The 72089-nt window shown below is 37.8% G+C and overlaps 1 protein-coding gene and 1 pseudogene across 8 annotated transcripts; one reads left to right on the forward strand and one right to left on the reverse strand.

The window, feature by feature from the left end:
* Nucleotides 1-8017: 8017 nt before the first annotated feature.
* Nucleotides 8018-8117, reverse strand: LOC114826216 (small nucleolar RNA R71; annotated as a pseudogene).
* An 11432-nt stretch (nt 8118-19549) lies between these two features.
* LOC103445068 (uncharacterized) lies at nt 19550-23232 on the forward strand. 8 transcript variants are annotated; one of them, XM_070824620.1, is made up of 10 exons: nt 19550-19839; nt 20271-20344; nt 20473-20558; nt 21050-21166; nt 21290-21617; nt 21703-21793; nt 21884-22000; nt 22434-22532; nt 22733-22887; nt 23033-23232. In XM_070824620.1, exons 1-5 carry the CDS (start codon nt 19719-19721, stop codon nt 21294-21296), a joined length of 405 nt encoding a protein of 134 aa, XP_070680721.1. In that variant the 5' UTR covers nt 19550-19718; the 3' UTR covers nt 21297-21617; nt 21703-21793; nt 21884-22000; nt 22434-22532; nt 22733-22887; nt 23033-23232. The 8 variants fall into 8 exon arrangements, with proteins under 8 accessions (XP_070680721.1, XP_070680722.1, XP_070680715.1 ...); XM_070824621.1 differs by having other exon boundaries at nt 22736-22887; XM_070824614.1 differs by lacking the exon at nt 21290-21617 and having other exon boundaries at nt 21683-21793.
* Nucleotides 23233-72089: the final 48857 nt, after the last annotated feature.

Genomic DNA, 72089 nt, shown 5'->3' on the forward strand with positions numbered 1-72089 from the left:
AGAAACATATGGATTGAAGATTATGAGTTGAATACTCAAATGTTGTAGACACTAAGAATGATCATTTATCTTCGTGAGGGTAAAGATAAATTGATATTTGGTCAAGAAGTACCATATCTTAGTGAAGTATATGCTTTATTGCATTTGGCACAATACATTGAATGAAATAAAGCTTATCTATTAATATCTCCGAGAAATTACAAATATGTGCATACACATAAGTTAAAACAAACAAACAGGATGAATCATTCACAAATGTTGCTCATGTGAAGCCTCAGTGCTCGGCAGTACCCTAGAAGAGGGAGGCATTAGAGATTGATCATGTGGCACCCCAGTACTTGGCAAAACACCAGAAGGGGAAGACATCAGTTGCTTTCGGAATCTAGCAACGAACTTTTGGTGATCACTTTGAATCTGACTTTTAGATTCCTGCAGCTGGTCAAGCTTTCTTTTCATGCTCGTCTAGTAATTATTTGCAAGCACGTGTAACACTCTATTCTCGTGCTTGAGCCCTTTGATCTCTTGTTTAAGACTTGCCACCTCAGCCATCAATGATTCAACTTAGCGAGTTTGAGCAAGTAGGCGTTGGCCAATATTGGATACAGAGCTCGCACACTGAATACTGAGAGCTAAGGAGTCTTGAATGACCAACTCGTCAGACCGTTTTGAAAGGATTCTGTTATCCTTTGGAGTGAGAAGATTCCTAGCTACCACAGTAGCGGTTATGTTATTCTTCATCACATAGTCCCCAACTGTAAGAGGGCCATTAGAAGATAAGAAGGACGGACGTCATATATTATCTTGACGCTGCTCTTCTGTATCACTCTTAAGACTCAAATCTAAACAAATGTTAGATGGGCAAGCCATTTTCAGAAATGATGAAGGAAAAAATGAGGTCAAATAAAATCTCAGAAGTACAATAAGGGGAAAATTTGTACAGGCAACAACTTTCTGAGCATACTTTTGAACACAATGGATGTCTCTATAAAAGAAGAGACAACATAGCCACTTGTTCAGAGATCGAAGAGGCACAACTCTCCGAAATTCAAAAGCTAGATTTTCATGAATAAAGTTTGTTGGCTTCAGATGCAATCTCAGCTTTTTCTGCTATCGCGTGAAACTTTGTCAAAGATTTCTGACAAAGTTGAAAATGCGTAAATCTTACTATTCTAACTACAACACTGTTGCCGACAAGCGTGGATGACAAAGCCACATCCACACCATTACCTGCTATTGGGGAAATCTCTATATATGTCGACCTCCGTTCTCCATAAGAAGGCAGACCTGCAAGAATACCTAACTCTTCCTCATCACCCAGAATGCATCTTTAACAGAGCATCTCGAAATACTCAGTTTTCTTCCTCTCCGAGAATACCTTTTCAAAACAAGTCATGCTAGAGCAAGAGTACCTTAAATCATCAAGGACGAGAGCAAGAGTATCTCATATCATGCAATCTCCCTGTCTTTTCCTTTGTCCTTGTTCTTACCTGCAAAGATAAGGATAAAGAAAGCGATATGTCGGAACCTCCACTCAAACTCCCGGTGAGGGACCGACTGCTTGGAACCTTTCCTGATTGCTTACCTAATATTGCTCTCGAGTAGCCATCTTCAACTGTTGTTGGAGCTGGGTCTCCAGTCACCAAGAAGTGATGAACCATCCAAATGCAAGGGTTGCATTCCACTCCTGCATCAGAAGGAAAATACTGCAAAAGAATATGCCACACATGCATGAGGGAAAACCAGGGAAAATACTACTTAGGCAAAGGGAACAAGTAAGGCAAGTGAAAATGATACATTAAAGTATATGGAGACAAGCGCAACAAACATGTGCTGATTCATCCCCGACAAAGCCGAAGATCACTTGCCACGTGAAGCTCTTCACGGTACAACTTCATTCAAGATCAAGCTTTAAAAGTCCTTGAAAAAATCACAAGTTTGATTCAAGATCAAGTGTCCACCACCCTTGAATTAAATTTAGCTCCAGATAAAAGAAGTAAATTCAGATCTTTAGAGGAAGTCTAGCAGAAGGCCCTCCAGCTCAGTTCAAGAACAAGCCAGTGAAAAGTTAACAATAAGTAAAGCACCTCTTTCGGCGACTCTTCTTACTAAGAGACTAAAGCAGAATGATCAACGATCAACCTAAATGATTTGAAATTAGGGGGAAATTCTCATCAGGGGGAGCATCCAAAATAGATCAAGATTTTAACGAGTCAATCAAAGACTTATGACCATCCAAGGGGGAGTGTTGTGAATAATAGGTACCCTACATGAATAGTTTGTTACTATTTATGTACAGTATTTTCACTATTCATTTGTGGAAAATTTGTAAAGTGAATAGTGTTCTCTTTTGTTTATAAAATGAATGAGAGGTGAAGAAGGTTGAGAGACTCACGGAAGAGGAAGAGAGAAAAGAGATAAAGAGGAAGAGAGAAAAGAGATGAAGAGGAAGGCGAGAGGAGATAATAGAGAGAGTTATCTTTGTACTCTTAGAATTTCAGATTATAATGAAAGCATCACTGCTGCCCTGAGGATGTACTCTAGTCATACTGACTATAGAGGAACCTCATAAATTTTGTGTCTTGTTTGTTTATTTCACTGCACACACCGTCGATTTTACAACATTCTTAGCATTTTTCCCATTATCTTTTTCTTTATTATCCCACTACCCAATTCTAACAACTACAATCTTTATTCCTCCATATATATATATATATATATATATATATATATTTTTTTTTTTTTTTTTTTGTGGAGAAATGTTACACAATTTAGTTGGAATGTTGCATTCTAGAGGGGACAAGTCAAAAGGTATACTGCTCCACCTGTTTGTGACTTTTGTAAAATCGTAATGGGCTTGAATCCCTTTAAAGGGAGCGAAATACCAGCACCTCAGCCTATTTCTTAATGTGCTTCTTAGAATTTTCTTGTAATTTTCCCAACATTTCCTCTTGATAATCAAGTGAAAGTGTTGTTCATAGAGTTGATCCATTTAGAATAGTCGTTGGAAAACAATTTGAAATATTGTAAGAACTAAGTTAGAGTGTACAACTTGCTATATTTTCATTAAGGATTGTTGATGAGTAGATTTTATATTATATATTTTACCCTATTCTTAGTATATTTTGGTTAATATTTTGGAAGAATTTTGATACTTTGAATTGTCTTTTCAATATAGGACTTTTGACTTCCTCTTAAGAAAAACAAGACCAAATGGACGAATTTTGGAGTAATTCTAATTGGAGGATGTTTGTGAATCACTCAAATTGATCGTGTCAAAATTTAGGATTTTTCCACCAAGCGGTTATTTTCTGGCGATAAAATAAAGGAGCGATGTGCGGTGCTGGAAAATGATGTTTTTGGGATTAAATTGCGTTTTTGGAGCTCAAGATGACCTCGGATAGTTTCGTGGCCTTTTGGAGAAGTGTTCAGAATATTCCAAACATTAAATCCAGCTATATTGGGTCAGTTTTGGAGCAACTTATGAGTCCAAAACGTGGCTGTTCAGATTTTAGGCGAATTTTATCATTTAATTTAGGGTTATGTTTCCTATTTTATTGGAATATTATTTTTAGTTTCCTAGTGGGAATAAAGGACCTGTTTTTAGGGTTTGTGAGGGGGCTTAGTAGATATATTGTTTGGCCGTCTACAGTTTTTTTGTACGCTTTCTTTTATGCAACTTTGGAGACTTGCTAGGGTTCTTGGAGATTTTCTACTTTAAGGTGTTTTCAATCATTTTCTTAATAATATTTTCTATGATTTCAATTATAAATATGCGTAACTAATTCCTTTTGTTAGGGCGAAGCCTTGAGCCTTAGCGTGAATATGTGATTTTTATTTAATTACTTATGATTGATTGCATGCATACTTTGAATTGTTAATCACCGGAATAAAAAATATCTAATTGTCTTAATGCCTGATCACCATTAGGATCTTTAGAAAAGTAATTTGATGCAATTTTGGTCGGAAGGTTCCTTGAAATTGACGTTGGTTTCTTGTGATTAATAATTGTAATTTCACTTAGGATGAACACCATGTCTTAAGGATTGCATGGTTTTTTCAAAGGGTTTTCATAAATCATAATGAGTCTTTCATGTTCAGATTTGATCCGAACGTCTGAACGGGTTGCAAGTTAGATATACGTTCTATGTTGGAGGTTCCAAGTAGAATATAAATTAGGAAAACCTAACCTTCAAAGTGGCATGTGTAGATCATAAATAATTGGTAAAAGTTCATAGGATTGCTAGGTGATGGTGGAACCCTAGTGTTTTCTTAATTTGATTTCTCCCAAAACTGTTTTCTTTTCCTTCTAGTTTTAATATTGCAAATTGTCTTATTTTTATTAGTTAAATTCGTTTTATTAAATTAGGCCATAAAAATCAATCATCTCAAGTTCTACTTTACAATCATTAATTGGAATTTGATTTGTTTCGAATTATTCAATAATCTCTGTGGAGAATGACCTTGCGAGATCTGTTTATACTACAACAACCTTGTGATTCTTGGAAGTATAATAGGAGTTTTTAGCCGGTTCACATGTGTAGTAAAATCCCTATCAATTGTCAAAATCACTTTCGACATTTGATGGAAGAGCTCCTCTTTTCTTGTTTACCGTGTGTTTAATTCATGATCTTAGTGTAAAATACGATTTTTTGGGAATATTTATACGACTTTTTTGAAATATGAGAATATATATCGTGTACAATATAAATGAAAGTATGATTAATTTCAACACGCTTATTTATTATGACCCATTATTATAAAACCATCATCTCCAATTCCTCATCACAAGCTCTCTTTTTTCCTTCTACTTTAAGTGCAACTATCTTATGGTTATACAAAAACCCCAAGGTTTTAATTTTGCTTCCGAAACTTCAGAGACTACAAAATCTGTATTAGTGTTTGTAGGTATTAAATCTTAAAACAGGAAATTTATTTTTTAAGAAATGAAATATGAGGGAACTGAGAATTAGAGGAGTTCGTTGCTCATTGGATTCTATTGCATAATCATTCACACGAAGTGTGTTATTTTACAAAGAACAAAAGTGGCCGTTGTGACTCCACACGAGCCAACGGGAAAAAAAATACCCCACGTGAGCTACACATGACTCACTTAAACAGTTTAACTGAAATGACAGGTGGCAAAACACAAGGCATTGGGATGTTCTAATCTGAGCTGTACATTGAACTAAGAATAATACATTCCTTGAGAACAAATTCATATAAAACCAGAAGAAACCTTCAACTCCAAGCAATGTGATATGCGGACAAGTTTATTCTTCAACACTCCCTTCTAAGGTTGTTGCAGATTTGACTCCAAGCAAGCTCTTGAGCATATAAGAACTGTTATTTGGAAAAGCTTTTGTAAAGATATCAGCCAGTTATTCCTCAGACTTGTAAAAAACAAGATTGAATATGTTGTTTTGCAAAGTATCCCAGATGTAATGGTATTTTGTGATATTGATTATTGATGGAAGACATGATTCTTTTGTCATTGCAATGGCATATGTGTTGTCATAGTACAAGGGAGTTGCATCAGTTTTCGCTTTTCTAACATCCTCAAGAACAAACCTTAGCCAAACAGCCTAAGTTGCAGCTTCTGAAGCACTAACATACTCAGCTTCAGCAATTGACAATGCAACACTGTGGTGCTTCACAAATGCATAAGAGAAATGCCACTGCCAAACATTATATCAGGCCTTGTTGCAATAAGATCTAACAAACTCCCAACAATTTGCCTATATATTGCTTTATATGCAAGTTCACTCCCATCATCATTGTTCAACTTCTCATTCGCTGCTAAAGGAATACTCACATGTTTGCAATTGATGAGTAGATTTTATATTATATATTTTACCCTATTCTTAGTATATTTTGGTTAATATTTTGGAAGAATTTTGATACTTTGAATTGTCTTTTCAATATATGACTTCCGATTTCCTCTGGAGCAAAACAGAACCAAATGGATGAATTTTGGAGTAATTCCAGTTGGAGGACGTTCGTGAGTCACTCAGATTGATCGTACCAAAATTTGGGATGTTTCCACCAAGCGGTTATTTTATGGTGTTAAAATAAATAAGCGATGTGCGGTACTGAAAAATGATGTTTCTGGGCTTAAATTGCGTTTTTGGAGCCTTAGATGACCTCGAATAGTTTTGTGGCCTTCTGGAGAAGTGTTCAAAATATTCCAAACATTAAATCCAGCTATATTGGGCCAGTTTTGGAGCAGGTTATGGGTCCAAAACGTGGCTGTTCAGATTTCAGGCGAATTTTACCATTTAATTTAGGGTTATGTTTCCTATTTTATTGGATTATTATTTTTAGTTTCCTAGTGGGAATAAAGAACCTGTTTTTAGGGTTTGTGAGGGGGCTTAGTAGATATATTGTTTGGCCGTTTACAGTTTTTCTGTACGCTTTCTTTTATGCAACTTTGGAGACAAAGAGAATTGCTAGGGTTCTTGGAGATTTTCTACTTTAAGGTGTTTTCAATCCATTTCTTAATAATATTTTCTATGATTTCAATTATGAATATGCGTAACTAATTCCTTTTGCTAGGGCGAATCCTTGAGTCTTAGCATGAATATGTAATTAATGTTTAATTGCTTATGATTGATTGCATGCATACTTTGAATTGTTAATCACCGGGATACAAACTATCTAATTGTCTTAATGCCTGATCACCATTATGATCTTTAGAAAAGTAATTTGATGCAATTTTGGCCGGAAGTTCCCTGAAATTGACGCTGGCTTCTTGTGATTAATAATTGTAATTTCACTTAGGATGAACACCACGTTTTAAGGATTGCATGGTTTTTCAAAGGGTTTTCATAAAACATAATGAGTCTTTCATGTTCAGATTTGATCTGAACGTTCGGACGGGTTGCAAATTAGATATACGTTCTATGTTGGAGGTTCCAAGTAGAATATAAATTAGGAAAACCTAATCTTCAAAGTGGCATGTGTAGATCATAAATAATTGGTAAAAGTTCATAGGATTGCTAGGTGATGGTGGAACCCTAGTGTTTTCTTAATTTGATTTCTCCCAAAACTGTTTTCTTTTCCTTCTAGTTTTAATATTGCATGTTGTCTTATTTTTATTAGTTAAATTCGTTTTATTAAATTAGGCCATAAAAATCAATCATCTCAAGTTCTACTTTACAATCATTAATTGGAATTTGATTTGTTTCGAATTATTTAATAATCCTTGTGGAGAACGACCTTGCGAGATTCATTTATACTACAACAACCTTGTGATTCTTGGAAGTATAATAGGAGTTTTTAGGCCGTTCACATGTGTAGTAAAATCCCTATGAAGAAAATGGCGTCATTGCCAGGGATTATTTAAAATAATTCGTTCTAATCAGATTTTCAGTTAGTTATTGTTGTTTATACATACAAAAAAAAAAATTTCGTTTTTATTTTATTTTTACAAATCACAATAGGGCAGTGCAAATTGCAATCTGTGCATGGGCAACACCTGTTCAACAATGTAGAAATTGTTTCCTTTTGATCTAGAACTCGAGCAGACTTTAAAGAGACGCAGGGAGAAAAATTTGCAGTGGGTTCCTTCTTTGTAGGGGACTTTTCTGCAGTCTTTAATTTCTGGGGATCTGCACAGTAAAGAAAAAATGGCATTCGTTATTCCAGAGGTGGGTCGGCCTTTGGGTGATTCTTTAACAGCTCATACCACTAACATACCAAGTTGCATTACTTATCCGACAGTGGAGGAAGGGTCTACATTCGAAATAAAGCAGCACATGTTGAATATTCTACCTACATTTCATGGGTTATCAACCGACGTTCCAAAAATGCATATTGCAGAATTTTTAATGGGATGCAAGAATTTTTTGGAGAGAGGATTTTCAGCTGAATCTATTAAACTCTGTTTGTTTCCATACACTCTAAAAGATCAAGCAAGGAGATGGCTCCTCACACTCCCATCTGGAAGCATTAGTACTTGGGCCTAACTCAATGAATTTTTTTTAAACAAGTATTATCCAGCTTCAAAGACTCTTGACATGAACTCAGATTTCATATTTTGCCCAAAAACCAAATGAAGAGTTTCATGAGGCGTGGGAATGGTTCAAAGAGTTGATTAGAAAATGTCCACATTCCGGTATTAACATTACTGATCAAATGCATATATTTTTCAAAGGGTTAAATATGACTACAAAAACTCTTGTCAATGCTTCATGCAGTGGTTTGTACAAAGATAAAAATGCACAAGAGGCTTGATTGTTATTTGAAAAAATGGCAGCAGATACACAACAGTGGGCAGTTGAGCAGCCACAATCTAGGTCCGTGTTTTAGATGTCCAATGGTTCACCATATGTGTCAGCACAAATTGAAAAAATGGAGAAAAAACTTGAAAGATTTGATGCAAAATTTGACATGTTATTACAAAGAATTTCGGGTTCACAGGTTACTGTACAGCAGCCTTTACAAGCTGCCTGCAACATTTGCAGCATGACAAATCATGATTTTTTGAGTTGTCCACATAAAGATGCTTATTCAGAGTTTACAGCGGAACAGGTTAATTCATTTAATAATTTTCAGCGTCCCCGAAATGACCGTTATTCAAATATTTACAACTCGGGTTGGAGAGATCATCCTAATTTAAAGCGGGATAGAGATCAGCATGCTAAACCACAATTTCAACAATAGATATAGCAACTTGCTGCACCTAAAGCTACTTGGGAGAGAGCAATTAGAAAATTAGCTAATATTACCAGTCAAGAAATCCAAAATCTGAATGCATTAATAAAAAATATGGAAAAACAAATTGAGCAGATTGTGTTGTAGGTTTCAGAAAAAGCACCGGGTACATTTCCTAGTTAAACAGTATCTAATCTAAGAGGATGAGAAGAATGCAATGTTGTACGGACTTTATGGTCAGCAAAATAGCCCCAAACTAAATCTGCAATTTTTGCAGATTCTGCAATTTATGCAGATTATGGGCTTCCACTAGATAAATCCGAAAATACTACAGAAGCTACCACAAAAACTACAGAACGCATTTATGTGCCTCCAATTCCTTATCCCGAAAGGTTGAAGCCTAAAGCTAAAGATCAACAGTTAACAGATTTTATGAAGACCTTGTCTAAAGTTCAGATTAATCTACCGTTAATTGATGCAATCAAGAACATTCCATCTTATGCCAAATTTTTTAAGGATGTTTGCACAAAGAAAAAGAAGCTCGTTGATTTTGAAAAAGTGATTCTAACAGAATAGTGCATTGTGGTCCTATTGCATAAATTGCATCCAAAGAAAAAAAGATCCAATGAGTTTTACTATCTCTTGCACCATTGGAAATTGTGATTTTAGTAGTGCTTTAATTGATTTAGGTGCTAGTGTAAACTTAATGCCTTATTCTGTTTTTAAACGTTTAGGTGAAGGAGAGCTAAAACCAACTTCCAACATTATTCAATTGGCTGACCGTTCAATTACCTATCCTAGAGGGATCATTGAAGATGTTATTGTGAAGGTTAACAATTTGTATTTACCAGCTGATTTTATGGTGTTGGACATGGATGAGGATTTGACAACACCCATCATTTTGGGCAGCCCATTCCTAGCAACAGCCCAGACTCTTATTGATGTTAAAGCCGGAACACTAACAATTCGGGTCGAGATCAAACAGTTGTTTTTAGGTTGTTTGAAGCAAGCATACATTCCGGTGATAAGCACGAATGCATGCGTGTTGATGCATTAGATGATTTACCTCAAGCCAAATTTATGAGCAAATCATCAACTGACCATCTGTCCATAAAACATCCGAATTTGACTCATGATTGCATAAGTCCTAAACCACAGCAGAAAAGGGTGCTACATGATGACCAGCCAATTAACATTAAGAAAAAACATGAAAATTTGCTAGGCATACCAAATTTTAAGAAAATACAGCCTAGTAGGAAAGTATGGTTGTTAAGTTCCTATTTCAAATCATCTTAAAGGAAACAAGAGTCTCGATGGAAAGGTCATTTTCTAGTTACTAAAGTTTTTCAAAATGGTAATGTGGACATCACGGCTGAGGGCAAAGATTTCCCATTTAAGGTTACCAAACATCAACTTAAATCATGCATAGGGAAATTTGGTGCAAACGAGTCTTTGACTCTGAAGGAACTAGTAATCTAGCCACCGGACTTCTGCGACGTCGAACTACAGACTTAAAATAAAGCGCTTATTGGGAGGCAACCCAATTTTTCTGAACTCTTTCCTTATTTTATTTCTTGTTTGATTTTTTTTATTATTAGTTAAATTTCTAGATGCATTTACATACCTAAGTTTTAATAAATAAAAAATACAAATTATAAAAATAAATAAATAAATAAAAAATAAAAAAAACTTGAAAAATCCAAAAATATTTTGCTTTCTTTATTTACACAGTTGATTTTAGCTTCGTTTTTAATATTCACATATATTGGTTAATTGCAAGTTGCACTCATGGAAACGAAGGGAAAATAGAGACAGATTATCCTATACTGGAATCATGCACTCAGCAGCAAGTCTATATTAACATCAACCACATCTATCCTATGCTGAAATTAAAGTAATTAACATGTAGGCATTCACAGACGCAAGTTTGGGGGTGATTGTTGCAAATCCAGTTTCATGGCATAAATTTTGAGGAGTTATTTTCTTCAGCTTAATTTTGTGATGCATGGATGCAGAGCACGGTAAATCACATGTCCAAACACCACAAAACTGAGTACAGCTTTTATTACCATATCTACAACAATTACACTTGCAGGGATTTTAATTTTACCTCTCATATGCACCAATCAGGCCTCTTGGATGCTCTTACTGTTCTTGTTCACTGAAGCGGGTGTATTCCTTTTCTTCCCCTCGGATCTATTATGGATATGCCTATCCTGCACAAAGAACACCACAATGAAACCATGCAGGGATATAAAACATCATCTTTACAGATCAAGACTCAAACACAACCCAGGATTAGTTTAACCTTAGGATGGGAGGCGGATTCGGGATGTCCAGGCTGTCATGTCTTTTTCCTTTGTCCTGAAGCCAGCTTGTCGCCTTACACAGCTCACAACAGCAAACTTGCTGACATTATGACTTTTATGATCCAGGTTATGTATCATTTAAAACACACAATATTGTGAAAGTCATATTTTTTGTAGGTCTTATCCATTTTGTTTTATGTTCATCAGATCTGGGATCCTTTACATTTTAGGGTCCATATTTTTTGCGGTCATTTAGTCTTCGTTAAGTCTCACGCATTTCAAGTCCACTTTCATCATATACATGTTAGTCCGTATGTTGTTAGTTCGATTCATGTTCAACCCGCATATACATATGGTTTTTGTTAACATTTTTCAAAGATCCATGGACGAAATTACTCATGACATTTAAACAAGAGCAGGGATGAGTTTATACCTTCATAATCGATAGATCAAGACTTTCAAGATGTGTCATGCTTTATGTCCAGTGGATTTTCAGTTTCAGAGTTCTTTCTCTTGGATCTGTCACGGATTCGAGTGTTCTGCACAAATACCACACCATTATAATTACATGCAGAGGTAATGAAGTTATTTTCTCACGACATAGGGTTCATTGACCTACGAAGTACAAGATTTTTACTTTTTGCAGGAATCGGATCTACATTGTAGCTGGTTTTCATTTTTCTTGTCATTGTTAAGGTTCCAGACCGAGGACCTGTGCCCACAAATGAAATAAACATAAGTATACACATGCAATATGGAGTATCTGAGACATAAAAACAACTGTATTGAGCTGCACGAGTAAAGTTAAATAGATGCACATATCTTACCTTCACATTTCCATTGCAGAAGCTGAAGGGTTTCAGGTTTCAGCAGAGACAAGCGAGTGGTGTAGATCGGCTCAGATTTGCAATCATTAAAGGTCCTCACACCGATAAAACCATATGCATGTGTTAGTTGTTGTTCCAGTTCTCTAAAACAAATAAATTAGACAATGAAACCAAAAGATTGGAGGATGATTTTACCTTTGGGTTTCAGTTTTTTCGATTTTCCACCACGGCTAGGTACTCATGGAGATGTGTTTGTTGCTGGGTTATGGAAGGCTATGGATGCAGCGCTTAGAGAGGATGAAGGAGCTGCTGCGAGATGGAAGGGTTGTAATAATGGACGCTGGTGCGAACGTGCTATGAGAGAGGAGGGGGCTGATTTTCTAAAGAGACCGAAGGCTCTTGCGTTTTTTTGAGAGCAAGGAAAAAGAGAGAGAGAGCAGAGATGGGTGGGTTTGAAATGAGAGTAATAATTTCTAATTTTCTAGACACAGAGAGTGGCTTCGGTTTCTACAAACAACATCATTGTTATTCAGAAAGGGATGGGAATGGACAGAAAAAAGCCGTTCGGCTCTTGGCTCTAGGCAAATGTATCAAGAGCATCCAATGCTTATTTCAGAGAGAGAGCGTTTCTGGTGCTCGTGTGTGTAATGCGTGTGAACAGCACACTGGGCTGCTTTGTCCCTATTTTCATGGGCTTTTCTTCATGTTTTCCTTGGTTTTTCACGGCCCAATGTGCGACTCCTCATGAATTTGGATCCCTTCATGTCATTAGTCACACCAGGTGCATGTTTTCCTTTCTTTACTTATTTATTTATTTTGTTACTTTTCCTTGGTTTTTCTTTAGTTTTTTTTATTTGTTATGTTTAGTCAGGTTTCGTTTTTGTCTTTAATTTTATTTTCTTTTATTTTGTTGTCTTTTATATTTTATTTTATTTTCCACACCTTGAGGACAATGTGTGATTTAAGTTTGGGGGTGGGAAAGTAAATTTTAGGCTTCCAATTATTGTGTCAGTATAAAAATTTTCATTCTTTTTAAGTTAATATCCAAGATTATTTTAAACATTAGAACAAATGGACAAGGTGAAGGTTAATCCCACATTAGAGTCTTTTCTATTTATCATTGCTTAGACACTAATTCATGAATTATACTTTGACATTTGCACTTCACACCAACATGGTTTGTGGGGAGTGAGATTGAAACACTTACTTTTAGTCTAAGTTTATTTTTAATTTTTGTTTTAAGTAAAGTCAGTTATTATTGTGAATAAAGTAATAATTGTCTCACCCGAGACTTTGCCTAGTAACCAAGCCAATCCTGCCTAATCAGCAGTGATTCTCGCGTCAAACGGTAGAGTTTTGGCATGGGGCATGGTGGTTAGTTGGTTTCGTAGCCTTTTCAACTCGGGTTAATATTTCCTTAGGGGTGTTCTACACCTAGTTCCCTAAAGCCCTAGTGGTTTGGGAGTCATTGACCTAAAACTTGCTACATGGGTTGGATCGAAAGTTTAAGTGAACCGACATTGCACGACCACTACTGTTATTGAAAAAAAAAAGGGAAAAAAAATTGAAAAAGAAAAAAGAAAGAGAGTTATATTTAAAGTTAGTATGTGTGAAATAAAAAAGGACGAGAGGTAAGGGTTTTAGTCGGGTCTCTTTAACTATGTTGGTTCACTTTATACCAAAGGAAGTTTGTGAATTCTTTTCTAATTGATTCTAAATGGCTTAGACTCTATGGTGGGATTGGTTGGAACATTTGAAAAGATGTTTTGATTTTTAACGTGTTCTATGGATTGCAACTTTGAAGGTGAAAATTTTTGTTAGTTAGTTTCGGTTAAGTCTTTAGTGTGTTAGTTTTTATTTTTGTTTTCTAGTTTTATTTTGCTTGAGGACAAGCAAAAAGCTAAGTTTGGGGATATTTTGATGAGTAGATTTTATATTATATATTTTACCCTATTCTTAGTATATTTTGGTTAATATTTTGGAAGAATTTTGATACTTTAAATTGTCTTTTCAATATAGGACTTTCGACTTCCTCTGGAGCAAAACGGGACCAAATGGACGAATTTTGGAGTAATTCTAGTAGGAAGACGTTCGTGAGTCACTCAAATTGATCCTATCAAAATTTCGAATTTTGCCACCAAGCGGTTATTTTCTGGTGATAAAATAAAGGAGCAATGCGTGGTGCTGGAAAATGACGTTTCTGGGCTTAAATTGCATTTTTGGAGCTCAAGATGACCTTGAATAGTTTCGTGGCCTTCTGGAGAAGTGTTCAGAATATTCCAAAGATTAAATTCTGCTATATTGGGCCACTTTTGGAGCAGCTTATGGGTCCAAAACGTGGCTGTTCATATTTTAGGCGAATTTTACCATTTAATTTAGGGTTATGTTTCCGATTTTATTGAATTATTATTTTTAGTTTCCTAGTGGGAATAAAGGACCTGTTTTTAGGGTTTGTGTGGGGGCTTAGCAGATATTTTGTTTGGCCTTCTACATTTTTTCTGTACGCTTTCTTTTATGCAACTTTGGAGACAAAGAGAATTGCTAGGGTTCTTGGAGATTTTCTACTTTAAGGTGTTTTCAATCCTTTTCTTAATAATATTTTCTATGATTTCAATTATGAATATGCGTAACTGATTCCTTTTGCTAGGCCGAAGCCTTGAGCCTTAGCATGAATATGATATTTTTATTTAATTGCTTATGATTGATTGCATGCATACTTTGAATTGTTAATCACCGGGATAAAAACTATCTAATTGTCTTAATGCTTGATCACCATTAGGATCTTTAGAAAAGTAATTTGATGCAATTTTGGTCAGAAGGTTCCCTGAAATTGACACTGGCTTCTTGTGATTAATAATTGTAATTTCACTTAAGATGAACACCACGTTTTAAGGATTGCATGGTTTTTCAAAGGGTTTTCATAAAGCATAATGAGTCTTTCATGTTCAGATTTGATCCGAACGTTCGGACGGGTTGCAAGTTAGATATACGTTCTATGTTGGAGGTTCCAAGTAGAATATAAATTAGGAAAACCTAACCTTCAAAGTGGCATGTGTAGATCATAAGTAATTGGTAAAAGTTCATAGGATTGCTAGGTGATGGTGGAACCCTAGTGTTTTCTTAATTTGATTTCTCCCAAAATTGTTTTCTTTTCCTTCTAGTTTTAATATTGCAGATTGTCTTATTTTTATTAGTTAAATTCATTTTATTAAATTAGGCCATAAAAATCAATCATCTCAAGTTCTACTTTACAATCATTAATTGGAATTTGGTTTGATTCGAATTATTCAATAATCCTTGTGGAGAACGACCTTGTGAGATCCGTTTATACTACTACAACCTTGTGATTCTTGGAAGTATAATAGGAGTTTTTAGCCTGTTCACATGTGTAGTAAAATCCCTATCATCAATCTTTCAAACCAAACTTTTCAAGAAGAACCAATGCATATTTCTTTTGATTTATGAAGATTTCCATGCTCAAATTGAATGATTATCATTCCTAGGAAGTGATCTAGCAATCCAAGGTCTGTCATCTCATACTTTTTCATCATGTCAACATTGAATTCATCGATCAGTTCATAGTACTTCCAGGATACACAATGTCATCAACCTAGCTGGAGACAATGAGTTATTACCTCCTTGTTTGAATTTGATGTACAAAGTGGTATCACTGGGACTTATTTGAAAGCCACATTTAAGCAAGTAAGGGTTGATCCCTTCATACCAAACTCTAGGAGCTTGTTTCAAACAATATAAGGCTTTTATGAGCTTATACACTTTATGTTCAGAACCTGGAACAATGAATCCTTTAAGATGATCCACATATATTTCTTCATTTAGCACTCCATTTAAGAAGGCTGACTTAACATTAAGTTGATATAATTTCCAACTTTTCTAATTTGCAAGTGCAATGAGGGTCCTTATAGTGTGCAATCTAGTAAGAGGAGTACAAGTCTCATTGTAATCCACTCTAGGTTTTAAGACTAACTGCATACCACGTAGTCGCACACGATATTTACATTGAGGGTGAATATTTTGATGGAGATTCACCACCATCGTCGTCCGTGTGTGGAGGAGATGGAGAAGCCTGGAGACGAAGAATTCATAAGGAAACCTCATTATCTCGAAAGGACTGGACATCAGTACATGTTTTGCACAAGGTGTCAGGCGATAAGAGAATGGGTGATGGGGTATCCCAGTGAGATTTCAAACACTCGAACCACATGATGAACATATGGGCAAGTGTTACTTTCGTCACAATCAGCAAACATCAGATGAGGAATAAAGTGGTGACAGAGGAGCCCTTCATTGGGTCCCCACACTTTATGCTGATCAAACCCCTTCGTATAGACCACATGAAAGCCTTATGAGGGGATGGATGTTATAAGACAAGTTACAGCAAGCGTGCGAAGTTATAGAACGGGTTGCAAGAAGAAAGGTAGCATTTTTTAAGGTTTATAAAGGGTGATGCGGTTTTCTAGGATTGCATTTTTTTCTGAACATGAACTTAGAAAAGGATTAAAAGTTAGGCGAATAAGGCACACGAATCATGGTAGAAAAATGGGAAATGTTTGAAGGAAACAGTTGCTTGATGAGGCTATATAAAGGAAAACACCAAGAGATATCATCGTTGAAAGTGAAGAGACGCGTATCTTGGGGTTGATATACACGAAAATTGATGATAATTAATAAAATGCATGGAAAAAAGTTACCACGCAAAACAAAGGTGTTCGCCATCATGACAGTGGATCTTTTTTCATAATTCCAAAGATTATGCGATGGTAATCGAAGTGACTCAACTACCCATCTTTAAATGATGATCCAAACTTGATGATAGGAATTTAAAGACCAAACGGTATATTTTACAGCTTACTTCGAAAGGCATGGTCTTAAGTAACAATCCATTCTTAAATGGAATAGGTTGCCTCTCAGATGAATAGTTAGGGGTAATTGTGGGACCATAATTTCCTGGGGTGGAGTAAGGCTGATTTGAATACTACTAGCTCAGAAGTCCAGTCATGGACTCACCAGCTCTGAGCGAAATTGTAACAGATGAAGCAGAATGCCATCATCATTATGCTCCGGGGCACTAGGAGGAGCCCAAATGACTCCGTTTGATGACTATGCTTGTTCCGAAAGACACGTAATTTGATCCTTATATGGACTTAATCAAATCCTATAATTCTTAGAAATCTTACAATCTAGGGATAGGCATGCGCCGCAAGTAATCACACTCCTAAGATGATGCAATATCTATTTACTAGATATCCTCTCGGATTCTCCTGGTTGAGAACAAGGATTCTATCCTAAAAACGTCTTTCTCCCATAGTATAAATACACTCATCTAGAGTTCATATACGGTAACATAATCTATACACTTGAGTTTTCTTACCCACTGCTTGAGTCTCAAATCATCCACTATCTTGACCGTTCGAGAGCCTTTCGCTGATACACATACCCCTGAGACAATTTTTGGCTTAGGGTTGTTTATTGTTTTGCAGATTGTTCCAAACTACACGGATTTGTGCTCAACCACCACTTACAGAGGTATGCAGATTCAATGCCAACACAGCAGAGTCCTAGTGACTCTATCTGATACAGCTCCACTCAGAGCTGGTAAGTCCATAATCGGACTTATGAGGTAACTGTAAAAATCACGGTGCCATAATTTCCCCTAACGATCCATTTGAGAGGCAACCCATTCCTCTTGAGAATGGATTGTTATCCAAAGATCATGTCTTTCAGAGTAAGCTGGAATACGTACCGTTTGGTCTTCAAATTCTCGAAATTTGGTATGACCTATTAAAGGGAGGTAGTTAAGTCGTTCACAATTCCCATCCTTTATTAACCTTCATGATGATGCACACATCCGTTTTGACAACACATCTCTCAAAAAGGAAATTGTATATCTCATTGATTAACCTTGATCCCCATTGATGTTGATCTGATGATGACCTTTTGTCTCATGCGATGAGATCTTCTCCTGGTCTGCCTTTAAATAGCCTCCCCAAATCACAATTCTCTTCACCTTATGCCATTTGTGCCATAATGTTTGTTTTTCTTTTCTTCAACCCTAGTTTTCCCTTTAGTTCTTTGCCAAAGAAAATTTAATCCCAAAAAATCATATTGCCTACTACAAGTCCCTACACATTCTCAAAGATACCTCTTTATTTCCTACAACTCGCTTTATAATTTTCCAAGCTTATTGCAACTCATTCTATAACATCCATCCCGATGTGGTATTCACGATGCAAAACTTGCATCGGAGTTAATCCTCTGGATTGGCTTATCACTCTTATGGGGATGATTCGTCACCGCTTTCTTCCCCGTTAGACGCTTGCTGACGGTGTGATGCTTCTTTGTTTAAACACTCACCCGTGTGGCACTCATGTGGTTTGAGCGTTGAAGTTACACGGGGTGTCCCTTCTCCAACCTTATTCTTTTCTTGACCCCTGGTGCAAAATCTACATTGGAGTCAAATTCCTTTTAAGGTGGTGGGATGTTCTTATGAATTCTTCGTCTCCATCTTTTTCCATTTCCTCTATTTGTGGACGGCGATGGTGGTGGATCTCCATTTGAGTACTAGCCCTCAATGTAGTGTCGTGCTTGGAATGCAGCAAGGCGGGCATAGCATGCCGTTGGCTTAACGGTGGTATTCTATATTGGATTGGTGATATTGCTTTGACTCTCAAGCATTTCTTTCGCTAGGGGTGAGGTCTTGTCTTCCTCAAACTGTTTGTACAAGTTTGATCTTCTTTGTAATTTTAACAACAATGAACCATTTGTATGAGAATCCTCTTGTCTTATGTATATATCTTATGGCATAAAAAACTTTCAATCCGATAAATGTTCCAAAGTAAACGAACTTCGAGAAATAAAATAAGCAATGGAGCAAAACACTTTTGTAAGTGATGTACAAAAATATTTGCATGCACATAAATTAAATCACAAAAATTATAAAAAATTAAATTACTTAAATTACTTAAATTAATAAAAATTAAATTAGTGAAGAAAACACCTTCAAATTCGTTCTTCATCGATAATCATATACAACAACCCTATAGAAAACAAATTTAATTTTGTTAGTTTGAATTCACTATTGAAAATTTTTAATACAAAATCAAATCGCTTACTAGATAGAGCAGGATAGATCGAGCAAAAGAGATGAGATCGAGATGGAGGTGGATTTGGACGTGGACGTGGACGTGCACTACTAGAATTATGCTCATTACACACCATTTTTTGCCCACCCTTTGCAATTGGTGGCCATAAATATAAAGTTGCTACTCTAACTTTTTTTTGGTGGCTTTACAGTGGGATGCCACTGATATAGTGGCCTTAAGAAATCAGCCACCAATGATTGGTGTCTGTTAACTAACTTTATTTCTTAAAGTTACACCAAAGACTTTTTACATGTTTTTTCAACTTTGGGACTTGTTTTTTTTATAGGAAAACTAATGAAAAAGACTTAAAAACTTTGAGTTTTAATGATAAGAAAAAAATAAAGGGTAAAATGAATAGTACCAGGATTGACTTTTTAGTGTAAAAATGTGATTTTTCGTTAAAATGAACAATACCGGATGCTTTTCGTTAAAGTTTTATTTTTTTATTTCTTTTTCAGTCTTCTCCTTTTTATCTGTCAAAAATAATTGTTTTTTCATTTAATAATCCTATTCTACAGTAGTTTCACCCCCAAATAAATACGAAGTTAGACAACCCTAATTTTCAACCCAGCCGTTCTCTCTCTCTCTCTCTCTCTCGTCCCTGAGCTCAACTCCTCGCCTCCTCCCTAACCCTTTCGATGGGATCCACGGCTCGGTGTGGGATTTGGTGAGGGGAAGGTATGCGGATTATAGAGAGAGAGAGAGAGAGAGAGAGAGAGAGAGAGAGAGAAAGAGAGAGAGAGCGGGGGATTCGGTGAAGGGAAGGCATGCGGCTTGCAGAGAGGAGGGAGGGAGGGAGGGAGGAGAAGACGAAAAGCAACTGCAGCAAGTTCATGGACAGGGTCACAGCAATGAAGACCCCTCGGCAGCAGATTCAAGTCAATCTGGGTAAAGTCATGGCCTTCAACCCTCATTAAAGCTTCCCTTTCAGCCCCTTCTCCAGGTTTTTTTTTACTTATATTATTCAATTTATCTCTATGTTTTGTGGTTGAATTCGGCTTCTGGGATTGCGAAATTCTTCGATTCCAAGTTTGAATTCTTCAATTTTGATTTATGGCGGCAGTTTTTATTTTCTATTGGGGCACTCAATATCTTTGTGATATTAGATTAACATAATTAAACTATATTTTCTTTTGGTGGGCATGTCTAAATTTCTGTATATGCGCTGTAGGGATGTCTTATATGGTGAAGTGTTCAAAATCCTTCTGCTAATTGATTTAATAGGTTGAATCTGTATCCAAGGATTCCTTCCAATATGGTCTAAACTATTTTGTTTAATTAACGAAAACAGTTCACTTCTCTCTATGGTGTTCCCTTAGAGTTTATGTTTATCGTGGAAAGCACAGAAGACCCTGCTTATCGGGCTGTATCTATGCTACTATCAGAGCTTAAGGTATACGCAACAATCCTCTCCTTATGGCTGTACCCTAGTGGAAGTGATTTCTCAAAATAAAAACTTTCAGTTTTTGGATCGATTCTGGATTTCAAATATTAATTCCATTTTCTGTATGCATGTCGAAGATTGGGGACGAGGAAGATGAATCAAGGTTGTTTCCAACCTGGGCCGAGAAGAATGGAAGCCTTGCAAGGTTGTGGGTGAAACTAAGGTGACGAGGGTTCTTCTAAAAAATATATATGCCCTGAAACTAAGTAAAAAACATATATGCCCTGAATATAGCTGCTTGTTCAGTAGTTGTAGTTATAGGCATATTTGTTTCTTTGTTCTCAATGGATATGGAATGCGTTTTCTGCTGTGTACCGTGTGCATATACGCAGTGGTTCAGATGTATTACTCTTTTATCTGTTTTTTCCTTTTCCTTTCCTTAGTTTCTTCCTGTCTTATTACCGTCTAATCTTTATTAGATTGAGATCTACAACTCTTATTTTGACCAAATATTTATGCATTTTTATTTAGTTCTTAAACTTTGAATTTACTTTTTGTTGTCATTTTATTTTCCTTTACAGGTGTGTACGAAAAAGTTTATATGTTTTGTATTTTGAGCCTTGCATGTTGGCCTTCGTCGAGATGATTATAGTTTCTAACAGCACAAAAATGTAATTCCTTTTTAGTTTCTATTTTGACTTGAGTATTTTGCAGTGGGAAAACTATCAAGCTCGACGATGTTACTTTCCATCAATGTGTAAACTTGACGAGGTTTAACTCAGAGAAGACAGTTAGTTTTGTGCCACCTGATGGTGAATTTGAATTGATGAAGTAAGCTCATACTTCCATTAATGTCTTAATTTATTGGTTTGAATTTAATTTAATTTTTGTTAATCTCAGGTCTGCTCACTTCATGGTAATGTTTTGTCCTTGCTCATTTTTGTGTTTCATTAGGATTTAGTGGGATGCCACAACGTGGGAAAACTTGTTTTTATAATGAGGCTCGCCATTTAACCGTGTCCGTGATTGCAAAGAGCTTCAATATGCAAATCTCATATCATATGATGTTCGGATTATACTTCTATGTTGTTGGTGGACCAGTTGGTTTTATGACGCATGACTCCGCTCCATCATTTTTTCATCTTTTGACACAAGAACTTTGTTGGTTGATGAAGTTATCAACCAACAATAAGTCCTAAACAGCTGTTATAGTGTTCTACTCAACCTTATGAACTCTTCACCACTACCATCTCTGCAGTAACCAATCTTGTACATGTGTAATGTATGCAAAATTTCTAGTATTAAACTACGACATACAGATAACACTCTTATAATTCTTTATCATAGGTTGAATTCTTTTGATACAGAGATCTGTTTTTGGGTCATTGCTGATGGTTGTAGATGATTTCAGGCTCCCAACAACACGGAGCTTCTGGGAGCGCGAAGTTTGTTATTAAGGTAAAAACCAACTGTTTGGTTTGGCCATTGTATCACTGTTTTCTGGCATGTATACAAGCTAATTTATTGACTCGTGACAATGGTGAGCAGGCCACAGGTGGTGGGGGATTCAAGTACGCATATCTTTTTAAATAAAAGCTTGGGATTTCTCTTGACAAGGCAGATGAAATGGACTGTCTTGTGGCCGGAGCAAATTTTCTGCTTAAGGTGGGATCCTAATACCACTTACATTCAGTCTAATCCTGTTATATTCAGTACTTACTATAAGCATTTGGGTCTACTTACTAGTTGTACAGCTACTTGTTTATGAAGTGACTTTCTTGTGTATGAAGTGTCTTTATATGTATGTTTTACATTCAGTTTAATCCTGCAAGTGTTAAAGATATAACATTCAGTACTTAATGTAAGCATTTGTCCGATGCCTTAGCAATTGTTGTTAGTGCACTTTAATTCTTGTGGACTAATGATCTAGCATATGCTTTGCATACTTCACTTATAGTTTTCTTTTACTGTTATATTCTGCAATATCAATTCATGGTCTAGGGCGAAACAGAGAGGAAAGATTTTCAAAAACGAAATTTTGTATTTTTATTTAATTGCAAGTTTGCACCCTTATGTGATTCCTCATTTAATGGTTCAGTTCAGTGGTGGTTATCTTTTTGGGCTACCTGTTGGCTTTGTTGCTGATTCAATTGGAGCCACTTTAGGTGCAGGGGCTGCTTTTCTTCTCGGAAGAACTGTATGTTTCTATCCTAAACTCTTGTATTGGAATTTCCTGGTTTTTTGAGTTTCTGAAAAAAGAGAAAATATTAATGAATTTATGTGTGGGAGCTATAGCTTTCCTTTTTAAGTTATCTGATTTTGATATTTTGGTTTTTCAAGTTGATGTTTAGACCTTCTAATTCTATGTTCGCATTTTACCTGTTTTTCTTCTGAAAGAAGGAAATTTATTAATAACACACTACAAAGCAGTCCCCAAAGTACAACAAACAGAGCTAGAGTCCTAACTAGCCAGGCCAAATAGCAGCAGCAACATGAGAGTCTTCATGGCTGATATTATGACTGCAAACCTCTTGAAATACTACATTTCCCAGGTATTTATTTGATCATATCTCAGTGATACATGTCTTCAACTCTAATTGCTTTAATCCTTCAAAAAAAAAAACTCTAATTGCTTTAATAGTTGAAGTTGAGTTAACATTATTCTTATGAATTTTGTGGATTTGACTTTGGGCGCAGCAAATGATCACATTCAAGTTATTGACATGATTAAGCTCTTTGGAAACAAAGTGTTCAAACACTTTTCAAAGTTTGAGTCCCAACATTTGTTCAAAATTGTATAAAAGATCAGTTATGCAAATTTGTAGTATATTCTTATATCAAAGATATTACAATTTGTTTCCTCACCCAAAAAAAAAAAAGGAAATATTATATTCAAATCTGGGTGCCATCTGAGGCATCTTTTTTTTTTTTAATATTATTTTGCAACTTTGCCACCAATGTGAATTAAGGTGGCATTGCACATACCACCAATGCAATATTGGTAGCCATTGTTACAATAGAGTCCTTTACATAGCCCACACTACTAGTTTAGTGGGTGCTTGGTGGCCAAAGAGGTTAGCCACGAATGTGAGTGGCAACACTTGACAATAGCCACCAAATGAAAGGGTGGTTTATAGCCAAATTTCTAGTAGTGGTGGATGTGGACGTGGAGGTGGAGGTGGAGGTGGAGGTGGAGATGGTGATGTAGAGAGATGGTGAGAGATGGAGGGAGTGGAAGGTGAATTTGAAAGAGATTTGAGGGTGTGGAGGACAAATTTGAGAGATGATGGGAATTGGAGATGAGGCAGCTGCTGCAAATAAAAGTATGCAGTTTCTGTCTCTCACGGCTGGGTACTCTAATTATAACCACTTTGTGCAACAAAGGCTTTGTCACGCATACATAAATTGTCGATAAAAAATCTTAACCTAATTCAATTTATGCAATGAAGGATTTGTCGCGCAAATCATCTTCACGTGACTAATGTCCAATTCGTCCTGCGAAAACCTTTGCATGATCAAACAGACTTCTATCGCTCAGTCTGCCTTTACGCGACAACAGACCTTCGTTATGTGTTATTTATTTATTTTTTAATTTAATTAACATGGACTGAATTTTTACTAAATTAAAGGCAAAAAATGAGATAGTTAAATCCCCCATATAAGGTAAATCAAATTAAACAAATAAAAACTTAAAGTAAATACTTAATCCAAATACAAATTAAGAAAATATTTAAAGCTACCATCCACGAATGTTAATACAATCCGACTACATACTAGAAAATTAATTAATTCATCCATAACTTCTAAATAAAACACCTACTGTGATGGTGGTTTTTGTCCATTTCGGTTGGCGTCACGGTTCCACTCTCGGTAACGCCTCTGGAATATGTCATCAATGAAATTTAATGAAATCAACTTGTTATGGACAAATAATTATTAAATTACTAATTGGCACTTACTGATAACTCATCCAACAAAGACTTCTTCAGGTTCTCCGACACTTTTTTCCAAGACGCCCACCCCATAGGACAATAATGCCTTCATGTCGTGCACAAGCATGGCATGCGTTTCCCACTCATATTCCTTAAGCTACATATCATAGTGGGATTCTCGCGCGGTCTAATGTTTTCAATAATTTTTATGGCCCTCGTTTTCACGCGACGATACCCTTATTTTGTCTCGCAAAGGACATTTGAGTGATGAAAACTGCTTCATCGCTTAAAGTTTTGTCACGTGAGTAGTTTTTTCTACTAGTGTAATGGATTTTCTCAAGTGCCTTGACGTTTTATCGATTGATTGAGTAAATTGTTGTACCATTCTCTCTTCCATGCATGTTCGGTTTTCTCACATTTCTTGTCTGTTGTGTGCAGTTGCGGCCTTTGCTCATAATCTTTTGAGACTTCCATTTCTCTTAGGAGTTGTATTAGTTGTTTTTTGTTTCTAATAATTTTCTAGTTCTTGTTAGGGTTTAGCTTCATGTCTCCTCTAACTTATTCTACATTTATTTATTTTCTTTTTCAATATATTCACAGTAATGTCTTTCTATGATAGCAATGCTGGAGAAAGTGACATTATTGTTTTAATTTAAAAATAAAGAACATCATGACAACATGGAGTTTTTGGATCATCAACCGTGTTTGTAGCAGTTGAGTGGCCCTTCTCTTGGATGATACTATCCATTGCAGTGAGATCTCCTAACACAAACGAAGAAGGAGGACCTAGAATTCCTTGCTTTAAAAGATTTGAACGTATCCCTTTAGGCCTCAACATCAGACTTTCAAAGAGATATATCAACACCAGATTTTCAAAGAGAAATATCAACAAGACCAAAAGCCCGCCCAGCATTACTGATGGTACCACTTTTGCTGCTAATGCACCAAAAGGCAATCTTTTTTACGTAAGCTTACACGCCAACCCTTATTTCTTAAACAAAGTACTCCAAATGTGGGCAAAAAAATAAGGAGTCAGACTCTCTCTCTTCTTATTCACTTTCTTTTCCCTTCTCTTTTCTCACACTTTGTGTTTTGTCTTATTATCTTTATAAAAAAAAATTAATTTAAGATGTTGACGTGATTTATTCATAATCGTTCAAGTAAGAATGAGAAAAGAGGAGAAAGATTAGGAGGAGAGGAAAGTCTCCTCCAAAAAATAATCCACACGCCACATTTTCTACTGCAGAAGGAGGCATCCTATGACAACATTTTTTTTTTTTGTTAAACAGTACATCGCCTGCCGTGGTAAGCAATCATAACGACTATAGTCATAAGGTCCTTGCATTATCTAATGTTAAATTTTAATTCCAAATCTCACAAGACCATATAAAATACCAATACTTTGGGAGGGTCAACGCTTGTTTACAAGGAAAGATTTTTCAGCGTGACTGATACACGGGATGGTACACCACGTGTCACTATACAAATTGTGAAATATGTGTGTTAAAAAGTTAATAACTTAAAAAATAAAATTTCATAGCATTTACATAAAAACATATGGTGTACAACTCGTGTTCATGTCACAATAAAAATTTTCTTGCTTACAAGAGCCTAAAACAAAAACAAATCCAATTGTCAGATGCTTGTTTCTAGTTTATTTTTTGGGTCTATATATTTTTTTCTAGTTAATTTAATTATTCAGACGCAGATCTACATGAGGGGAAATATTTAAAGGGAAAATTGGTCAGCGGATGTTAAACCATCTCTTGGGCCTTTTTTTTTTTTTTTTATAAATTATCTATATATTTAAAGGGAAAAATGGTCAGCGGATGTTAAACCATTTCTACGGCTTTTTTTTATAAATTATCTATATATTTAAAGGGAAAAATGGTCAGTGGATGTTAAACCATCTCTACGCCTTTTTTTTATTTTATAAATTATCTATATATTTAAAGGGAAAAATGGTCAGCGGGTGTTAAACCATCTCTACGGCTGTTAAACCATCTCTACGGCTTTTTTTATTATAAATTATCTATATATTTAAAGGGAAAAATGGTCAACGGATGTTAAACCATCTCTACGGCTTTTTTTATAAATTATCTATATCTATTTTTATATCTATATATATAAAGTCAACACACCAAAATGGTGAAGTTTTCAATATACCAAAAATGTCCCTCTCTAAGAGTGCTACTAAAATCACTTTATTGTCTTATTTTTTCACACACATTTTAACGAAAATGTTAATCACATATTTATCCTTTTAGCAAAAGACTTTTAAATCCATATTTATAAATTCGTTATAAGTCTTTTAATTTTAATTAAATAAATTAAAAGAGAATAAAGAAAAACTAAAATAAAACTAACTAAAACTAAAACAATACATTAGAGGTTGGTAGAGAAATAATTTTTTAATTTTTTAATTTTTCATGGCGGGTGAAATTATAACGTGGGTGTAGAAATATAACATTGGGTTGAGTTTATCAGCACTCCTCTCTGATTAGAATGTTAAAATGAACTTAAAATGGTGAAGCTTTCAATTTACCAAGAATGCCCCTCTCTAATTAGAATGTTAAAATGACAATTAATTAAAAATTTTCAAAAATAAAAGATTCTTACTTAGTGGGCATTTTTATGGTTTCTTTCTCTGAATTTTTAAAATAATTATAAAATTAGTATTTTAAATAAATTAATTAAAAATTCTGAAAAATAAAAGATTCTTACTTAGTGGGCATTATTTATTGTTTCATTCTCTGAATTTTTAAAATAACTATAAAATCAGTATTTTAAATAAAATTAAAAAAATAAATTTTAAAAAAAAAGCTAAATTTGGCAAGGGGTAGGTTTGACAATTTTTGACACGATCTGTTAACTTGAAACAAAACGGCACAAAACTAACAGATTATCGGGTCGACATGATAGCGAATCAAGTCGTTATCGGGTAACCCGATAAGCACCTGTTAAGATAATGGGTTGGTCCGGGTATACACATGGGTAACCCGATACACGATAAGCAAAATATTAATTTAATATTTTTATACTCCTAAAAATACTATAATAATTATATATATAAATTAAATTAAATTTAGAAAATTTGAAAAATGAGGTAATATATTTTTATAGGTATAGTACGTTATTTTATTTATTTTCATAATTATTTTGGTAAATTTCTCATAATTTGAATGGTTTATAATGTTTGGTTTTTCTATACTTAGTTTATGCGGATGAGAGTTCTGATGTGGAAACCTTACTGAAAACATCATCAACATAACTTTTGAAGACAATAAATCAAGCCAAAGTACCAATACAATTCTCCCATGGTGATCGATGAAAATTGAAGGATTTTGTAAACAAAATAACATGCAAGCTTTGAGTTTCATTAGCAAGATTTTAACTTCTAAGAAAGACTTTACAACCTTGAAAAGAAAAACTCCTTCACTTTACATATCCTTGCACATTTGATATTTTGTAGTAGACTAGTAGTGTATTGGTGCTTTTTTATTAGGCTCTTATTTTGGAGTGTAAATGTAGTACATAACGACAAATGTGTTTTTATGCTTTGAAGTAATATTTATGTGGTAATGTGGTATGTGCAAATTTAAGGAAAAAAGTATTTTTCTTAACTGGTCATAACAGGTCAGGTCTTTTACCTGTTGGTTAAAGTGACCCGACCTGTTAAGGACCCGTTAAGATAATGGGTGTGATACGACATGACTCGTTAAGATAACAGGTGTTACACGAAAAACAGCAAACACGACCTGTTTGCCAAGCCTAGCAAGGGGCTAGTCTATATATATAAATCCAGCATCCTAAAATGGTGAAGCTTTCTAAACCCCAAAAATACCAGCACAACTTGTAAATGAGAGGTTTTAAGTTCGATTCTCGCTTTGTTAGCCTATTGTGAGGCTTAGCCCCATTCCTCCACCCCTTTAGTATACGTAATATCGTTTGTTAAAAAAAGAAAAATAGAGACAGTTAGCCACTTTCAGCATCGAAGAGACGGAAATAAAAACTACCTAAAGTACCTAACCCCCAACGGGAGCCCCCCCCCGGATAAAACTCTACTCCTCCATGCATCTCCTTCCATTAGCAGGAATGATTATTTGGTGCAGATTTTTCTCCTTATGTTGTAAGTCAAAGAATGCCGATGAAGGAAGGAGGAAATTTTCCAAATTGGACTGCAATTTCATATTGCAAATGATTCCTGAGTTTGTTAACGCTATATCTTACAGGCAATGACTTTTTTTTTTAAAATTTAATAGGGGTGCAATGACTAATGAAATTGGATAGTGTAGGACAATATAAATATTAGAATCATTGTTCAATCAATTCGAGAATATCCAAATCCATCTGACACAAATATCAATAAACAAAACAGTAAATCGAAAATGTAAAGAATAATTTGTCCTATATATCAAGAGAGACGTGTTTTTCATTGTTCTAAAGTCGTAGACGTCTCGCTATGCGCCGATTATAACGGTTATCTACAACATCAAGATACAACCCTCGAATCTTACAGAGTATCTTATCCATAAGCACAATTATGATAGATAGGTGCCAAGTGGTGATTGGACAAGGATTGTCTGCCCTCCTAGTTGTGATGCTCTTCCATGCCCTCCTATTTTGTGCGGTCACGGTTAAGCCACGTCAATATTTTATATTAATTTTTTAATGAGATAATAAGATAAAAAACAATAAAAATATAAAATATTGATGTGGCTTAACCGTGACCGCACAAAATAGGAGGGCATGGAAGGGCACCACAACTAGGAGGGCAGACAATCCTTGTCCGTGGTGATTGATTGTTGATGATAAAGATGAATAGGAGGATAATTGGGAATATAGAGGAGGAGTACAGTAGGGAGAGAAGGAAAATAATTGAACGTATCTTTTTATGTTTGAGGAATTCTTTATTTATTAAACTTTTTGTTAAAAAAAAAAAAAAAACTCTGTACACTGACACTTCATATTTATTGTTTTAAATAAATAAATAAAGATTTGAATTTTTAGTAAAATAAATTAATTAAATAACCAACAGTTTTTCTCCTTAGAATCCAATAAGCCCAAACCATTTCTCACTCGAGTAATAAAGTTCTCTTTTCTCCTTCATACAAGTGAAGGAGAAAACAATTGTTGTGAGATATGCATTTAGTCTTTTTCAATCTCATGAATAGAAAATTGTATTTAGTCTTAAACATCAACAAAACAAAAATAAAATCTCATGCATTATTATAAAGAGCTATCAAATGTTGAATTTTCATTATTTGCAAGATGTTGGATTCTATGAGCGTCTGAATGAGACTCTGAGTAGGAGAAAAGGTTCTTGACTGCAGGCTACACCATGTTGGACATTTGTTGATGAGTTGCATGTATATTGTTTGTTCAGGTTTTAATTACTTTCCTTTGCTATGATTTTTCATCAACTTGATATGACATATGTTCAGTTTTGTATTCTATGGCCATAATGTGTAATGTTGTTTTTTTTAATAAGAATGTTGTTGCAGAAGTGTAATGCAAGTTGTAAAGTGTGATGTTGTTGCAAAATTATCTTCACAAATGAAAATATCAAAAATAAAGTAAAAATTTGTAAATCAAACCTAACGTGTGATTAGAAAGGTGTAAGTCGCGGGTAGCGAGCGGAATTAATAAATGTCTCTTACGTGTGCGTTAGCGTGTGTGGATAGACTAGTATTAATTAATCAAACGCACATCTACAAGAGGGGAACTATTTAAAGGGAAAAAATGGTCAATGGATGTTAAACAATCTCTACAGTCGTCTATAAATTATCTCCAAATCGCTCTGACAAACTACTTCCTCCTAATTAATTTTCAACCTTAATCTAGACCCCCAGACCTCTCAAACCCTCATCTCCAACTCGATCAAGAATGGCAATTAGACATGGAACAATACTCAGTAGTTGTGATATCAGTTCACTGGTGGAAATAACCTCAAGAAAGACCATCAAACCATCATCTCCAACTCCTCCTCACAATAGAATTCTTAAACTCTCTCTTCTGGACCAAATTATGCCTCCTACTTTATATGGAACTATCCTATGGTTCTTCCCAAACCACAATGCTTCTGATTTTGCTTCCAAAACTTCGGAGAGTACTACAACAAAATCTAAGCGCTTGCAGGATTCTTTATCCAAAGCTTTAGTTCAATTCTATCCAATGGCTGGCCGAGTCAAAAGCCCCGCGTTCATTGAGTGCAACGATGAAGGGGCTCATTTTCTTGAAGCCCGAGTTAACTGCCAGCTTTTGGACCTTCTCATGCAACCCAATCCCGAGTTACTCAACCATTTAATGGCCCAAAATGATCCTAGAACAGCCAACGAAGCTTTGGGATCTACACTTTTGCTTGTTCAAATCAGTGTTTTCAACTGTGGAGGAATTGTTGTTTCTGTGTCCGCTTCACACAAGATTGCAGATGCAGCATCACTTGTCACGTTTGTGCGAGCATGGGCAGCGATAAATCGTGATAGAGTCCTCGAACTGCAATTGGGGACACCGGAGTTTACTGGAGGGTCTTTATTGCCGCCTAGAGAGCTATCCTTGCCGTCCAGCATGGTAAATTTGGAAATCCCAATTCAAAGTTTAGTTACAAGAAGGTTTGTATTCAATCTCTCGAAGATGGTCAGTCTCAAGGAAAAAATTGGAAGTGTCCAAGCCTTCATCCCATCAAACGGCCATCTTGTTTTGGCTATCATTTTGAAATGTTCTATTGCTGCTTCCCGTCAGTGCAAGCCCGAGAGTTCAATCAAGCCAACGGTGCTGTCCCAAATGGTGAGCTTCCGCAAAAGCATCGTCCCGGAGATATCAGAAAATGTCATGGGGAATTGGTTTTGGCCAATGCAAGTGTTGTTCAAAGAAAATGAGATTGAATTACCCGATTTGGTGAGCAAAATGAGGCAAGGATTGACAGAATTTCGCAATGAGAAGGCCAGCAGATTTAAGGGTGAGGATGGATTGTTGGTGGTATCTGAGTCTCTTAGAGAGAGGAATGATATTAACAGCGTAAATGTTTATAGAACCTCAAGTTTGTGCAAACTTCCTCTGTATGAAATGGATTTTGGATGGGGGAAACCTGCGTGGGTCACCAGCCTAACTGTCTTCAAGAACATAATTTTGTTGGTTGACACAAAAGAGCAAGATGGTATCGAAGCTTGGGTGACCCTTGATGAACAAGAAATGGCCATATTTGAGTCTGATCAGGAGCTTCTTGCATTTTGCTCCGTCAACCCCAGCATTTGCCATTCAGGGTTGGTCCTGGGTATTCCAAGGCCCATGGCGAAGATCTAAATTATGCTCTTTAGGAATTTGGTCTATTTTTAAGTTAATGTTGTGAATATATTTTATATGATATTGGTTGTCTAAATCTATTGTAGATTCGTACAAAATCCTATGAGATTTAGAATATTTTCCTTGTACAAGTTGTATTACTTTGAGAGCAAGTTTCTCTCTCTCTATTGTTTACTATAAATAAAGGCACAAGTCATTGAGGAATATAATTCCTCAAGCCATTCTTCATCTCTCTCTATTTCTCTCTTTGTCGTTGAGTCTTGAGAATGTTCTAAAGAACGTGTACAACATAGAATTATGTGTTCTATCGATAGAATTCTGAGATGGGACTTATGATTTGTTTTAGGCAACCATCGTACGTGCACGCCTTGATCGTTGTTCGAGGGTGCATTAGTGCAGATTCCAGGTGAGGACTTTAATATATGTGATATGTGACTACCAATGAAATTCTCATGTTAGTATCCTTAGTGGATATGGCATGGTTTTCTACTAAATATTGTATTTATATTCAGCCATCGATACATTTTATAAACTGTGATTTGAAATGCATATTCGAGATGTTTGAGAAACATGAGGGCTAGTAGAGGGCCGATAGCCCATCATGATAGGGAGTTGTTACATTGAATTTGTGGCATGCCTTGTTTTGTTGAGCCATTGTAAACTATGTTCTTGGGATTCTGTGGTTCTGTTGAGTGGTCTGGAACTAGGTTCCGTTGGATTTCCGTTGAGTGGTCCAGTTCCCTACTCTGTATGGATTCCGTTGAGTGGTCCAGAATCCATTTATCTTCGTTTGGATTCCGTTTAGTGGTTTGGAATCCTTCCTACTTCACGATTCCGTTGAGTAGTCCATAATTGTATTTTTTCGGTTCCGTTGAGTGGTCTGGAACCTTGTCTTGTTGGATTCTGTTTAGTGGTCTGGGATCCCTCTCCTATTCAGTTTCGTAGAGTGGTCCGGATCGTTGGATTTCGTTAAGTATCCTTTGTCTTCATTGGTTCTTTGGTTCCTTAGAATTGGTTTAGAACATGGAAGCGTATGAGATGTAGTCTTCGGTCAAACTGTGTCACTCTAGCCTTAGTTTTCAACGTATTTATGAACGATAGATTTGAGAACCTTTGTGATTTGATTTAGCAAGGCTGATGGATATATGGTTGACTCATTTGGAATTTTCAATGGTTTGATTTTGATTACATGATTTTATGAAGAATTGATTTGTATTTGTTATTTATAAATTGTGATCGATGAATCTGTTTTATGATTATCCATATACGTCAGATTATTGTCATTGACATGAGTTTTGCAGCTTATCCGGGTTATTACTTTGCTCAGTGCATTGCAGGGGCAATTGTGTAGGTGATAGGGCTTAGTTGATACGAGTAGCCCTTGGGGTAGTAGACTGATGTCAGAGAGCTTGGAGTGCTTAGGTTAACCCTGTATCTTTCATTGTATTTTGTTTGGACTTTCTTATGAAAGCCTACGAACATGTAGCTTTGATGTACAATTGTATATTTGCGATAAAGACCCCACCACTTTGTAAGATTGGGAATTCCAGTTCAGTATTTCTTGCTTATATTTCTTAGCACCCCTATAGTAGAGCGTCACATGTAAATCCTGGACGTATGTCGGGATCGAAGCGTGATATTTAAACGGCTTTTTAGCTAAAATGGTCCCTAAGATTTGCATAACACATCACTTTGGTTCTTGAGATTGAAAATCAATAGAAATGGTCCCTGAGATTATCCACCATCCATTATTTTGGTCATTCCGTTAAAAACTCCGTAAAAGCTCGGCTGAAAGCTTGGGCAATTTTCAAAGCTTCGTAACTCAATCATTTCTTAACCAAATTCGACCCATAATATATCAAAATGAAGATAGGAAAGTTTAGAACATGATTTTACCATTTGGAAGCCCAATAGTTGCTGAAGATGGCCGGAAAATAGCCTGAAAGGTGACTAGTCCGCGAGAAAACTGGAAAACTTGCTGGAAACTGGGTAAACTTTAAACGTTCATAACTTCTTCAATACTCAACGAAATCGAGTGATTCAAAATAAAAATCAATGTTCTTAACAAGAAGAAGAAAATAATACCTTTCTAGATGGCTAGCTCACCGTGTTTTGGCCAAAAAAGGGCTTGAAAGTGGCTGTCTTGGTCTCGAGTTAGCCACTTTCGAGCCGTTTTCCGGCCAAACCATGGCGAATTAGCCATTAATAAAGCCACTATTCTCTTAGTCTCGTTGAGAAGTATGATGTTTTTTTAATCACTCAATTTCGTTGAGTATTAAAAAAGTTATGAACGTTTAAAGTTTACCTAGTTTCCGAAGAGTTTTCCAATTTTCCCACGAAGCAGTCACACGAAGTAGTCACCTTTTAGGCTATTGTCTAGCCATCTCTGGCCACTATTGGGCTTCCAAATACTTATAATATTTTTCTACACTTTCCTATCTTCATTTTGATATATTATGGGTTGAATTTGGTTAAGAAACGATTGAGTTACGAAGCTTTGAAAATTGCCCAAACTTCCAGCCAAAAGTTTCGGGACACTTAATGAAGTTTTTAAGGGAAGGACCAACATAATGGATGGTGGACAATCTCAGGGACCATTTCTATTGATTTTAAATCTCAGGAACCAAAGTGATGTGTGATGCAAATCTCAAGGAGCATTTTGGCTATATAGCATATTTAAACACTTAGGGGGGAGTGTTGTGAATGTATTTTGTATGATTGTGTATCCCTTGATACATATATTCATTTGATTAATTAATTTGATTTTGATGTTTTATTTCTCTTTTTCTTCCTAACTTTAATGTATTTATTACATTTAATCTGTTATAGGCCTAATTTACTGAACTGTATAAAGGACAGAGGGAGAGAAGGTGCGGCACATAGAAAGAAGAGAGAGATGTGTAATTATGAGGTGTGTGTTGTATTGCCCCATTGTGTCTTTATTTATAGTAGTACGGAAGGTTAAATTCTTACCCTATTAGGATTACAACTCTAATACATTACTACGAAACCATTTATTACTGTCACTATGATAACCGACAAGAAACGTATATTACTGTCGGATGCCAGTGTCAAGAAATGAATTTTCCAACAGAATACTCTAAAACCGATAGAAATTGTGTCGGATATAACCGACAGAGAACATATTAATAATGAATAAATAAGAGCATTCTCTGTTGGATAAAACTGACAGAAAATACTCTAAAACCGATAGAACTTGTGTCAGATATAACTGACAGAGAATTTATCAATAATGAATAAATAAGAGCATTATTTGTCAGATAAAACCGACAGCAAATATATTAATAATAAAAAAAATGTAAAAAGGACAATTTAAATAAACATAAACAAAACTAATAATTGAATAAATAATACTAACAAAGCAAATTCGCATTGTAGCATGCATAACCTCACATCAATAATCAAGCCATGCCATATTGGTAACAACTACAACTAGATTAAAATCGACAAAAATCGTATTCAAACAGAGGATTTCAGTCAACTATACTCGCTAAAAAATTGATGGAAAAAGAAAAAAGATCGGAGCTGGAGAACTCCTAAAGAAGCTAGTAAATCAAATAAAGAATATGGAAGAACCTGAAAATTTTCTAGGGATGCCACATATTACAACCCATTGAATGGGAGTTTTGCTAGGGACTACCTGCGAAAAGTGAAGGATGGACGGGTGAGGGTGGGAAACCAAAAAGGACAACCCAGAAAAACATATTAACTCAGGGAACACGAAAACTAATTTTCAGTCGAAGCCCACCTAAGGGTTGGTATGAGCTCTTATCCTTCCTTCCCCTTCCATGAGGGTTGGTATCAGCATCCAAGTCCATAACCCTAAGCCGCATCTACTTGTGCTAAGTCAGACAACACGTTACAAATACAACTCCATGCTTCACATCTCCAACAATACTCACACAATCAATTTGCTATTTAATGCTAATTCTTAAGCTTCTTAAGCATAGACTAGGAATCCACGTAATACAAATAATTTAAAACGTACTGGTTTCAGAATGTTGCTCCTCGAATTGTTCAACCATTGGTGACTGAAGTGAGAAGGAGAGGGGGAGAAGAGAAGGAGAAGGAAATGAGGTGAGTAAAAAGGGGGAGGGAAGGGGGAAGGGAGACGGCACCGACACAAGGAAGAGATTGAGGAGTTTTATTTTAGAAAATTTTCATTAATGTCAGTTAAAACCGACAAAAACATTTTTTAAAATATAAACCAACAGAAAATTTTCATTACTGTCGGTTATAATCGACAGAAACAAAATGGCGGCAAAAATCCCCCCAAAATTTTGTTACGATTTTAAAAAATAAAATAATAATTGTTTGGTTTAATAAATAAATAAATAATATGTATTTAAATAGAATACGTTTTTAAAAATTAAATAAATAATTGTTTGGTTTAATAGATAATAATAAGGAACAAAAAGATACAAAAAGATAATTGTACAATGAAAATGTCATCACACAAACTAAATATTGTCTAATCAATACTTGAAAAACATAAATAAAAATTTAGCACAAATTACTTTTCCCACTTCAAAATTTAGGCAAATTTAAGGGAGATATGTATTTTACGAAATTAGTTTCAATGATCTATGACACACCCCGACCCGGAAAGTCCATTAGGACTCCGAATCGAGCTGTGCTGGCTGACACTTGAAAGGTGACGAAGCCATAAAATGTGATGATGTAGAAAAATTGTGAATAAATTTAAACCTAAGAGTGCCTAAATACTAGAGTGCACTGGTGAGCGGGAATAACCCACTGCACACGTGATGTTAGAGCATAAGTAAGTACATAAGAGTGAATTGGGAATCATACCCTTGAAATAATTTCCAGTACTAAGGATCGCCATGAACCTTCGACGATAAGAAAGCTCAGCTAAGAAGACCTGGAGGGTGAAGACAAGACAAATGTGAGTGGCCTAGTAGATAAAATTTTAATATAAACCATATAAATTTCTATAACCCCTCGTTACAACGCCTGTGTAATTTCCAGAATTAGAATATATATATATATCAATTCAAGTCATGCTTCACCTATTTATAATCATATGCTAACTTATCGCATATTCATCACGTTTGCTAGCTTATCACGTATTCACCACATATGCTAGCTCATCATGTATATTCATTATATATGCTAGCATTTCATCACATATAGGCTAGCATCTAAGTCGGAGTCAACTTTAGTGAACTATATGACATATTCATATCTCATCACATATCTCATCAATCATGACTAGCATATAAGTAGGAGTCACCTCTAGTGACCTATACGACATATTCATATCTCATCACATATCTCAGCAATCATGGCTAGCATATAAGTCAGAGTCACCTCTAGTGACCTATACGACATATTCATATCTCATCACATATCTCAGCAATCATAACTAGCATATAAGTCGGAGTCACCTTTAATGACCTATACGACATATTCATATCTCATCACTGATACGAGCATATTTATGCGACTTAGTTGACTTGTTCTTGTGCATTTATGTCGTGTTTCCTTAGTTATTTTAATGTTTAAAGTCATTTTCGTGTGTTTTCAGATTTTATGGACAAAGTAGGCAAGAAGATGCATTTTGGAGCATTTTGGAGCAAAATGGAGCTTGGAATGCATGTCACATATTTGGGCCAAAGTGGATGGACGAATTTGAGAACTAAAGAGGCCAAGAATGTGAAGAATTATGGTCCAAAAGATGAAGAACTCAGCCCAAAAATTTGTCACCCCAACTTGCCTTCATTGCCATGCAAAACAACATAGAATTCCCTTTGGATTCCCATGCCATGCTTGATCACTCTTGTCCCCTACATAATTTCTGATTTCATGCTTCAATTCATTTAATTATTACACTTAATTGCTTGATACCTCTTGTTCCCTTCACCCACAAAATTTTATACAACTTTCACAACCATAACATGCACCAATTGATGCTCCATCATTCACATTTGGAATCCCATGCCTTGTGTACCACATGTTGCTGCACCTTTGACCCATTTATTGACACATTTTCACCTCCCTTTCCATCTCTATGCAATGTACACAATCATTCATGCCCCCTAGCTACAAGACCACTCCATTTTACCCTTCACACTTTGCATCATCACTTCATTTTCACCCTTGGACCATTGCACACCACATACACTCTTTGCCGTGCATTCTCCCTAGCCTAACCTGATTCTCTAAGGTTTTTGGGGCCTATATATACATGTTTACACCCCTTGGCAAAGGGTTCACACTCTCATATTCATCATTCATCACAGAAAATTCGTCCATACAACCTCTAGGTAGCAAAACACCCCAAAAACACCATTCTAGTGCCTAGAAAACATAACAGCCACTCCACCTTCTTCCACCCTCTTTGCCTAGTTCTCCACCACCCTCCAACCCTCAAACACTCCTCCACACTTACCCTAAACCTTTCCATACCATTCCCCATCCATTCTACACCATAAAAACCACCCAAAACCGTCCAAAACCTCTATTGCCGCTGCTTGCAAGGAAGGAAAGAGAAGGAACATCTTGTGCCGTGCCTATGCCCAAGCCTTGGGAGTGTTGGAGCGTTTCTAGGTGTTTTCTATCTTTGTTTTTAATGTCTAAATTTATGCATCTTTGCTTTGTAAGTATGAGGAACTAAACCCCTCTTAGTTAGGGGGTGATTCGAAACTATGTTCATGCTTGCAATATGATTTGATTACATCCAGTTGTGATTCATAAGTTGTGAATTCAATTTACTTATCCGTTCGTATAAAAACTGATTTGTGTATGTTGGTTGAAAGTGCACGCTTAATTTTCATGCATGAATTTGACGCTAGAATATAAGGGAGTTTCACCTAATCGTTATGAACTTATATTCACAAGTAGTGAAGGTTGCTAGTCACAATCACGTTAAGTAAATTCTTGGCATAAGTTTCATGCAAATCATAGTAACGAGTGCCTCGTCAATGCTTATGTTTTTCATAGAACTTAATGATTCTTGCTTGTATCTCTATTATGCAATTCATGTAGGGAACTTGTAGGGAATGTTTTGGGTTTTCGTATGCAATCATCCAACCTAATAACTTGTGGAAAAACTGAGGGTTAATTAGTGCAATTCACGGTTAATTTGGGGCGTTGAGTATTCATAGTTTATTGAAAAGCAACTGGAAATCGTTTTGTATGCAAGTGTGACATGTGTGGAGAAGAACCTCCTAGCTAGCCTTCCATCCATAAGTTTCATTCAAATTCATTTACAATCTGTTTTGTTTTACAAAGTGTGTTTTGTTTTCAAATTCGTCAAGAACCAATCTCCCATTTATTTCAAAGTGTTAGATTAGTTAGTAATCACTTTAGTTTGTGTTTTTAAGTGTCTTGAGTCAAGTCATAACCCAATTTTGTCCAATTTAGTGTTAGGTGTTCAAAACTGCCCAGAAAGTGTTTTTAAGGCAGTTTTGAGTGTTTATTTGCTGTTTTGAATCTTTTTGTTTATCTTAGTATTTTAAAGTATAGTTTTGCATTCTTTGAGTCTAGTTTAGCGTTTTAAACTTTGTTTTTACGTTTTCAAGTCAGTTTTCAAGTGATTTAGCAATCCCTCCTAATCCCCAGCCTAGAACGATCCCTACTTACATACTTTACTACATTTGATAAAAAGAAGGTTTAATTTGTGTGCTTATATATTTCGCATCAAATTTTTGGCTCCGTTGCCGGGGATTAGCAACTTTGCTAATCTCTTGGATTGTTTTCTTTCGAATTATTGTATTTTGTTTAAGTTTCTGTTTAAGTTGCTGATTTGTTTTGTTTTCTTTGTTTTTAGGTACTAGTTTATGACCCGTAGCTCACAACCTGTTCGTGAGTATATCTCCGACTTTGACGGTGATTTTGAGAGGACTTTGAGAAGGAAAAAGAAATTGCAAGAGTCTAATCCTCCTAGTCCCGAGCCTGAATTAGAAGAGCAAGAAGTTGAGGTTGAAGAGAAGGCCACGGCACAAGTGGGTGGAGAAGAGCAAGGTATAGCCATGGACAACCGTACGCTCAAGGAGCTTGCCGCCTCGGGTTTGGATAATGCCGCACCATTGTGTATCCAATATCCCATGGCTGCTCAAGGTAAAACTGAAGAGTTCGAGTTAAAGTCAAGTTTGCTCCACCACATTCCAAAGTTCCATGGGCTATCCATGGAGGATCCGAACAAACATTTGAAAGAATTTGAAATGGTGTGCTCAAGTATGACTCCGGTTACCGTTGACGGAAGTATTTTAAAGATGAAGGCTTTTCCATTCTCTTTAATGGACAAAGCCAAGGATTGGTTATACGAGTTGGCTCCCGGTACAGTTACATCTTGGGAGAGTATGAAGAGGGCGTTTCTGGAGAAGTTTTTCCCAACTTCTCGCATCATTCTTCTTCGTAAAAAAATAAGTGGAATTCAACAAGATGAAGGTGAGTCTTTTCCTACATATTATGAACGATTTAAATCACTTGTTGCTTCTTGTCCACAGCATCAGATGAAGGAGGAATTGCTTTTGCAATACTTCTACGAAGGGCTCCTACCACTAGAACGTCAAATGCTCGATGCCTCGGCGGGTGGAGCATTGGTAGACAAAACGCCCATGGCTGCAAAAATCTTGATTGCTAATCGAGCATTGAACGCTCAACAATACGAGGGTGTAGGCCAAAGAGGACCCCCACGGCAACAAGTGCATGAGGTAAGTTCCACTTCCAATATTCAATCTCAGTTAGCTAATCTTACTTCTCTTGTTTCACAGATGGCCGAGAGAATGAAGATTCAAGGACCCATGGTGTGTGGCGTATGTTCTATCCAAGGATATGCATCTGAAAAGTGTCCTCAACTCATTGAGAATGGTGGATGGGAGAGCGCTAATGCCATTGGGTTTCAAAGCCAAAATCAGCCAAGACATGATCCATATTCCAACACGTATAATCCGGGGTGGAGAGACCATCCAAACTTCAAATGGAGAGAGCCACAACAAGCCCAACCACAAGGAGGCTTTAGGCAACAACCCCCGGGCTTCTACAACAAACCATACGCACCCCCTCAAGTCCAACCACAATCTGCCCCAAATAATTCAGGTAATGCTTTGGATAATGATACACTTGTTAAGTTACTAACCACTTTGACTAATGGGCAGGAAAATCAAAACAAAAGAGTGGACTAACTAGAGAAACAAATGGGGCAGATTGCCGACGTTTGTGGGCAGATTAGAGACCAAGGAAGGCTTCCTAGTTCTACCATTCCAAACCCGAAGGGAGGCTTTGAAAGTGCAAAGACCATACTCTTGAGAAGTGGAAAAGAGATTGGGGCAGGTTCTTCATAAAAAACAGGTCACAAAGAGGATGAAAAACTTCAATTTGAGGAGGAGGAAGCATGCCCACCCACGGCAAAGGTGGACACACCTATGCCGCAAGCCCCCATGGCTCCAAATCTGTCCAATTCATCCAATAAGGGTAAGAATGTGTTAAATTCAATTCCGACTAATGTTTTTCCTTTGAATGTCCCCTTTCCTAGCAGATTTTTGCAATCAAAGAAAGAAGAGGAGGAAAAAGATGTTCTAGAGACATTTAGAAAGGTGCATGTCAACATTCCCCTCCTTGATGCCATAAAGCAAATCCCGAAGTATGCCAAGTGTTTAAAGAAGCTTTGTACAACAAAGAAACGTGTCCAGGAGAAAGAGGTGGTACATGTAAGTGAGAATGTCTCCGCCATCTTGCAACATAAACTACCCCCCAAATGCAAAGATCCGGGGAGTTTTACAATTCCGTGTGTCATTGGTAATACCCGTTTCAAATCGGCCATGCTTGATTTAGGTGCTTCTATAAATGGTATGCCATATTCCATTTATGCATCTATGAACTTAGGAGCATTGAAAAATGATGGTGTAATCATACAATTGGCCGATAGATCTAACGCTTATCCAAAGGGAGTTTTGGAAGACGTTTTAGTGCAGGTTGATCATTTAATCTTCCCGGCAGATTTCTATGTCCTCGAAATGGATGAATCGGACCATGCCCCTTCATTGCCCATCCTCCTTGGAAGGCCATTCATGAAAACGGCTCAAACGAAGATTGATGTGGCCAAAGGATTAGTCACTATGGCATTTGGTGGTGACATGATTAGTTTTAAAATTTCTGAATCCATTGAGACTCCTAATGTTGTTCATTCTTGTTGTGCCATTGATAAAATTGAAAAGATAGGACTGGACCGTTCAGCACCAAGCACAAAGGATGCATCAACAACCATGCAAGACGAGGGAATTGGAGTGGAGTACAAGGACCATACGGCCACTGCCCTCATAATGCTCAAATTGGCCGAAAGCACCATGGGGAAGAATGTTCACATTGCTGCCACTTCATCACATCACATAGGTAAGCCACCTAATCCAAATCCAATTCCCATTAAAGTTGATAGGTGGTTCCCTTCTTTGGTGCAGATACCCAAGCAGATCCCCGACGGTGGGCACAGGAACGTGAACCTTAAGCAACACAACACACCCATCAACAAACATCACTATCCATTTCCGTTCAAGGATGCAATGTACGAGAGCTTTGTAGAACAAGATGTGGAGGAGACAACCCACTATGCCATGGGTTCCCATGAAGGTTGATCAAGGTGTTCATCGTCCGGCTGGAAGACGTTAAAGCAAGCGCTTTAAGGGAGGCAACCCATTTATTCTGCTTTATTGTCAATTTTATTACTTGTTTAATTATTTTTGGTTGTGACTTTCTATTTTGAAACATTAACAAATATGCAAAGGATTTTAACATTAAACTTCGTGGAAATGAACAGCAAACTGGGAAATAAAGAAACATAGCATAATACAAGATGGAGCCTTCACAAAGGCTGCTTGGGAGAGGTCGCAGTAGTCGGCGGAGTTGCAGTAGTCGGCGGAGTCTCAGCAGTCGGTGGGGCCACGGAAGGAGGAGGTATCGGAGGTTGATCAGTTGGAGCTTCACTACGCAGGGCCGCCCCAAAAGACGAAGGCAAATGCTGTTGGAACAAACCCACAAACCTCCGGTGATCAAGTAAAATCTGACCGTCAGTTTCCTGCAGCTGGTCAATTTTCCTCTTCATGTTTGTGGCATAATTGTGTGCAAGCTTGTGCAATTGTTTATTTTCATGCTTGAGTCCTCTAATCTCCTCTTTGAGACTCTGTATTTCAGCCACCAACGATTCAACGTGACGGGTTCGAGCAAATAGGCGTTGGGCCATGTTGGACACAGAACCCGCACACTGCATGCTAAGAGCCAGAGACTCCTTAACCGCCAATTCATCAGACCGTCTAGCGAGCAGTCTGTTATCTCTAGGGGTGACAAGGTTTCGGGCCACCACCGCAGCGGTCATGTCATTTTTCATCACCGAATCCCCAACGGTAAGAGGACCAGTAGGGGATATGAGGGACGGGCGCCATATGTTGTCTGGAGAAGGAGGGGCTGCTCCTTCACCAAGGTTCAAGTCAAAACGACGGTCGGAAGGGCCAGATATTTTTCAGAGGTGTTAAAGAAAGAGGAGATCGGACAAGTCAAGATCGTAGAAGTGCAAAACAGGAGTTTTTACAGGCAGAAATTCAAGAGTGCTTTGAACGTCCTGCATACCTCTATAAAAATCAGCACGCGATGGGATTTCAGAGATCGAAGAGGTGAGCTCAGAAATCGAAGAAGCCATTCGGAGATCGAAGAGGCGCCAGCTTTCTCAAAAGTTGGGCTTGCTCACAAACCACCAATTCCAGATACCGAAGAGTGTCAACTGTCTCAGCCTCGTCAGCACCCATCACACGTAACTCAGCTTTGCGAAAATTACGGGTAGTCTGTCGAAGCACCGATTCCAACCATCTGTCTCTCTCAGCCTCGTCAGCACTTGTCACATGCAATCTCTGCCCTCAACGAAGCTCAGAACTCGAAGCGTAAATTCCGGATATTAAAGAGGCCTCTGCTTTATCGAGACGTGTCAGCATCTGTCAATTTGCACATCTGCGTTGCGTAAATCACGCGCAATCTGTCAAAAATTTTTGGAGAAGCGGAATGCACGTGAAAACTACTGTTAAATTATCCCAGGCTTGCCGACACGAGTAATGGAACAATGCCTTCCCAGCCATTAAGAAAATTCTATAAATGCTGAACTTCAAAGTGAAGCAGTTTCACCCAACTTTCAGCCTCACTTAACCCTTCATCCTCTCTAAAATGGCTTTCTAACAAACCCTCTCGAGTCACTCTGTATTTTTCATCCCCTGGGATACCCCTGCAAACAACCCGTCCAGAGCACAAGTATTTCATATCATAAGGGTTGAGAGCACGAGTATCTCATATCATGTTTTCTCCCTGTCCTTTCTCCAACCAGCACCTGCTCTCGAGTACTCATCATCTTATGTTTCCTCTTCGTCTCTCACGTATAAAGGAAGTGAAGATGATACCTCGAAGCATGTGGAGACAACGTGCTGATTCATCCTCAACTAGGGACAAGGAGAAAGAAAGCAAGAGGTGGGCACTTGGAAAGATTGAAGAAAGAAACAGACCAACACCTCTCCCTCGTGCCTGCTCGCCGTGCAGAAGAAACAAGCAGAGAAGAATGCAGACTGCACTCTGATATTCCCTGCTCAAAATTCCAAACCAGTTCAAGATCAATGCTGTGGAAAGTCACCAAGATCATCTATCTCAAAAACCAGATTTGCGTTCTTAACCTCTACTCTGTCTAATTTTTTTTTTGTTTACTTTGCTATATTTGTTCTGTTATTCGTTGCTTGTTTTTGTGTGAGTATATGCTTGAAACATTGAGGACAATGTTTGATTTAAGTGTGGGGTGGTAACCAGTGTTTTGCATAAAATTCGTAGAAAATTATCACCCATTACTTCTAGTGTTGTTCCTTGCTGTTTTAAGTATTTTTAAGCTGTTTTGGAGTGTTTCAGTGTGTTTTGACATAAAAATCCGAAAATTCATAAAAATTTGAAAAATTGTTTTTGAAAATCCCAAAAAGAGTTGTTTTTGTGTGCTTATTTGTGTCTTAGGGTACCTTCCAACACAATGATGAGGATTCGGTTTGTAATTGCATGACTGATAAAGAGAGTTATAAACATGGATGAAAGTTTGATTTACTCTTAATTTATGCGTGGTTGTGGTTATAACTTATGAAATCACATGTAATCATAAAAGAAAAAATTAGTTTTTGTAACATGCTTGAAGGAAAGAACTCAAACTAACGCTACAACCTTGTGAGACTTGAGCCTAAATGTTTATTTGGAGAGTTAAAATCTGTGCATTCTTGTTTTCTAAAGTCGTTGCATGATCTCATTATTCTTTGCTTGGTTATTACTTAGAAGGCGTTTCATCATTTAGTTCCAAATGCTAGAACTCATGCCTATTTCATTCAAAGCATGCTATTGATTTGCATAAAACATATTCAAGATGAAGTTGTGTAGTTACCACCACCAAAGCCAAATTGCCATGTATCCCATATCGTTATATGTTTAAGTTAACCCCATTGAGCCTTGATAGCGTACATTCTTTGTTAAACCACATTATCCTTACCTAGCCTAGTTTAGGACCATCCATACTCTTATTCTTGAAGCATAGTAAAGCATGATTCAAATTGAATTTCTTTTGATTAATGTATGGCAGAAAACAAGTGTGGGGGAAGTGTGAGTTATTATGCTTGTTGAAAAGAAAAGAAGAGTTGAAAAAAAAAAAAAAAGGAGTTGAAAAATATGCGAAAAAGAGTTTTAAAGTGCTGTTTGTTGAAGAAAGGGTCCAAAACATAGAATTCGGCCCTAAATATTGCTTGAATTTTCCCTTCGTGTCTAAAAGCTGATTTCTGCAATCTAAGTGAATTCTAAGTTTCAATTTCATTACTTTACTTGCTATTGCTTTAAGAACGATTGTTATCCTTATCCTTCATTTGTTAGCCATCACCTCAAGCCCCGTTACAACCCTTAACTTCATCTTGAGTGTCATGCATTTCAATATGTGGAGTTTGAAATTGATATGAGCATATGGTGTCACTGGTTCTCGCATCTAAGTAGTAGCATTCCATTCATGAGATCATATCTAAACATGCTTATTAACTCCAGAAATTGCTTTCTTTGTGATACATATATGTGAGCGTTCGTTTTCATATCTACATGAATCTTCTCACATATAACTAGTATAGGGTGTGTAGTTAGAAAATCTGAGTGAAAATTGAGTGCATATCTTGTAAGGAATTGAGTGATTTCTCTAAGGCATGTTACTACATCAAAAACATTATTTTAATCGATTAATTGTGAACAAGTAAGTGGTGACTATGATTAAGTACATGCTTAAATGTGAAGATGACTCAAATCTGTGGGGATAATAATTTTTAACATGTCATGTGAATTGGAAATCCTTGAGGCAAATGTTGGAAGGTTTAGGTTGTGTTTTTTTTTTTACTTTGTTTCGTTTTATCTCTTTGTTTTGCTCGAGGACTAGCAAAAGCTAAGTGTGGGGGAATTTGATAGGAGCATATTTATGCGACTTAGTTGGCTTGTTCTTGTGCATTTATGTCATGTTTCCTTAGTTATTTTAATGTTTAAAGTCATTTTCGTGTGTTTTCAGATTTTATGGACAAAGTAGGCAAGAAGATGCATTTTGGAGCGTTTTGGAGCAAAATGGAGCTTGGAATGCATGTCACATATTTGGGCCAAAGTGGATGGACGAATTTGAGAACTAAAGAGGCCAAGAATGTGAAGAATTATGGTCCAAAAGATGAAGAACTCAGCCCAAAAATTTGTCACCCCAACTTGCCTTCATTGCCATGCAAAACAACATAGAATTCCCTTTGGATTCCCATGCCATGCTTGATCACTCTTGTCCCCTACATAATTTCTGATTTCATGCTTCAATTCATTTAATTATTACACTTAATTGCTTGATACCTCTTGTTCCCTTCACCCACAAAATTTTATACAACTTTCACAACCATAACATCACCAATTGATGCTCCATCATTCACATTTGGAATCCCATGCCTTGTGTACCACATGTTGCTGCACCTTTGACCCATTTATTGACACATTTTCACCTCCCTTTCCATCTCTATGCAATGTACACAATCATTCATGCCCCCTAGCTACAAGACCACTCCATTTTACCCTTCACACTTTGCATCATCACTTCATTTTCACCCTTGGACCATTGCACACCACATACACTCTTTGCCGTGCATTCTCCCTAGCCTAACCTGATTCTCTAAGGTTTTTGGGGCCTATATATACATGTTTACACCCCTTGGCAAAGGGTTCACACTCTCATATTCATCATTCATCACAGAAAATTCGTCCATACAACCTCTAGGTAGCAAAACACCCCAAAAACACCATTCTAGTGCCTAGAAAACATAACAGCCACTCCACCTTCTTCCACCCTCTTTGCCTAGTTCTCCACCACCCTCCAACCCTCAAACACTCCTCCACACTTACCCTAAACCTTTCCATACCATTCCCCATCCATTCTACACCATAAAAACCACCCAAAACCGTCCAAAACCTCTATTGCCGCTGCTTGCAAGGAAGGAAAGAGAAGGAACATCTTGTGCCGTGCCTATGCCCAAGCCTTGGGAGTGTTGGAGCGTTTCTAGGTGTTTTCTATCTTTGTTTTTAATGTCTAAATTTATGCATCTTTGCTTTGTAAGTATGAGGAACTAAACCCCTCTTAGTTAGGGGGTGATTCGAAACTATGTTCATGCTTGCAATATGATTTGATTACATCCAGTTGTGATTCATAAGTTGTGAATTCAATTTACTTATCCGTTCGTATAAAAACTGATTTGTGTATGTTGGTTGAGAGTGCACGCTTAATTTTCATGCATGAATTTGACGCTAGAATATAAGGGAGTTTCACCTAATCGTTATGAACTTATATTCACAAGTAGTGAAGGTTGCTAGTCACAATCACGTTAAGTAAATTCTTGGCATAAGTTTCATGCAAATCATAGTAACGAGTGCCTCGTCAATGCTTATGTTTTTCATAGAACTTAATGATTCTTGCTTGTATCTCTATTATGCAATTCATGTAGGGAACTTGTAGGGAATGTTTTGGGTTTTCGTATGCAATCATCCAACCTAATAACTTGTGGAAAAACTGAGGGTTAATTAGTGCAATTCACGGTTAATTTGGGACGTTGAGTATTCATAGTTTATTGAAAAGCAACTGGAAATCGTTTTGTATGTAAGTGTGACATGTGTGGAGAACAATCTCCTAGCTAGCCTTCCATCCATAAGTTTCATTCAAATTCATTTACAATCTGTTTTGTTTTACAAAGTTTGTTTTGTTTTCAAATTCGTCAAGAACCAATCTCCCATTTATTTCAAAGTGTTAGATTAGTTAGTAATCACTTTAGTTTGTGTTTTTAAGTGTCTTAAGTCAAGTCATAACCCAATTTTGTCCAATTTCGTGTTAGGTGTTCAAAACTGCCCAGAAAGTGTTTTTAAGGCAGTTTTGAGTGTTTATTTGCTGTTTTGAATCTTTTTGTTTATCTTAGTATTTTAAAGTATAGTTTTGCATTCTTTGAGTCTAGTTTAGCGTTTTAAACTTTGTTTTTATGTTTTCAAGTCAGTTTTCAAGTGATTTAGCAATCCCTCCTAATCCCCGGCCTAGAACGATCCCTACTTACATACTTTACTACATTTGATAAAAAGAGGGTTTAATTTGTGTGCTTATATATTTCGCATCAATCACATATCTCAGCAATCAACTAATACCGTATACTTACTTGAACTTACCTAAACTTACTTGAACTTACCTGTGTGTCCTGTGTTCACCTTTGCACTTCAGAGCGTTCATAATAATTATGTGCAAGGAATATACGTATGGATATGCCATGATGAAATCTAAACTTAACATATTTCATAATATTTTCAGATATATAAACTTATAAACAATTGGTCTAGAATGTGTAAACTGTAGTGCCCCATTCCCAAACTATTTACTTTTGAGAGTAATCATCGATGATAAGCCTAATTAAACACTAGTTAAATTAACTATCAATTAATTCCCTTTCCTTACTTCAATTTCTCGATTATTCGTTCTCATTTATTATATGGCTGCACCTAACGTCTTGTTAGACTGCCTACGTACCACAAACAGGGATCAAGCCATTCGTAGTTCGTATTAATCACTTATAGTAATACACATATGGATATATCACGATTAAATCTAAACTCAACCATCTCATAGTATTTTATAACATATAAATATATATATGTCATGGCATAAATTTCTCATTTTTATTTAAAAACATTTATAGAATTATCAATCATGAAAAATATGATAAGCAAGGAAAGATCCACTCACCTGGAGTATGCGCTACAACTTCCTAGCGTAAACATCGAGGCGTCACAAACAATCGGCACCTGTGACCAATTATCAAACCATATCTCAGAATTCTCGTTGATACAATACATAACTTACATCGCACATAAGTCTACGTAATTTGGTCTAGAAGATCTACAAATCAGATCTCTGATCCGTAACTTCCAAAGATCCACATTATGCTTCTAGAATAACATACTAAAGTTTTGGAACGATCCAACGGACGGATCTCCGCCAATTGCCAAAACCAAGTGGCGATTAACACTTTATTTTACGAACTTACAAATCCGATTCGAGAAGATCCGTACGTCGGATTCCAAATCCGTAAGTTCCTATATTCCTCAAATATTATTAATAATAACCTATTAAAGTTTGATGACGATCCAACGGCCAGATCGTTGATTCATATAATGGCCTATTAACGTATCTTAGAGAATTTTGGTTCTAACGATCAATCTACGTCATTCAATTCTCAAAACTGAATTCAAGGAATCTAATATAGCCTAAAAATAGCATTGGCGGTCCACTGGCCACGCGCCACAGCACCAGCCACCGCGAGTGGCGGTCGACCGTCCCGGCTCGCCGGAAAATTGAACTATTTCTAAAAATTCTAAAAAATGACAGAAATGAAGATCTCAAAGAGTAGAACAAACTTTATACTTGCGGCCAAGGCCAATTTGGCCTGGAAATGCTCCAATTTCATCAAAACCCGTCGGAACCCTAGAATTGGGTGTTCTTGGTTTGTCCCCAATTCGACTCCGATGTTCCAAACAATGTTTGGGCATTGTTCTAGGCCTCAATGGGAGTCTATTGGTGGTGAAAATTGGAAGAAATTACTTCAGAAATGGGAGAATTTATTCAAAACCCGTCGGTATCTCTATGGCCAAAAGTCACGGATTTGACCCAATTTCCATCGAATCTTGATAGGAGAACTAAGGGGGAAGAGGTATGATGATGATTTCAGGTGGAAATGGGGTGAAATTCGCCTGAAAAACGGCTCGAAAACGCCGGAATTCCACCGGTTTTGAAACCGAGTTGGGTGCAGGTTCAAGGGATCCTCACCTTCCTTTTTTTCCTTCTTCTGGTTGTTCACTCACCTTCCTCTCTCCTTTCCTTATTCGGTCTCTCCTTCATCTTTCCAAATTGGGCAGCTTTTGCCCAATCCCTTTCTATTCTCATTTTTTCCTCCTCTCCCGACCCTTTCCTCTTTCTTTTCCCATCATTTTTAACAACCACTAATCAAATAATAATACTTATAATTATATACATACAAAAAATATAAATAGTAACCAAAATAAAAGTACTTCTCGATTTAGAGTTCTGTAGAACTTTAACCGTAACTCCAAATCCTCTTCTGTTTGCACCTACATGCCCATGTTGTCGAATACTTTAGGGATACACTAAAGAAAAATTTCATACGCCTCACTATACGTTGATCAACGAAAATCAAAACCCTCGCCTCTAAGGGCACTTTCGTAAAATCACACTTTTAAAATTTATAAAAATGTAAAATTTGGGACGGGTTGTCACAATCTAACCGTGAAACAGTTATTTTAGCTTCGATTTTGATGATTTTTTATAGCTACACTCCTTGACCCTGTAAGAATGCATTGAACGAATTTGATCTTCAATTTAAAATATTTACACTAGTAGATACCACAAAATCTTATTTTATACATGATGGGGAAGCATAACATTAACTCTAAGTGTTTGTTTAATCTACCGTTTTGATGCAATACGCATTCTACGAAACGCTTTTCAATGATCCAACCGTGAAACTTTGTACACGCTTCGAGATTACATACGTAAAAATCGCAAAAAAACAAACATTTAGAGATTAGGTAACAGAACAAAAGTTTTCAATGGTTGTAAAGGAAAAATTACAATTTAACGGTTATTTTAGCTCTGATTTTGATGATTTTTTACAGCTACACTTCTCGACCCTATAAGAATCCATTGAACGAATTCAATCTTCAATTTAAAATATTTACACTAGTGGATAAATCTTATTTTATATTTAATGGAAGCATAACATTAACTCTTAAGTGTTTGTTTGATATAATAAAATCACTATTTGTTTGATATAATATAATATTTTTTAAGAAAATTTAATCGAAAGTAATGGTTTTAAAAAAAATTGAAAATAATATAATATTTTGGCCTCTCAGTCATAGCACATCCTCACCAGCTTTTATTGCGTATTAGGCTTCTTTCTTTAGCAGAATTGACACATGAGAGAGAGAGAGAGAGAGAGAGAGAGAGAGAGAGAGAGAGCTCACTTGTAGCTTCATCTCAAATAAACTCTCTCACTCAATAATATAATATTTTGACACAATTTGTGTTGGATATAACCGCCAGAATTAGTATAAAAATTTTGAACAATATTTGTGTCGGTTATAACTGCCAGAGTTAGTATAAAAGTGGAGTGTGTGATCCACACACCCCTTTTTACTTCTCCCACACCCCTTGTTAACTTCTGTCCTTTGATCTTCTTTAATTCATCCGATCCGACAACCGAAAATTAAAAGGGTGTGAGAGAAGTAAAAAGGGGTGTGTGGATATCACACCCCTAAAAAATTCTAAAATAAGTGATAGATTTGACATATTACTTACTCATGTCGGATATATCCGCCAGAATTGGTTAAAATTATTTAAAAATTGTATCTAAAGGAGTTAAGGGCCCACTTATTATTCTTGTCAGATATAACCGACAATAATACTTTATTTTCCGACACTTTTTAAACATGTTGTTGGAAAACATTTTATATGACAATAACAGTATAAAACCGCCACCACTAACCAACACAATAAGTCAATTTTGTAGTAGTGATAGGAGTTAAACTACTAAAGGGAATATACAAGATATCCCTAGGTTTATAGGATTTACACAATCACATTTCTAATCTAATAGGACTGCAACATAATCCTAATTTTCATTTCATTTCATTCATCATAATATATTTTTTTTTTGTAGACATTCAAGTAAACTATTTTTTTATATAATATATTCCTATAGAATTTGTGTCATCATTTATGTACATTAATTCATTTAATATATTTCGGTATATCCATCGATACAAACATTTTGGTATACATTGCAATATTGACATTTAGGTACATTAATTCAATATAATGCATTTTAGTACATACATTTCAGTACAGACATTTAGGTTGATTATAATATATTTCCGTATAAACATCAGTTACAAACATTTCGGTATAGTTATTCTGTACATTTATGTATTTACATATTATTTTTATGTGTTACTAATTTCTTTAATGTTTTCTTATTTAGGTTTATTTATAATTGAAAGAACTAAAATGTGCATATTAATAATAATAAAATTTTAATGTGGATACATTAAATATAAATACACATTAAAAAACAAAAATAATATATATATATATGAATTTTAATAAAAGTACATTTCAAATGATTAAAATTAATATGTAATCTAGCACTATTTTTTTTTAATTGTAAATTTCAATCTTTTCGAGGACAAATGTTAAAATACTCCCATTATATTATTATTATAGCAAGTTCGATCCCTCTAGTTTCAATCCTCTCGTCTTGTATCGCTTTGATTCTCGCCTTTTTATCTCTTCTGCAACTTCTTTGGTTTCATTTCTCTAGTTGTAATCCTTTTTTTTATTCCTTTTTTTTAAAGGGATAAACTGGTGGCTTAACCACGACAATCAATTCTTTAAGAGACCGAGAAGGCTCATACAAGCATTTCAGCCTCCTCTAGTTTATTCCTTGATTTTGGTTAGTTTTCGGCGTGAGGTTTTATTTTATTTTCATGTAGCTTCCGCTTCTAGTCTTTCCTTGTTCTTGTTTCCATCCGTCAGTTTTAGTTTATTTTATTTTTCTTGGGTTTGGTTAGTAGTATTTCTATTTGTTAGTATCCTCGGTTGATGTTATGAATTCTTAGGATTTGTTTGGTATCTTATTCGAAATTTTTTATTATTTTTCAAAATATTTCTTAAGAACATTTCCTGAAAACAATTTTTTTTAAGACTCAAAAACTTATTTGGTATGCGATTTAAAAATTTTAAATCTTACAACTTAAACTGGACAAAGAGAACCAAAAAGAGGGAGTCGCAGGAGAAGGAGAAAGATGAGAGATGAGGAAAAAAAGTAAGAGATGATTGAAGTAAAAAGAAAGAAGAGAGAGGATCGGAGGAGATAGAGAAGAAAATGAGTGAGAGAAAAAACAGAGAGAATGAAGAGAAAAGACTGGAGGAGAGACGAAAAATGTCAAAAAAAAAGAAGGACAGAGAAAGAAGAAAAGAGAGAGAGAGAGAGAGAGATTTGGAGTGAGAGGGGAAGGGAGAGAAAAAAAAAGAGTGATTTTAAGTTTAAAAACTCTAAAAACTCACTTTTTGTATTTTTATAGAATATACTATATTTTTGAATTAGTCTTAAGTTCAATTTAAAAAAAAAATCCTACAAAATAAGTTTTTAAGATCTAAAACTTGAAAAATGTTTTTGAGTTTAAAAAGTTGAATTTAAGTATAGTACCAAATATGTCCTTAGTTTCTTGATTGTCTTCGTCATTACCCTACTGTGATGGTGTTCTCAAGTTGTCATTGTGAAAGTGATAGAGGAAAAAAATGTGGTCAAACAAACATTGCCCTCTCGTGCTTTGTCTGGACAAACATTGGCTGCATACGCTTGATCCAAGATGGATGATGACCGTGTCATCTTCAATTGACAAGAGCATGTTGGACCTTTGATGAGAATATATTGCCGGCTGCAGTGATGGGGGCGCTAGTTTTCTTTCCATACACTTCAACGTTAGTATTGGTTTTGCCATTCAAAAGTATATAATTAAAACTAAATTATCAATTTTGCACCTTAGATGTCAGCGGAGTTGTTACATTTCCAGTTTTAAATGAAGTTGCTCTAATTAAGAGTTGACTTGTGTTTAAGAAACAAGAGTGGACTAATGACTATGATGGTACACTATAACAGTAACATAATTCAATAACAAATAATTTTGTTCTTATTGTGGAGTAAAAAATAATCAACAAAATTATAGAGGTGACACATGGACTTTTAGGTGAAAATGACAAAATTACCCTCAAGGCACATCGGGATTCCCACGCGCATGCAACTGACAATAACGACTCAATCAAAGAAGAGTCAAAGGTGATTAAAATGGTATTTATTCAAATCTCTCTCATCACTCCTTATCAAATCCTTATTCAAAAGGTAACTCTCAATTTTCATATTTAAATTATGATTAATTGCCACGTTAATTGCAAGATATTATTTCACATAATATCTTGCAATTATTCACACAATTCCACCATATATGGCTGGCCCTATTCTCAAAATAGGGTCGGCCACTCCCCTATAAATAGCCATATTTTTTCACTAAAAAGCTAAGCCATTTGTTACCCACAAACTCCAAATTCGGAATTTACAATGACTAGAAATTCGGAATCCACAACGAACGGAACTTCCTACATTCAAGGATTTTGACCAAGTGATGGAGATCGAGGCATAACCCCACCATGACAATCTACGAGGCTTAACATGATGGCTAGTGGAGTAGCACCACCCCTATGGGGAACTACCATGGCAGCAATCACTGTGGGAACCCTTGGTGAGCCCTTTACCTGCGGTGAACAGGCAATCATGTAGCGGCAAGCCTAGGCCCACACCACATCGTAACAACAAACCCAGGCCTACACCACAAGGTCGTAAGCCCAGCTTGAAGCAGCCCACATTCAGCAGGCCCACGACGCTACAATGACAACTGAGGCCTAGACAACTGTGCAATTGGAGCAGCCCAGCACTTGCTGGCCCAAGGCCAATACGAGCCCAGCGTGCTCCAAAGCCGAGCCCAATACCTGCAAGCCTAAGGCGCAACGCAAGCCCGAGGCACACCAAGGGGAGCTGAGCACACGCACACTACTACGGTCCAACCTACTTGACTGGTCCGACCCGCTCTTGTGGTCCAACTCGGGATCCAACCTACTCCCATGGCCTTCCTAGCCATCCAAACTGGTTGAAGACCGATTCTGCCGTCCTAGCTTCAGATTTCTAGATCGACGATAGAACTGGGGGTATTTTCACCCCATTTCACTGCAGATTTGACATTTCCCAACTCAAATTTCGGGCCCAGAGTCCTTTACACTTCCACTGCAGATTTGACATTTCCCAACTGGGGGTATTTTCATACTTGGACAAGTCAGGTGAGCATTCTAGAAGAAACGTAGAGGTCGAAGAAGAGCCACCAACCAAGATAATCCAGATCAATGACATCTTCGCTTAATCTGAGCACTTAGGGGCTAACAATAACTCCAAGAAAAGGAAGATCCAGAAGGCTCTACTAGTCTCACAGGTTCAAGCAGTTAACACATAACCTAGACCCATCGTTGGTTTCACCGAGCAGGATGCCAAAAAAGTTGACTTCCTACACGACGACGCACAAGAGGTATCTGTCCAACTAAACCACGCTATAGTCGACAAAATGATGGTTGACAACGAAAGTGCGGCAAACCTACTTCAGCTCACAGTAATTCAGAAGATGAGCCTGTAAAGCACAATCATACGTTGAGTGGAGGTACTCATCGGATTCAACGGGCACACCTTGACTACCATCGGCAACATTATACTTGACGTGAGAACACCGCCAATTGTCTCAAAGCAGATGTTCATGATAGTAAGCGACCCGTCTCCCTACAATGGGATTCTGGGGCGACCTTGGCTGATAAAGCTGGATGCCGTAACCTCTGTTAAGTATAAAAAAAATATGATTCCGCATCCTGGGATGAGAAATTGGAAAAATCAAGTTTAACCTGGCCATATCTCAACGTAGCACTGTGAAAGTACTGAAGGAGTAAAAGAAGAAGACCTTTACCCCCATAGAGGCTACCGAAGTCCAAAGGGACGATAAAGCTACCAAATAGCAATTATAGCAGATGTATCAAGAATATAGTGTCCAAAATCAATGCGCCAGTAGACGGGACGAGACGAAAACCCGAAGAGGACACCGAGCACATCATTCTTGATCCCTAAAAGTCAGAGAAGACTGCTAGAATCTGCTCAGGTCTGAGCTTGAAAGAAATGAAAGAACTCATGACTTTCCTTAGGGAAAATCGTGACCTCTTTGCATAGTCACCTTTCGACATGCCTAGCATCGACCCTAAGATAGCTTGCAAAAAGCTGCACATCGACCCTACTGCCAAAATAGTGATCTAAAAGAGAAGACATTTCACACCCGAATGAGTGGCGATCATCGAAGTAAGAATCGATAAGCTATTGGAGGCTGGGTTCATAGAAGAGTTAGCATACTTAGCATGGTTTGCCAACATCGTGCTAGTAATGAAGAAAGGGAAGGGCAAATTGAGAGTTTGCGTAGGCTACACCGACCTCAACAAAGCATACCCAAAGGACCCTTATCCAGTTCCCCGAATCAATCTACTAGTACATTTAATTTCCGAGAACCAGTTGCTCAGTTTCTTGGACGCATACTCCGACTATAACCAAATAGCCATGCACGAGCCTGACAAGGAGAAAATAGCATTTATGATTGAGCGAGGCACCTACTGCTACAAGGACATGCCTTTTAGCTTTAAGAACGCGGGAGCCATATACCAACGATTGGTAAATATGATGTTCAAGAAGCAAATTGGAGTAACCATGGAGGTCTACGTTGATGACATCATGGTGAAGGGCAAGCAGTGATTAGACCACATCGGCAACTTGGCAGAAACTTTTGACATCCTTAGAAAGTACAAGATGAAGCTCAATCCTACCAAATGTACATTCGGAATATCTTCAAGAAGATTCTTATGGTACTTAGTAACCCAACGAGGAATCAAAGCACATTCCATGTAGATCCGAGCAATCCTAGAGATGAAGTCTTCAATTTCCTTAAAGAAAATTCAAATCTTGACTAGATGAGCAGCTGCGCTCAACTGCTTCCTCTCACAATCTATCGATCGATGCAAGTTTTTATTCAAAGCAATCAAGATGGCACAACGAGACAAATGGGATGATGAGTGCAAAAGAGTTTTCCAAGACCTGAAGAAGTATCTCACATCACCTCCTTTACTATCTAAGCGGGAAGAAACTAAAGACTTATATATCTACTTGGCAGTCTTGGAAGTAGCAGTGAGCTCTGCCTTTATGCGAGAAGAGCTAGGGGCCCAACTATCGGTATTCTACACTTCTAAAGCTCTTCTCGATGAGAAAACCAGATATCTGAAGATCAAGAAATTAATTTTGGCGCTAGTTGTTGCAGCTCGGAAGCTCAGACCATATTTTCAAGCTCATATAATCATTGTCATGACTCAGTATCCTTTATGATCAATTCTACATTGTCTAGATGCTTTTCAACAAGTAATGAAATGGGCGTTGAAACTTGGCCATAAGACTTAGTTTTCCGACCCCGTATTATGATAAAGGCCTAAGCTTTGGTAGACTTCATAGTAGAATTCATGCCTAGGCTAGGCAACATAATAAAACAACCCAACGACGTCCTGGAGGCAATCGAGCACGTCCTAGCCACGCTTGCTTAACCCGATGGAGACTTCTGGCATTTGCAAGTCGGTGGCGCATCCAACTACAAAGGCTCGGGAGCAGGTGTGGTCATTGTCACCCCAGACATTTTAATTTTCAAGCAGGCAATCACTCTAAGCTTCAAAGCATACAACAACGAAGCAGAGTATGAAGCCCTACTAGCAGACCTCTAAATGGCAAAAGACTTGGCTGTGAAAAAGTTTGCAATTCATTCTAATTCCCAGCTAATCACCAGCCAGACTACTGAGGAGTACATGATAAAACATCTGAAGATGGCATAATACCTAAAGAAGGTATGAAAGTAACTTAAGGTGTTTCAAACTTACACCTCACTCAAGTCCTGCGGGCAGACAACGCCCACGTGGATGATCTAGCTGGCCTAGGCTCCGCCCTTGACCATTAACTCAAACGCTATATTCTAGTGGAATATCTAGACAAGCCAAGCATAAAGGCGGAGCTAGCAACTGAGGTGTCACAGGTTAGTACAACTCTAAACTAGGAAGGTTCTATTATAGATTACATGGTCAATGGCACATTCCTCATAGAAAGATAGGAGTCTAGAAAGCTCCAAACAAAGGCAGCACACTACTACATATCGAATGACATTGTCTAGAAAGCTCCAAACAAAGGCAGCACACTACTACATATCGAATGACATTCTCACCCGAAGATCCTACACTGGACGACATTTCTGTTGCCTAGCGCCTATTAACGACCTGAAGATTCTAAGCTTAATCCACGAAGGCGTTTATGGAAATCATTCTGAAAGTTGATCTTTAGCATAGAAGGCTCTTAACGTAGGCTACTACTAGCCTACTATGCATTAAGATGTTGAGGAGTTAGTACAAAAGTGCGACTGTTGCCAACGCTACAAGCTGGTACCAGCACTGCCTGTTAGAAAACTACACCCGCAGACGAGTCTTTGGCCGTTCATGAAATGGGCAATCGACTTGGTAGGGCCAATGCTGCTTGCTACTAGGGGGCAAAGGCATGATGATTGTGGCAACTGACTACTTCACCAAATGGGTGGAAGCATAGCCCATGACAACCACAACTTAAATGGACATAGAGCACTTCATGTGGAGGAACATCTACCGATTTGGCATCCCTCAATCCATCGTCATAGACAATGACCCGCAATTCATAGACAAGATCTGGTGAAGTTCTTCCATAAACATGGCATCAAGTAGCACATGTCCACGCCGAGGTATCCCCAAAGTAATGGGCAGGCCGAAACATCCAACAAGATGATTATCGATTGCTTCAAGAAATTCCTCTCCAACAAGAAGGGAAAATGGCTAGACGAACTTCCCAGATGTCTATGGGCGTATCACACAACCAAACGATGAGCAACCAATGAGACTCCATTCTCTTTGGCATTTAGTTTAGAAGCAATCATTCCTCCCAATGACATCGTTCCAAGTATCAGCACTCTACTGCCAAGCATCGACCAGAACAGAAAGGAGATGGCCACAAACTTAGATGTAGCAAAGGAAAAACATGAAAGGTCATCACCCGTATCATAGCCTACTAGCAGCAACTTTCCAACTACAACAAAAGGGTCAAGATTCGGCAGTTCCAGCCCAGATATCTAGTCCTAAGAAAAGCCTTCATCACTACCCACAGAGAAGGTACCAAAAAGATGGATCCCATATGGGAAGGTTTGTACAAGATCAGCAGAGTATGTGGTAAGGGTAATTGCGCCCTCGCCACCACGAACGAAAAAGAGATCGAAAAGCAGTGGAATGCCTACAATATGATGAAGTACCATGTGTGACCTCCTGTTACATTAAAGCCCGAAGACTCAAGCAGCTCGACAAGCACCACCTCGCAAGCCGATGACTATCTAGTTGTTATGCAGTTCATACCTTACAACTAAGTTTTTGTTCGTTTTGCTTGTTTTTCAATGAGGAATTCAGAAGTAATTTACAACTTGGCTCAGATGCATGCTTACAACAATTGATCATTCCTGCATTTCAAAAGAAGATCGCGCCCTTTGTAGGGACTTATCACAAGAATTGCACCCCTTGGGCACCAACCATGCTTTCTAGTGCGATAGGGTAAACTAATTCCCTAACACCTGTATAAGTCTACTCTTCGATGCGAGAGGATAAAGTATGCACTCCAAATATCCAGATGTGGATGAGTCGGGCTGCCCTGGTGTGGCTAAGTGCTTGATGGTTTGCGCTGGGATTCCTAGAAGTAGCCACAATAGTCTTTCTCAAGGATTAGCTAACTGAAGGATTTTTGGTCTCTTGGCCTAATCCAAGGGGAACTGGGCCTCAAAGATGGAGGAGGCACATTACGCAGTATGCCCTATAGACGGCTACCCTGGAACCTTAAAGCTGCTACTGAGTGTACTAAGGTAGCCTACAGTTTCTAGAAGACTGCTTACGGGTTGCCTTTCTAGCAGTAAGCCGCGCTAAACTTATACAATCGCACATTTTTTCGTGAAAGGTTAAACAGTTAGTGTGCATATACGAAGCTTTATCCACTGTCGACATGCTACACAGTCGATAAGCTTCACCTCTGTCAAGTGCGGAATGATTGTTTAGATCTACACTAATTCCTAAAGTACTATGATATTTGCTATGCAACCATATAATTGGTTAAAAAAGAGTAATGAGTTCTCTCAGACCTTTACTTACGAAATTCCATACAACCGCATACTTTTGATACGAAAGCTAAGCAAATTTCATGACCCAAAAATCTTTAGTATGTTGTCATGCAAGCCACACAGCTTAAAGGATTGAAGAAAGCCAAGGTTAATAGCCAAGTGGTCACGCAGACTCGTCTGCTTCTGTAAGTAAGGCGTTCGGCTGCTCACCATATAGCTAACAACTTTACAAAAGTTCTACACTAACACCAACGACTACATAGGCTATGTGGGCCTATTTGCTTATAAAAAAGCAACACGCCTATCACTGGTCTAAAGGTCAAAGGTTGGGTGTAAACAAAAGAAGCAAAGATGAAGAAAAGTGAAGGAAGAAAGTTTATTAAATTTTCTAGCAAAATTGATAAACAAATCTCAAAGGCCAAAGGAGTTCAAGCAAAGCAAAATGTGACTAGGAAAATAAAGAAAATCCTACAGGCTACCTAGAAGACTACTATTCGATAGCTTGGACATCCCACGACTACTCGGTCACCACACCTTCAACGACGTTCTTAGTAGCGGCATTATCCAGTGCTTCACCCTAGCTACCCTAGTCTAGGCACTAACCTCTCCGACTACTTCACCAATGAAAACCTTAAAAGGAAAGGCAAGCAAGTCTTTCGAAGAAATAGAGAAGGTCTCTAAGTCTTTCCTAGCAAACTCAAAGGTAGATGGCCAAGTAAAGATATGATCTACATAACCCAGCTTGTAGAAATTGGCTTGACTCTGAGCAAGCGAAGCCTTGAGCCTAGCCTTCTCACCATGGACGCACTACAGGTTATCCACTTCCTACTTCAGATTTTCATCGATCTTTAGTGCACATTGGAGTTCTAACACTTGGGGTTCAAGCCTATCGACGACTTTCTTGAAGTGGATCACTTGATTATAAGCAGCAATTAACTTTCATCCTTTGCGTAAGCCGCAGAACGAAGCTCAGAAACGCCACACTCAAGATCTTAAATCTGAGGTATGTAACATCTAATCTCATTCTCTGTACTTTCATACTTAACTTGGATAACATCAAGCTTAGTCTTCAAGTCAACGATCTTTTTGCGAGTGGTCTCAAGCTGCAGAGAAGTGGGGGCAGAGATATTGGACCCCCTTCAAAGCTATTAGCTCAGACTTCAACCTTTTTATCTTCTCGACAGAAGAATAAGCTTCAGCTACGATAGTCTTTGTACCTTATTAGCAGCCTTGGTATCTTCTTGGTCGAGGAGCGTAGACTCAGCTGCCATAATTGCCATTTTCTGTATCATAGCAAGTAGAGCAGTCTTTCTATATTGGGTCGAATGCTTCACAAAGGAACTTGGGCAAATAACCCCTCTAACACCATCAACAAGCTTAGCACATACGTCCATGTCTTCAAGAAGATCTGGCTTCAAAAGTGCATAAATCTTAGCAACCTTTCCAAAAACAGGCTTAGTTGATTTCTCACAACTATCTACCTGAGTAGTCTCATCTTTCTCAGTAGGCGAACTAGTCTTAGCAGCAAAAGGAATAGGCCTTGGCGCCACTTTAGCAGTGGAGTCCACCTTATCACTCTTCATAGTAGCAAGTCTCTTCGAAGGTGAACCAGACTTAGCTCCCAATGGACGTCTTAACATGGACTCCGACATTGGGGGCACGACAAAACCTCTATGCTGAGCAATCCTATTAGCAATTGTGCTAGCTATCTTCGGCATGGCAGGCGCAACCAGCTTATATCTATTAGCCTCATCTTTCTTCATATCTGAAGAAGTCTTGGTAGTTGAGCTAAATTCTGAATCTACATAAGCAGAGGAGGACAATCAACAAATTAGAGAATAGCTCAGCAAAAGCACAAAGCAGCGTAAAGACTAAGCATTCTACTTACCGGTGATGAAAATCGTCAGAATGTGTAGCTTAGGGGAAGAATCAGACTCCCACTATTCTCCTTAGCCCAATCATGATCTCCTTTGCTTGAATGATCGAAAAGCCTATGGTGGGATCGCAACTGCCCAACTCCATCAATATGGCCTATGTTAAAGAATTACCAAAATTTGTTGATGGTCAGATCTAAGTCAAAGAATTGGCTTAGATTGAGGAATCCCATCATCACACGGACCGCATTTGGAGAACATTGAGTGGGGGCACACTTTGTTTGTACCATACCTGACTAATCCTGAAACTACTGAGCACCGGTCAACGTTATACCGTTAATGAGCTAGAAGAGTTTCACTCCAACCAGAAGGCTAATCACAACGCGACACGTGTCGACATTAGAAGCCAATCATAGCGGAAGCCAATCACAACACAACATGTGTCAATGTCAGAACAAAGCTAGAAACTTTCTTCTATAAAAGGAGATCATTCTCCCACAATATTTCCTAATGTCATTTGTACTAAATCATTCACTAGTACTCATTAAAGGAGAGCTTGAACCTATGTACTTGTGTAAACCCTTCACAATTAATGAAAACTCCTCTACTTCGTGGACGTAGCCAATCTGGGTAAACCAAGTACATCTTGTGTTTGCTTCCCTGTCTCTATCCATTTACATACTTATCCACACTAGTGACCAAAACAGTCTAGCGAAGGTTACCAATTTAACACTTTCTGTTGTACCAAAGTCCCCACTGATTTTGTGCATCAACATTTGTCGCCGTTTGTGGAACGACACTTATTCCCACTCTTTTCAGCTTTGTTAAGATGGTTTCCACCATTCGTACACTCTTTTTTAACCAGGCATGCCTTTCCAACATGGGGAGCGAAGGAAGCCACACCACACAGAATGACACCTCTCCTGCATCTGGTGCTAAGCAATGAAAGAAGGAACAAAAGAAGTTTGCTCTTCAGGCTAAAGTCGATGAACTGGAGACTCAAAACAACAAGATAGCGATGTAGACTGAGATCCTCCAAGAGCAGTATGAGAAGGTCTTCGAGATGCTCCACGAGGTTAGATATACTAAAACACACGAGCTCATCACCCTTGTAGAAGTCAACCATCAATTGGGTGCCCCCCAACACAGAGGGTCATTTGCCCTTGACATGGGTATTCCTGTTGAGGAGCGAGCTACTCATCGAAATGGCGACCAACATGAGACTTCTCTCAACCCAGCTGCTTCAACCCGAAGCAGAAAGAGTGGAAGGATTGAAAGCCGTCTTTCGTGATTGTCGAGACTTCCTAAACCAACGTTGAGACAATCCCATCCTTGTAAGCTCGAAGATCAATGACCCAAGGGTCTCTGAAAGACTCTGTCCCCTCCCATGTCCCAGGCCGGCTACCAATTTAGGGAAAGGGCAACAAGTCCTAGAGATACACGAAGGTATAGGGGACTCTGAGATGTTCCTACAGACATACCTTAGAAGTCAGTATGGCGAGTCCAGGGAAAAATCACATGCTCTTGATCAAACCTTCATACTTCCAAGAGGAGATGGAGATTTACGAAAGAAAGCTTCAGTGGTACATGACTCCATTCAGGACCCTCTTGTCCTACAACTTCTTAAGGAAGTAAACAAGTTGAAGGCTGAACGACAAGCTGAGATACCTGATTGGAACCAACCTAGGCTTGGCCCTTTTACAAGGAGGATTCTTGACACCCCTTGCAAGCAAAGACAAAGCAGAAGCTTGGCTTACAACTCTATACTGGAAAGGAGGACCTGATTGAACACTTTAACCTCTTTGAGTCCACTATGGCATACCGAATGCACACCGATGAAGAGCGATGTATTCTCTTCCCCTCCACCCTTTCTAGTGGAGCTTTAAACTGGTATTGCCGTCGTCCACCTAAGACGGTAGACTTATTTGAGGAATTGAGGAAACTATTTGTTTCTCAACACATTTTCCAGAAACCAGATGAGTCATACGTATATATGCTGGTCGCTTCAGTTATGAGTATTCCCGTTGTGTACAAACTATTTGTTTCTCAACACATTTTCTCAACACATTTTTTGGCAAATAGTGTACAAACTATTTGTTTCTCATCACTTACACTCTGCAGATGATTTGTACACTATTTGCTAGAAACCAGACGAGTCATACGTATATATGCTGGTCGCTTCAGTTATGAGTATTCCCGTTGTGCCGAGGTAGATGATAAGAATGCCCTCAAAGCCTTCACGGTAGACCTATATGACTATTTCTTTAAGTACATGATCAATGCCAACACTTGGAAGACTTACTCTGAGATGATGGCGCAGGCTTATAACCATGTCTCCGCCGAGGGAAAGACATACCAAGAGAAACCCCCCAACAACCATCCCTTATCAGCAAGTAGGAAGTGGAAGCCAGACCCATCCAAATGAGAAGACCTCAACCTTCCAAACAGCAGCGGTGCCTCCCCCTGCCTTATTTAATACTTTACCAAGTCAACAGACATATCAATCTCAGGGCAAAAGGAAAGATTTCCATCCTCATTAGTCTCATTTTAGAAAAATGAGTAAGGGACACTACCGCGATAACAAAGGGTATCGCCACAATAATCCCCGACCCCAGGCAGTCAACACAGTGGGTTAAGCATGTGTCAGGATATGCCCTACCTCGAGGTATGAGGCATACACACCTTTGAACGCCACATGCGTGGCCATTTACCCCAGCATAACACACCTGATACTGAAACCAAAGCCGAGGCATCCGGATTACAAGCCCATGAAGAATACGGGCACGTTTTGCTACTACCATGAGCATAACTACCATGACGGCAAAAAGTGTATTACCCTTCGTGATCATATTGAAGCTTTGGCACGTGAAGGAAAAATTGATCAATTCCTCATTCACACTCCAAGGGGTAACCGTAACCAACGTCAGGGGAAAATGATATATTCCATAAGTGGCGGCACACCTATATTTAAATCTTCCAACAGGGCTATGAAAAACAACGAACGAGCGGCCACCAAGTGTTTCACGTGGAAGACATCAGGGGAGGCAAATATCAAAAGCCTAATTGGGATCCAATATGTTTCTACCCTGAGAAAGAAATAGGTATCATCTACCCTCACAATGACCCATTGATCGTGGAAGCTCACATAACTAACTTTGAAGTATGACGAATCCTCGTAGACACGGGGGCTTCGGTCAATAACATGTTTGCTGAAGCTTTCAGGGCACTTAATGTAGCTGAACACTTGCTTAATCGCTCGATTTCTCCTCTGATAAGCTTTTCCGGTGATATCGTGCAACCTTTAGGGAGCATACACTTACCTTTCACCATTGGTACATGCCCTTACACAACTACCATTACCACTAACTTCCTGGTGGTTAATTGCCCAACGACATACAATGTCATATTTAGACGCACATGCATCAATGATCTAAAGGCCATGGTATCTACACATATGTTGTTGATGAAATTTTCAACCCCCTATGGCAATGGTTACATCAGAGGAGATCAACTTAGTGCATGGTCATGTTACAACACTTCGGTCAAGCAACAACACCTGCCCGTGCCCAAGGAAACCCTTTCTATACATGACCAAGTCATAAAGACCAGCCCGGGTGAAACCAACTTAGATCTTCACGGTGGCAACAGTCAACCCAACGATCTTCGAGATGACTCTTTCACCTAGCAAGCAAAACCCGCTGAAGAGTTAGAGAAGGTTTCTATCTCAAAAGATTATCCAGATTGCATGGTGAAGATTGACACCACCTTGTCACCACCCATTTGGTTGGCATTGATCTCTTTTTTACAAGAGAACACTGAGGTCTTCGCCTGGTCATATGAGGACATGCTAGGCATCTCTCCCGATATCATCTGTCATCGCTTAAGTATTGACCCCAAGACCAAGCCAGTGAGACAGAAGCGAAGATCTTATGACGTTGAATGGTATGAGGCAATGAAGGTAGAAGTTGAAAAACTCAAAGGCATAGGCTTCGTCGGCGAGGTCAATTATCCAACATGGGTAGCAAATGTTGTCCTTGTTAAGAAAAATCCGACCAAGGAAAGTCTCATGCTCCAAAAGGTCTTGTGGAGAATGTGTGTCGATTACACCAACCTAAACAAAGGATGCCCGGATGATAACTTTCCTTTTCCTCTCATAGACAGACTTATAGACTCTACGGTAGGGTGTGAACTCCTGAGCTTCACGGATGCTTACTCAGGATACAACCAAATCCGCATGAACCCTCTAGACCAAGAGCACACAGCTTTCACTACTGACAGGGGACTATTTTGTTATAAAGTCATGCCCTTCGGCCTAAAGAATGCAGGAGCGACTTATCAGAGACTGGTCAATCAATGTTCGTCGAACAGATTGGAAAGAGCATGGAAGTTTACGTTGATGATATGCTAGTCAAGAGCAAACATGCTGACCAACACATCACCAACCTATCTGAAACTTTCACCATTCTGAAGAGGTATCGAATGAGGTTGAACCCCAACAAATGTGCCTTCGGCGTAGGCTTTGGAAAATTCTTAGGCTTCATGATAAGCCAACGAGGCATTGAGGCTAATCCTAAGAAGATTAAAGCAATCATCGACATGAAGCAACTAGTAACTTCAAAAGACATCCAGAGTCTTACTGGCAATGTGGCAGCCTTAACTAGGTTCATCTCTAAAGCCATGATGCATAAAATAACTAAACACACAAATTATCCCTATTTGTGACAATTGTAGTAATGATGTAAGTAGGGATCGTTCTAACCGGGGATTAACTAGGGGTGCTAATCTAATATAAATTGATTCAAAAACGCAAAAACTAAACTTAAAGACTCTAACAAGACTACTATGACTCAAAACAGATTTAAAGCACTCAAAACTGCCTAAAACAATCAAATTGACTCAAAAAGAAACTAGGACTTGATTTGGACGAATTCCAAAGTGTTTATGACTCCAAATGCTTAAGAACACAAAATAACACAGATTTGAATGACTAAGACTCAACAAAATATGGGGGAATTGTGTTTGGACGAAATTAAAGTAATTTGGCAGATTATAAAGAAAACAGATTGTAAGACAAAATTATGATGAATCAATGGATGATGGAATAGCTAAGGGTTTCTTCTCCACACATGAAATATATGCAACGTAAATCAATTTCCAGTTATCAATTCATTAAGTTATGAACCTCGACACTCCAAGTTAATTAGGTCCGCTTAAATTAACCTTCAGATTTCCCTAGAATCATTGAATTGGATGAATATGCATCCCAAACAAATTATTCCTAACAAGTTCTCTATATGAACAGCATGATAAAGACACAAGTTAGAATCATTACGTTCTTTGGAAATCATGAGCATCGACAAGGCATTTGTAACTATGAAAAGCATGATACTTTTGCCAGGAATCTATTTAACACGATCGTGACTAACGACCTTCACTACTTGCGAATATAAATTCATAACGATTAGGTGAAACAAATTTATATCCTAGCACCAAATTCAAGCATGCAAATTAAGCGTGCACTCTCAATCAACATGCAAGAATAAGTTCTAAATCCAACGGTTAAGCAAATTGTATTCACGACTTATGCAACGATAACTGGAAGTAATTAACTTATTTAACATATATAATCATGGTCTTGAATACACCCTTAGCCAAACAAAATTAGCCAATCATACTTAAAGCAAAACAAAGATTACATGAATTAGACATTAAAATCCAAAGAAAGAAAACACCTAGAATGCTCCAACTTGGCAGCAAGTGCATCCAAGAATTCTCCTTTCCCCTTGCTTGCGGCAGATTGGTTTGTGGACAGGTTTTGGGTAGTTTTATGGTGTAGAATGGATGGGGAATGGTATGGAAAGGTTTAGGGTGAGTGTGGAGGAGTGTTTGATGGTTGGAGGGTGGTGGAGAACTCGGCAAAGAGGGTGGAAGAAGGTGGAGTGGCTGTTATGTTTTCTGGGCACTAGAATGGTGTTTTTGGGGTGTTTTGCTGCCTAGGGTGTGTATGGACGAATTTTCTGTGATGAATGATGAATATGGGAGGTCATCCCTTTGCCAAGGGGTGTAAACAAGTATATATAGGCCCCAAAGATCCTAGAGAATCAGGTTAGGCAATGGAGGAAATGCACATCAAGGAGGGTGAATTTGTGGTGTGCAATGGTCCAAGGATGAAAATGAAGCAATGATGCAAAGTATGGAGGGTAAAATGGAGTGGTGTTGCAGTTAGGGAGCATGAATGATTGTGCACATTGAATAGAAATGAAAAGGGAGGTGAAATGTTTCAGAAATGAGTCAAAGGTGCAGCCACATGTGTTGCACACGGCATGGGATTCCAAAGGTGGCTGATGGAGCATCAATTGGTGCATGTAATGGTTGTGAAAGTGGTATGAAATCTGATAGGTGAAGGGAACAAGAGGTATGCAGCAATTGAGTGTAATAATTAAATGTATTGAGGCATGAAATCAGAAATAATGTAGGGAACAAGGGTGATTAAGCATGGCATGGGAATCCAAAGGGAATACAATGTGATTTGCACGGCAAGGATGGTGAATTTTGGAGTGACACCGTATTGTGGTTGAGTTCTTTATCCTTTGTACAATAATTCTTCACATTCTTAGCCTCTTTAGTCTTCAATTTCGTCCATCCACCTTGCTCCATGCATTTGCTATCCATCCAAACCCGAAACTGCTCCAAAGGCCTTCAAAATGCATCTTCTTGCATACTTTGTCCTTAGAATATGAACACACACAAAAATGACTTTAAACACTAAAATAACTAAGAAAACACAACGTAAATGCGCAAGAACAAGCTAACTAAGTCGCATAAATATGCTCCTATCAAGCCACAGACATATGTGCTCATTTCTTTAAAGCACTTAAGGGAAGTAAGAAGTACTTTACATGGACTGATAAATATGTCGAGGCATTCAAGAACCTCAAGGACTACATGAGTAAAGCCTCTTTGCCCTCCAAACCTGAGGTTGGTGACACTCTTATTATCTATTTGTCGGTATCGGCTTCAGTAGTAAGTTCCGTTCTCATTCGAAAGGATGGTAATGTCGAACGGCCTGTCTACTACGCTAGTAAGGCCTTACAAGATGCTGAGACACGATACTCCAACATTGAGAAATTGGCTCTAGCATTGTTCATGTTTGCTCGAAAACTTCGCCCTTACTTCCAAACACACTCTATCATCGTGCTTACCAATCATCCTCTTCGATAGATACTCCAAAGTCCTGACATTTCGGGGCGAATGATCAAATGGACGATTGCATTAGGTGAGTTTGACATCTCCTACCAACCAAAGCTAGCTGAGAAGGGCCAAGCAGTGGCAGACTTCATCGCTGACTTCACATATCCTATTGACATTGTTTCTACGCCTAAAGAAGTGGTTTCATTACCTTTGGAAGCTCAGAAAATAGAACCAACAAGCCCAACATGGAGTCTATATGTTGATGGCTCGTCCAACCAATGGTGTTGTAGAGCAGGACTAGTCCTTACGACCCTTGACAAAGTGGCGATGGAGTATGCTCTTCGTTTTAAATTCAAGGCGTCGAACAATGAGGCCAAATATGAAGCCCTTCTAGCAGGCTTACGTTTGGCCAAACACTTTTGGGTTAAACAAATTGAGATCATCAGTGACTCCCAATTGGTGGTTAACCAGGTCACCAACAACTTTGACGCTAAGGATAGCTCCATGATAGCATATCTAGCACAAACACAATTGTTGCTCAAGCACTTCCACTACCAAATCACTCAAGTTCCTCGAGCGGCAAACAGTCATGTAGATGCTTTGGCTCGCCTCGCTTCAGTAGTGGAAGACAAAATTGGGAGAAAAATTCAGGTCGAATTGTTGGCAGCACCAAGCACCATAGTTGCGAAAATGTGCAACTTACAACAGGGGGATAGTTGGATTACCCTGATTTATAAATTCCTTGCGCATGGTACCCTCCCAAATGATAAAGTCCAAGCTAAGTAGATTCGATACAAGGCTACTCGTTACTTGATCATTAATGACCAACTCTACAAACGGGGTTCTAACCTACCATACCTAAGATGCCTTATGCTTGCGGAGGCGGAAATTGTCCTTCGGGAAATACATGAAGGAGTCTGTGGAGATCATGCTGGATCTCGATCCCTAGCACACAAGGCTTTTCGTTAAGGATATTACTGGCCAACACTCCACCAAGATGCCATCAGAATATCTCGCTCATGTGATAAGTGTCAACGCTACGTAACTATTCATCACTCCCCTCCCGAGCCTCCCAGTCCTATGATCAGCCCTTGGCCTTTCACCCAATGAGGACTTAATTTGATCGGCCCAATGCCTGCAGGGAAGGGCAAGGTCCGTTATGCAATCGTTGCAGTTGACTACTTCACAAAGTGGGCTGAAGTAGAACCCTTGGCAACCATTACTGAGGCAAAAATAGAAGACTTCGTATGGAAGAACATCATTCGCAGATTCGGCATTCCTAATGCGATAGTCACTGACAACGGGCGACAATTCGACAACAATAAGTTCAGAATGTTTTGCTCTAAGTTCAACATCAACTTATGTTTTGCTTCCCCAGCTTATCCCCAGTCTAATGGACAAGTCGAAGCCATCAACAAAATAATTAAGCCAACTTTGAAAACTAGCTTGGACAAGGCTAAAGGTTGTTGGCCAGAATTTGTACCCCAAGTTCTTTGGTTATATCACACTTCGTATCGAACATGAACAAGAGAAACCTCATTCTCACTTGCCTTTGGTATAGAGGAAGCTGTCTCAGTTGAGCTGAGCAAGCAACGTTCCGAGTCCAGAACTATATGCAAAGCGAAAATGATAAACAACTTACCCTCAACTTAGATCTAGTCGAGGAACAAATAAACCAGACTCACTTGAGAAATGTCGCCTACAAGCAGCGCATCTCCAACTATTATGACTCAACGGTCAAACCTCGTTCTTTCAAAGTAGGGGACTGGGTATTGAAGAAAAGATTACTCTGCAACAGAGTCACGAGTGAAGGAACACTTGGTCCAAACTAGGATGGACCATTCGAAGTTGTTGGCATCAGTCGCTCTGACTCCTACAAGCTTAGAAGCTCTGATGGCAAGACCATTGGCCATCCATGGAACGCTAATCACTTGAAGTACTATTACAAGTAAACTCACATTATACAAGTGTCAAGTTTCAGCCGTTCGACATGAATTCAATAAAGAGGTGATTTAGACAACTCGGTCCTAATTATCTCACATTCCTAGCAATGAAACACTCGAGTTTAAAGCTTCAACATGAATGCTTCCAACATGAAACAAAGTCTAAGTATATGTCAACAAGACTATACAAATAAACTAATAGCTTCACAGTATATTCGTTCAATCATACATTCCAACACATTCATACATAAGCCAACTATGCTTCAAAATGGTTCAACATACTTTGTGTCATTCGACACTTGCTACAATGTGCCTCGACACCTTGCCCTTATTCTCACCAACCAGGTGATGAAATGTGAAGAAGGAATTCATCTTCATGCCACCAACCAGGTGATGAAATGTACAACCCGTACTCTCCTTCATGCCACCAACTAGGTGATGAAATGTATAACCCGTACTCTAATATCATTTGGCAACTTGGCACTCATGCCACCAACCAGTGAAGAAGGAACTCATCTTCATGCCACCAACCAGGTGATGAAATGTACAACCCGTACTCTCCTTCATGCCACCAACTAGGTGATGAAATGTACAACTCGTACTCTAATATCATTTGGCAACTTGCCATTCATGCCACCAACCGGTGAAGAAATAACTCATCTTCGTGCCACCAACCAGGTGATGAGTGGTACAACTTGTACATGTGAACTCCTAGCATTTACAAATAATTAAAAACCCTCAAGCTTGACAACTCAACTAGAGGAGTACTTATGCCCAACAAGAGTTATAGTCACCAACAAAGTCTTATTGCAAGCCAACAACAACTTCAATGCATGGCATACGAAGATCAAGCTATTCAGCCCTCTGGCATCTGCTTTAGACATTTCTCCTCTATAACAATGCAAACACTACAATTCTCAAAAGCTTCACACACTCTTGATCAAGACAGTGTGAAGTAGAACCAATTTATGGTGCCAACAAGAGCTTCATCAATGGACGACAACCACAATTCTCAAAAACTTCACACACT

This window comes from Malus domestica, chromosome 07 (genome assembly GCF_042453785.1).
Source record: "Malus domestica chromosome 07, GDT2T_hap1".
Taxonomy (NCBI): domain Eukaryota; kingdom Viridiplantae; phylum Streptophyta; class Magnoliopsida; order Rosales; family Rosaceae; genus Malus; species Malus domestica.

Coding starts and splice junctions, on each gene's coding strand:
- LOC103445068 (XM_070824614.1), top strand. CDS start 19,719: ATGCGGCTTGCAGAGAGGAGGGAGGGAGGGAGGGAGGAGAAGACGAAA. Junction 20,345..20,472: donor TGCTACTATCAGAGCTTAAG/GTATACGCAACA, acceptor TGCATGTCGAAG/ATTGGGGACGAGGAAGATGA. Junction 21,167..21,682: donor GGTGAATTTGAATTGATGAA/GTAAGCTCATAC, acceptor TCTTTATCATAG/GTTGAATTCTTTTGATACAG.